At 44.3% G+C, this 72,089-nt stretch overlaps 1 protein-coding gene across 2 annotated transcripts; it reads left to right on the forward strand.

Annotated features, from left to right (window-relative positions):
- The first annotated feature begins 16,040 nt into the window (after positions 1–16,040).
- LOC141051364 (killer cell lectin-like receptor subfamily B member 1C) lies at positions 16,041–55,558 on the forward strand. Of its 2 annotated transcripts, none has more exons than XM_073548307.1 (6): positions 16,041–16,116; positions 17,516–17,599; positions 33,020–33,157; positions 34,062–34,219; positions 37,883–37,992; positions 55,160–55,558. In XM_073548307.1, exons 1-6 carry the CDS (start codon positions 16,092–16,094, stop codon positions 55,269–55,271), a joined length of 627 nt encoding a protein of 208 aa, XP_073404408.1. In that variant the 5' UTR covers positions 16,041–16,091; the 3' UTR covers positions 55,272–55,558. The 2 variants fall into 2 exon arrangements, with proteins under 2 accessions (XP_073404408.1, XP_073404407.1); XM_073548306.1 differs by having other exon boundaries at positions 55,157–55,557.
- The last annotated feature ends 16,531 nt before the right edge of the window (positions 55,559–72,089 follow it).

Below are 72,089 nucleotides of genomic sequence, written 5' to 3' on the forward strand. Positions count from 1 at the left end.
CCTGGGGATCGCCACGCAGCAAAGAGATGACAATTTTGACCTGCTGCGCGGAGCTCCCTGACGAGTTAGGCTTCAAGGCAAAAAATAATTTACAATTATTTTTGAAATTCAAAAATTTAGACCGATCCCCAAAAAATACATCAGGTGTAGGAATCTTTGGTTCAGCAGCATGTGAATGAGCAAGGTAGGAGGAAATTCCCCGCACTTCCACAGCGAGCTGCTCCACACGATCAGACAATTGCTTTATCTCCATTGAGAGAAAAAAAAAAAAATTCCCCCTACGGCCTCAGAGATATAGAGGAAAAAATATACACACTTTTTTTTTTTTTTTACAATTCTTTCCTGCTATTGAGTACCCTAGGATCTGCGGTATGGCGGGTGATTCTGTTATGAAAGAGTCACCATAGGAGGCAGACACAAAAATAGAAGCTACGTCCAGAAAACCAGAGAAGTTGGCAACTATCAGATTGCAGACCCCAGAACCTATCAACACAACTAGCAGTAGCCGTGGGGGGTTCCTACGGTGCCCTAGACCCCTCGATCACAGCCGGAGAGCTAAATAGCCTAAAGACAGAAAAGGAAATCTAAACTGCCCCAGAGCAGACCCCAAACTAAAAGGCAGCCCCCAACATATAATGACGGTGAAGCAAGATGAAAAAACACTCACACAGATAGAAAGATAGGCTGAGCAAACGATGGGGCCCAAGCTAACTAAACAGGACAGGAAAGGAAGGTTGCTGTCTGCAATCTGCCAAAACCCTATCAAAGACATAAGCCAACAGGCTGATATGGAAAAAGACCCTGAAGCCGCTAGGCTTCAAAAAACTATATCAGCACTCAGGTATTTTCTGAAGACAGAGCTAAAGGAATTCAGCTCACCCCAGCAGGGAATGGCAGAAATCCAGAAAAACAAAGCAAAACAAAGTCAAAGCACAAATGCAAGAAGCAGAGCAGAAAACTTAGCTTTAGAAGAGCAGGAATTCAGACTGGTCTCCAAGAATCCCTCAGAGAAATCACCCGCAGGGCAGAAGGGCGTCGGCGGCCTTATATCCAGTCAGTAACTCCACTCAGCCAGTCATCATCATTAGGCTCAGGTGCTTGATAATCAGGCTCACTACCTTTCTTTACCAGAAGAGGGAGTTCATCGGGCCTCAGTGGTGAAGGGGAAAATGAACTCACAACAGAGGTCCCTTCCAAGTCTTCGATTCTATGATTCTATGATTCAATGCAGGATGTAGCAGAGCTGTGCACCAGGCGCAGGAGAAAGATGACAGACACAGTCGTGCAGTTCCTTTACCTGTACTTGGTAAGTGCCGTCCAGGACCCAGAGTACAGATGGAGAAGGAGTTGGTCAGCCTGGAAGCAAAGTACGAATTCTCTCTCTGCAGATAGGTAGTGTAGCCTCTGTTCTAGCGCTTATCTGATGTACTCGCAGTACTGAGTTCACTGAAGTTCCCCCTGTTGACTCTCTTTTGGAACTTTCTCGTATGGCAGGCAGCCGTAGCCTTTTCCTTCTGGCTCACACACGTCACTGCTGGGGCCTCCGAGCCTTAGTTGAGAACAGAGCATTTACAGCTGCTACTTCCTCTGGTTTCTGCTGCAGGACCGTCAGTGTCTCTACAAACTCGGAGACCGGAATCCAGACCATGCGATCCAGCTAGATGTGAGCCTTAACTCTGCTCATCCTCCAGCTAACCTTCTCACGTCCACACACTTCCCCTTCCCTTCACAGACTGCCCTAACTTCCCTCCTCCCGACCACAGAGAGCAGCTCCTCAGCAGTCAGGTTCAGAGCTCTCCCTGCTGGCCTGGAGTGGGAACTGTGTTGTCTGCTGGTTTAACTGCTAAAGAGATCCTTCATTGCTTCCAAGCATGACATCACACTCCCTAGGAGGATGGTAATGCCACTGTGGCGACCGTACTCCTGGGGGCGCCACAAGTGCACTGATGCCCAGCCACTGCTAGATGATTCTGCTTGTACATTGACCCAGACCACTACATTCCCCTCACACTCTACTCAGCCAGAATCTGACCCTGATGAAACTCAGGTTCCCCTTCCCGCATACTATACCACCTTACATGGTGACAAAGAGGAAGGTGCAGATGAAAGTGCAGGTTCCTTGAGCAGGTGGGGGGGCATACTCATGGGCGACGGCACTGACACAGGGCCCCTCATAGCACACAAAAGTGTCACTGCCAGTGGGAGGGCCCACCGCTGGTGGGGGGGAGGGCCCACCCGCCTTCAGACACACCGCCGTACTATGAGGGGCCCTGTGCCAGGGCCGTCGCCATCAAGTGGGCCCCCCCTGCTTGCTCAGGATCACAGCACTTGCAATGTTGAAATACTTACCTCTCCCTGCTCCACCGCCGTGACGTCTTCCGCGTTTCCCGACAGTGACATTCTGGTCAGAGAGCGCGATGACATCACGTCTGTACGCCCTCTGCCTAAACAGTCCAAGTGCAGAGAGATGGAAGATGGGGGATTCACTAGCGAGGAGACATATTTAATTGTTTTAAAGGTTGGGAGCAATTTTTGGGGAGCACTATACTCTGGAGAAAGATATATGGGGCCCACCATACACTGGAGCATTCCAAAGGTGGACATAAGACACTGGAGCAGCATTTACAGATCCCATTATACACTGGAGCATTAGAAATGGGGCCCATTATATGTGGAGCATTATTTGGGCCCATAAGACAGTGGCGCTTCACCCATGGGGACCAACATATACTGTAGCATTATGTGTAGCTCATCATATACTGTATCGAACATTATATGGGACCAATGATTCTGTATGGAGAAATATATGGGCCTCATTACTCTGTATGGCACACTATGCGGTGGCCATAATACTGTATGGAGTAATATACTGTCCGTTTCTGGAGCTATTTGAGAATTTAAAATGGATATCAGTCAAGTGATATAAGAAGTGAAGTATTTTTCATTGTACTATACCGCTATTTCTCTGCCGTATCAGAGGATCATGAATTGTGGCATGTGTTAAAGGAGCCCAATGACACTCTTTGGCCCTGGGCCCACGAAAATCTGGAGCCAGCCCTACCCCCCCCACAACTTTAGCCAAATAACCCCCAGTTTTCAATGCCTAACTATTATTATAACGTAAATTAAGGTTGACAAGCTTAAGTAATAAGAATTGATGCTTTTGGCATTAAAATGGGCACTGTAGGTGTGTTTCCTGTCCTCCTCTCACTGCCGACTTTTCTTCCCCATTGACTTGCATTGGGTTTCGTGTTTCAGTCGGCCTTCGACTTTTCACGATAATCGGCGGATTGCGTTCGACCCGACTTTTGCGAAAGTCGGGTTTCATGAAACCCGACTCGACCCGAAAAAAGGCAAAGTCGCTCATCTCTAGTGCAGGGCAAGCGAGGGCTAAGGTATCCTGCTCGGTGACAGGTTGAAAGAACTTTTATAGGGACACTAGTAAGAGCAGGACACATCCTCAGGAAAGTGCAGGAGGTGTCCATTTCCCCATTGTAATTCTTTCTCCGGTGTTCCCTTGTTTGTTTGCTGTTTTGTGACCGACCAATCATTGGGTCGTGTCGCACTGGTCAGTCACTCCTTGATAGTGACTTGCTTTGAGTCACAGAGGCACTGTGAGGAACAGAATTAGCCTTTCATTTAAAAGAATAATCTCTCTAAATTCAGGATAAACCTTCACTTTGAGTGGTACATCTCAATTGCTAGACAAGCCTCACCCGAATGAGCCAATTAATGAGGCTCAGCGGAGAGTAGCTTTCCCAGGGACAGTGTGCTGTATTAACACCATGTGCCCTCCCACAGATGGAGTAGTCAGACTGATACTGTTCTGGTGGACAACTGTGAAAACATCCGAGTTTCATTCAACTAAAAAAATGAAGATAAACATGCTCAGCATGTTTAATAACTCTGAAGCCCAATAATGACGTTCTGTGCAGCCCTGAGATGTGGCTAACTTTAGCCTAGAGGTCCAAGCCCCAACTTCCGTACCTGAAGCCAAACTTAAGCACATGAAGCCCTAGGTTCAGACGGGGTCTTGCAAAGTAGATGCTCTTTATTTTTCAGTTTTGCGCTAATTTTCTTAAGTTTTTTCTAGATAACAAGAAAAGAACAAGGGGGAGCCCATAAAGAAGGTGAACTTTCACAAAGATTACCCACCATCTGCTGTTACATAAGGGAATCAGATTCTGAGGCTTGATCAGGTCACAGGCTGTTCCTTTCTGGAATCTCTGGACCTCTGGCTGATTTTACTGGGGTGTCTGAGGCTTACAGAGGGAATTGACCCTTGGGGCCCACCCTACAGCTATATGCAAATATTTGTAAGCCCTTTTTGCCATTATAGTGGAGCATCGACTGTAAAACACAGGTGGCTCCTGCACATATACTGTGCACTCACCATAACTGGGATGTACAATTATGGTAGTTTGCATTAAAGGGGTTATTTGGTTAAAGAAGATATAATAATACCACATACAAGTGAGAAATACCGCCACACTATGGTTAGACTACATATTCCACCACAAAGTGACTAAATAATACCATACATAGGACAAATACTGCCACACTGTGACCAGACCACACATTACCATCACATAGTGACCAAATAATACCACATACAGGGTCAAATACCACCACACCGTGACCAGTCCACATGTTACCACCACATAGTGACCGAATAATACTAAATACAAGGGAGAAATACCACCACACCATGACCATACCACATATTACCTCTGCATAGTGACGAATACTACAATACTGATCATGAATAAAAGCCACAATACTAACATCACTGTTATTAACACCAGTGACATTATACACAGAAGTGTATAGTGTACAGCATAGTGCCAGTATACAGGTAATATAGGGATCACCAATGACATTAAACATAGGAGCCCTGTATATAGCGTCAGTGTACAGGTAATACAGGGATCACCAGTGACAGTATACACAGTAGCTCTGTATATAGCATATTGGTAATACAGTGGTCCCCAGTATCAATTTACACAGGAGCTCTGTATATGGTATATATTGTACAGGGAATGCAGTGATCAACAGTGACATTATACACAGGAGCTCTGTATATAGTGTATAGCGTGCGTGCACTGGTAACACATTGAATTACTAATGATGTCTCTAGGTGAAGTTCTTCATTTTCACTTTACTTTTTCATCTGGCGCAGACCACTATGACTGTTAAAGATTTTTTAAGAAAAAGGAATTAATAAAGATGGATTTACTATTAAGTGGCATATTCCCGTTTGTTTAGGTTGTATTTTGTTCTTGTAAGCCTGTAATATTGACTTGTAAGTTGACAATTTGTTGTAACATATTGTGTTGTTATCCTGGATAACTAGAGACACAGGATAATTGAACAATGATGTTTGCCGATATGTTGATTACACATTGTTCAGGCTAGCTAGTTTGTTGACATGCAAAACAAAGGAGGAAAAACTATGAAAATAGATTACATAATCAAACAATGCGAGTTGATCTCATCATCATTCTTTCCCTTTACCTGTGAATGCTGGCTTGAAGGACAGATGTTAACTATAAAAAGGTTATATGACCCTGTAACATCAGACAGATGTACACATCCAGATATACAGACAGCCAAGAGATTCAAAGATCAAAAGAACCGGAGACTCTTTACAAGACAGCATTAAAGACAGAGAAGAGAAGTAAAAAATTGGGAATATATTTAAATGAGAATTCGCCGAGGCGAGGAGAAGAAGCACAAAAAATAGTGGAGATGTCAGAATTTGTAGCACTTGTAGGTTTATAGGAGTCAATTACCACCAAGGGGTTCTATAGTTGGAAGGTATTGTTTGTCTATTCATCCCTATATTCTGCAAAACTACCTGGCTGTGGGGGTTGGCACCCTACATGCAGCTAAAATGGCGCCACCACTCCTTGGCGGCTGTCCATTCTATCCCTTATTCAATGTAGTTTTGCAGCAAAACATAAAGTGATTAGTGCCAACTATTATAGATTTTATTTGTCACACAAAAAATAGAATAGAGGAAAATACCATTTATGTACTAAAATTATAATATAGTGGGTACGGAAAGTATTTAGACCCTTTTAAATTTTTCACTCTTTGTTTCATTGCAGCCATTTGGTAAATTCAAAAAAGTTTATTTTTTTTCTCATTATGTACACTCTGCTGTTGTGAGTTCATTTTCCCCTTCACCATTGAGGTCTGATGAACTCCCTCTTCTGGTGAAGGAAGGTAGTGAGGCTGATTGCAAAGCACCTGAGCAGAATGATGATGACTGGGTGACTGGGATTGCTGACTGGATATAAGGCAGCCGACGCCCTTCTGCCTTGCGGGTGATTACTCTGAGGGATTCTTGGAGACCAGTCTGATTCCTGCTCCTCAAAAGCTAAGTTTTCTGCTCTACTTTTTGCATTTGTGTTTTGGTTTTGTTTTGCCTTGTTTTTCTGGATTTCTGCCTTTCCCTGCTGGGTGTGCTAAATTCCTTTTTGCTCTGTCTTCAGATAATACCTGAGTACTGATATAGTCTTTTTGAAGCCTAGCGTCTTCAGGACTTTTTTCCCTATCAGTCTGTTGGCTCTTGTTTTTGAGAGGGTTTTGGCGGATTGCAGACAGCATCTTTTCTATTCTGTCCTATTTAGTTAGCTTGGGCCCCATCATTTGCTCAGCCTATCTTTCTATCTGTGTGAGTGTTTTTTCATCTTGCTTTCCCGTCATTATATGTTGGGGGCTGCCTGTTGCTTTGGGGTCTGCTCTGGGGCAGTGTGGATTTCCCTTTCTGTCTTTAGGCTATGTAGTTCTCCGGCTGTGATCGAGGGGTCTAGGGCATCGTAGGAACCCCCCCACGGCTACTACTAGTTGTTGTTGTTAGGTTCAGGGGTCTGCAATCCGATAGCTGCCAACTTCTCTGGTTTTCTGGACTTAGCTAGTATTTCTGTTTTTGCCTCCTACGGTGACTCATTCATAACACTCTGCACTCCATCTAGACTGAAAAAAAACAAAAATGTAGACATTTTTGCAAATTTATTACAAAAGAAAAACTGAAATATCACAAGGTCATAAGTATTCAGACACTTTTCTCAGTATTGAGTAGAATCACCCTTTTGAGCTAGTACAGCCATGAGTCTTCTTGGGAATGATACAGCATGTTTTTCACACCTGGAATTGGGGATCCTCTGCCATTCTTCCTTGCAGATCCTCTCCAGTTCCATCAGGTTGGATAGTGAATGTTGGTGGACAGCCATTTTCAGGTCTCTCCAGAGATGCTCAATTGGGTTTAGGTCAGAGGCCAGGGCTCTAGCGTGGCCAGTCAAGAATAGTCGCAGAGTTGTTCTGAAGCCACTCCTTTGTTATATTAGCTGTGTGCTTAGAAAATACAGCACCTAGTGGAATACAGATCCACCATTTCTCATGACACAAAATGGCAAATCAGCAAAGAGAAAATAATTAAAACATAACTTTTAATATTGTATAAAAGCTACCAAACGATAAAGTGCAATTAAAAAACACTAAATCAGTTGCCATAGACTATACAGTGGAGTGTCTGTTTATATTTCCACACCAGATCACCCAAGGTACATACATGTGGCTAATTCCATGTCCAAAAGTGAAAAAACCTGGACAGACTGATATAAATAGATAACAGACAATGTGAATAACAACCACAGTCTTATCATGAATGGTTACTTAACCAGAGGCGTATATGGCCCCTATCATACTTAGCTTAAACAGAAAAATGACCCATTCATGTCTAAAGAGGAGACATCAAAAACCAAACCAGTAGTCCATAAATATACTTAATAAAGGAAAGATCTCACCCATATGTCTGGAAGATGCCAATAATCAGATGTCCATCAGAGTCGAGACAGGTCAGGAAGCAAGGAATTACCCTAATCAAACCCTGTAGGGGCTGGCAGACCTGACACCCATGACTCCCGCCCTAACAAGGGCAGTCCACATCTGACCCTCACAAAAATAGCCCTGCAATGTCCCTATGCATCCCGACGCATTTCGTCATTTACTGACTCTTCAGGGGATCTAACTGCAAGTACTGGATGCAACACATAGTAACCAGGCTCCCTCCTAAGTGACAATGGAGTGATTTAGTGTTTTTTAATTGCACTTTATCGTTTGGTAGCTTTTATACAATATTAAAAGTTATGTTTTAATTATTTTCTCTTTGCTGATTTGCCTAGCTGTGTGCTTAGCATCATTGTCTTGTTGAAAGGTGAATCTTTGGCCAAGTCTGAGGTCCAAAGCACTCTGGAAGAGGTTTTCATCCAGGATATCTCTGTACTTGGCCGTATTCATGTTTCCTTCAATTGCAACCAGTCGTCCTGTCCCTGCAGCTGAAAATCACCCCCATAGCATAATACTGCTACCACCATGTTTCACTGTTGGGATTTTATTGGGCACGTGATGAGCAGTGCCTAGTTTTCTCCATACATACCGCTTAGAATTATCACCAAAAAGTTCTATCTTCGTTTCATCAGACCAGAGAATCTTATTTATCATGGTCTGAGAGTCCTTCATGTGTTTTTTAGCAAACTCTATGCAGGCTTTCATATGTCTGGCACTGAGGAGAGGCTTCCGTTAGGCCACTCTGCTATAAAGGCCTGACTAGTGGCGGGCTGCAATGATAGATGACTTTGTGGAACTTTCTCCCATCTCCCTACTGCATCTGTGGAGCTCAGCCACAGTCATCTTGGGGTTCTTCTTTACCTCTCTTACCAAGGCTCTTCTCCCACGATTGCTTAGTTTGGCTGGACAACCAGGTCTAGGAAGACTTCTGGTGATCCCAAACTTCTTCCATTTAAGGATTATGGAGGCCACTGTGCTCTTAGGAACCTTGAGTACTGAAGAAATTATTTTGTAAACTTGGCCAGATGTGTGCCTTGCCACAATTCTGTCTCTGAGCTCCTAGGCCAGATCATTTGACCTCATGATTCTCATTTGGTCTGACATGCATTGTGAGCTAGGAGGTCTTATATAGACAGGTGTGTGCCTTTTCAAATCAAGTCCTATCAGTTTAATTAAACACAGCTGGACTCTAATGAAGGAGTAGAACCATCTCAAGGAGGATCACAAGTAAATGGACAGCATGTGACTTAAATATGTGTGTCAGAGCAAAGGGTCTGAATACTTATGACCAAGTGATATTTCGGTTTTTCTTCTTTAATAAATTTGGAAAAATTTCTACATTTCTGTTTTTTTTTCAGTCAAGATGGAGTGCAGTGTACATTAGAGAAAAGAATGAACTTTTTTTAATTTACCAAATGGCTGCAATGAAGCAAAGAGTGAAAAATTTACAGGAGTCTGAATAATTTTCGTTCCCACTGTATGTTGAGTTTGGCAATAGATGAGTCAGATAACAACATAAAGATATTATGGTAAATTGCTTAGTGCCTTATTAACTTCAAAGGACGTAGCCAATGTGTTATTCAGTCACCTACACAACATATTGATAAACTGGTTCAGAGAGGGTTTATCATAATTATTCTAGCCTTGGTAGGCCAACTGTGACATCATCATATTAGTGAGTAAAGTCTTGCACTCTGATATAGATTTTATATGCAGTCTATGACTATATGTTCTTATTTTAATCAGACAATGACCTGTGAAAGTGCTATGTGCCTTTTTGAATTACATAAAAGGTGCATAGCTTGTCACCCACAAGATTAATTGATAGCATAAATCAAATAAAAAACTCAGTACATTCAGCAGAGTCAAAGAAATATGTTATGGTATATTCACATTAGAGAGGCAGTGTGCCTTTACACTATTTGACTCAATGCGTTTCCCCTCCTATAGTGGTTCACCAGGAGTGAGTGTAGACAATGAAGACTTATCTGGCAGAGGATATTGAGATGACTGGCATAGGGTCCATATGATGCTTGACCTCCAAGTTCAGTCCCCTCTGGTAATGTGCCTCAGCCAAGACATCATGACTCCATCCTGAGGAACACAGATTTTACATTTTATAGGATGCCAGCTTAGGGGACCGCGGCCCCACCTGAAAGAACACAGATCTTCTCTATTGACATTGCTGAACCAAGGATATGTTTGGGGTAGTCAGGATTTGGAGCCACTGGTCACCTGAACCCCATGGATACTGACTGTACCCCCTAGGTCCCTTGGCCCTGGATGTGCCCCCCTAGGTTCCTTGGCCCTGGATATCCCTCTAGGTCCCTTGGCCTGGCCCCAGCATGAAGAACGCACATTCAGTTTAAACCAATGGGCCCCCATTATGTCCTGCTCGGAGGCCCACCAAGGCCCCGGGGACCACTGGAGAATTCTCTGGTATCCCGGTAGGCCAGTCAAGCCCTGAATGCTGTTGAGAACCAGGTCACAAATGCTCTTACCGCAGTCCGCTCTAATTTTCAAATAAGGTGCCTGTATAGTCTTCTCCCTTACTCCACCGGAACCCCTCGGAAGCAAAGGTATCACTTCTGGTCCACTTCACTTGACATGCTCATCATTAGGGAGCACCATCTCGTGGCATGCCATCCTCGTGCGCAGATCCGAGTTGGCGGGGCGGGTGGAGATCAGGGCCAAATCCTTCGCTGCCCGTTCCACTTCACTTGCTGTGGTCATCAGCAACAGGTGCGTACCAAAGCAGGTGTGGTGGCCGAGAGATCATGCTGAAACCTCTCTCGCTCACCCTTGCCTACTGCACTAGTTTTCCAACCCTGTGGTAGCGCCTCACCGGTGCCACTAGAAGGTATGCTGCTCTTCCAGCCACCAGGACAGGCCTGAGACCATCTTTCATTCGCACCTTTCTTCTTGAGGTCTCCAGAACAGGAAACCGAACTAATGAGGGGGAAAGGTGCCACCCTATTATTTCAGTAGGTTTCCTGTCCTGAATGGGCAAATTCTCAGGTGGTGCTGTCATGGGTGAAGGATTTTAAATGTAGAATTATTTTTATTAGCTCTGGACACTCTTTTTGACCATACTCAGTTCCTCTTAATTACCACAGGTTATCTGAGCAGATAAGATAAAAAGTCCTTTACTTTTAGTTATTAATCTTTGTAAAAGAAGTAGAGAAATGAAATAGGTGGAAAGGAAATGGAGAAAAAGTTTGTTTACAAGGGACTATCAAAGAAGGTAGAAAAGTACCCACTCACATTAGATTACAGTAAGCTGATATCGGAAATGTTTACTCATGGGATAGAGGGAAAGTCATGACTCAAACTTGAATGCAAGCATGCAAACTTTTTGCTTATGCAGGAGGTAAGTTGCTGTCGGAGGTGTCTGGAGTTTGCTTTTCCCCCCCTCTTTCCATTGAAAATACATGAACGCTCACTGAGCTGAGATGGGAAAAATAACTGCAGACTTAAATGTGAGTGTATGGCTGACAGCTATCTAATATGCAGGGCTTTTTATGTAAAAAAATATTTGCGCATTTCTGATTAATTTCTCGTTATTCAGTACTGTAGTCTGTTCGCTAATTTCAATAAAAAACTGTAATTCAGATTGTAAAAGAAAAATAAAAAATGACCAATACTGTATAAACTTTTTTTTTACTTGCAAAATATGGTTTTCGTATTCCTTAACCGATTTATCTAGGCTGTATTCTATAAGAAACGCCAAATTTCAACCAAATTTTCACTGCAGCTTTGTGGCTCGTGGTGTCTTTATGATCAAATATTTTCTTTCGCAGAGATGTTAGCTGCTGTTGCCGACTTTCGTCGAAGAATGTTATGTTACAGTTGGCCCAAGCCTTTGAAATTTTCATCCCAATGTTTGACTCCACACCCAGATATCCAACTTTCTTGCACGACGAACAACTGAGCTTCTGTTAACAAACGTACAGCCAATTGTACTTACTGCAGTAATTATTCTTCTGGTCTAGAGTCCAGCATGTTGGCCAGTCGGAAGCCTTTGAATCACCAGACAACAGCAGCTTTACGTCATCAGGATCATTAACACTAGCTGATGCAGGTTCGATAGTTGAAGAACCGGTGGCCACGTTCTGCTCTATCATCTGATTTGTTTCTGTCCATGTCTGTTCGGGGTCTTTTGCGTGTCAGAGCCGCACCGCCCGAGAAATAGTGAGTTATTTTATCCATCCAAGACAAGTTTCACGAAACAAAACTCAATGAACTCGTACAAAACTTCATAAAACACTAATATAAACGACGATTTAAACGAATCAAACCAAAACAGATCAGCCCCCCATCAGTGGTATACAGCCCCCCATCACAGGTTACAGCACCCCCATGCTGCCGCACACCTTAAAACAATGAACCATTCATTCTTACCCTCCACCACCGCTGCCAGTCCCTGATTCTTCCTGCTTTCGCCGGTGTCATGTGACAGGCGCAGCAGCGATTACGTCATTGCTGCTGCGCCGGTCATAGGCGGGTACAAGCAGGAAGAAGCAGGGACTGGAGGATGGCAGCGGTGACAGAGCAACGGAGGGTAAGAGTGAATGCTTTATTATTTTAAGGTGTGCGGCAGCACCTTCAGATTTTCCGGTACACTGTACCATTGTGTACTGGCACAAAAAAAGCACTGCTAATATGTATGGGCATCTATAGAAAGTAGAAGTGGAGAAGTTTGTGAAGTGGAAAGGTTAGTATGCCAATCTCTACTTTCCTGGGATGTCCCGAATCAGCTCTATTAATTCATTGGTCTCCATCTGGATAATTCCCAGGCAGAATTATAATCCTTCAATTCTGTTAGGAAAGGGCTCAATGGGTTTATGTTTTGTAGAATCATATTTATCTTCCAAAGCTTTGTTACTCTTTTAGGATGACATGGTATAGTTCTTTAGTTGGTGTAAACTTCTTCTTAGATGAAGACTCAACTAACTTAAATGCATCAATAACATTGTAGTGTAATTACAAAAAATGCTAGATCACTGCACAAACCAAACACTAACTTCAAATTTAAAAAGAATGTAACCCTTTAGAAACTTTTCAATAATTTTTTGAAAGGGACGCACTTTGCAAATAGGAAATTATACATATATATTATTTTATGATCTTTTTGGGTCTGAACAATTTGTACATGTGCACACTTGGATTTTTATAGGCAGGCAGAGTCCACTTCAGGAAATGCTGTCAATTGTCTTTTTTTTACTGAAGCTTGTTTTTCAGCATTTATTTGGTCCTTTCCTGAGCATTTTACTGACTGCCAGCTTTTTTTCCTGCGTCTTTTAGTGTCTTTTTATTTTTTAATTCCATCCAATAATGAGAAAAACAGGTTTTTTTTAAGTAAAAATGCTGGTAAAACTCTGAAAAAGATGCCTGGGCGTCTTCTGAGGTTTCCATTTGACTTCTGTTATAAAGTATAAAGCATCTATAGAGCAGAAAAAGCTGAAGGTCAGCTCTCTTCTTTTAACCACTTTGTATTTTTGAAAACCTGAAGCGGCTTAACGCCTTCACCACCTTGGTTTTTTCCATTTTTGAGTTTCCTTTTTTTGCTCCCCTTATCCCGAGAACCATAACTTTTTTATTCATCTGTCGATATGGCCATATGAGGGCTTGTTTTTTACGGGACGAGTTGTACTTTTGAAAGACACTATTGGTCTTGCTATATAATGTACTGGAAAACGAGAAAAAAATTCAAAGTGCAGTGAAAAAGGAAAAAAAAGTGCAATTCCATAATTTTATTTTTTGTTCACTAAATGCTAAAACTGACCTGCCACTATGATCCTCCAGGTCATTACCAGTTCGCAGATAACAAACATGTTTAGATTCTTTTTTATTTAAATGGTAAAAAACCCCCAAAGTTTCTAAAAAAAAATAAAAAAAATAAAAAGTAGTCATTTACCGAGACCAGAAGCATCTTCATTTTTCGTGAAGTGGGGCTGGGTGAGGCTTTATTTTTAGCATGCTAACTAGATTTTTTTATTGATACCAATTTGGGTCTAGATACGATCTTTTGATCACCTGTTATTGCATTTTAATGCAATGTTGTAGCGATTTTTTTTTAACTTTGCACTTGCATCAATAGCTTCTATAGGAGACTAGAAGCAGTGATCATCTGATTGCTTGTGCCACACAGAGTAGGGCTTCAGCAGAAATGCTCACTTGCTATGAGCGCTGACCACTGGGCAGCACTCATATCGATATGGCAATGACAATCACAGGGGTCTCCTGTAGACCTTGGGTTGTCGCGCCAAACCATTGGCGACCCATGGTCACGTGACACAGGCGCCGATGGGTGGGATTAAAGGCATGTTAGATGCCCATGTCAGAGATTGACACACAGTGGCATTTAACATGTTAACAGCAGCAGTTAGATCGCAAGTCTACCCGTGGCTGTTAGGGACACATGTCAGCTAATGAAATTGTCATGATCCCAGTGCAGGTTTTGACCTGCATGTCAGGGGTTAATGTCTTGAGCTCAGTGCAGGCTTTGACCTGCACACCTGGGGTTAATTATTGTGGCCTTTCTTTGGTTCAGGCAGAGCTTTTTATAGCCCTGAGAAACTCCAATCCCTGTCAGTTATACGTTTGCCTTTGGCCGAGTGTTGTGAACCCTGTGTGCCTGTTCATTGTCTTATAGCTTGCTTATATGGTTCTGATCCGGTTCTGTCCCCCGGTGTGAGTTTGCCTGTTGATTCTGTACTGTATATCTGCTTCTCTGGTTTCTGACTTCTTGGCTACGTCTTGACTATCCGTTCTGTCTTGCCCTTTGGTAATTGTCGTGCTATCTCATGCTTTGACCCTGGCCTGATCTGATTTATGTCCCTGTCTATGCCAATTAGCAACTTTGTTCCGTAGTTACCAATCTAGGAGTTTTCCTGCAGCTCCTAGCTCTCTGGAGTTTAGGCCACGCCCCCAGCAGTCACGTGCTTCAGGTCTTGTGGGTCTGAAGCACGCATCTTCTCTGCTGCTGCCCGCTCCACAGGTATCTCTGAGCACAGTTTGTCTTACTCAGGACACGCGCACTGGCTCAGTGAGCAAGTGCAGTGCGGTGTTCCTGACAGAAATCAGCTAACATATGCCAGAAAAGTTGCAGACTCGTCACTGGAGCACACAGCAAACAAGGGGAGGCAACCTTAGACATATCTATACATCTAGGGTTGTAAAAGGTTTAAAGACACTCAAAAGGCTGAGCATATGAACAGCAAGTCATGCATATTTAATATTTTAAGCATTTTCTGAGTGCTTTTTCAAGAAGGTTTTGCAACAGACCCACTCCAAGTCTTCCCGAAACAGTTGTCTTGTAAACATACCCTACATTTCCACTGATCCTGAGAACAATAGTAATGTCACAATGACCCGCTGATCCTGGGAATGATGGCGATATAGCACTAGTTTATCGCTGTGTCCCCTTCAGGTGGCTGAGTACAGGAAAAAACAGAAGGGAATCCAGTGCAAAGTCCTCAAAGTTCTATCTTATGATTTATGTGGGACCCATTATAAAGTAATGGCATAGCCTGACAAAATGTTGGATTCCAATATTGTTTTTTCTTATGGTTAATGGCTTATGTCTGAACTCCATGCAGGACGGGGTTCTGGGGTTAGCGACAATGGGGCATTTGACTATAAAGATGTAGATGGATTCACCATGCACTTTGTTGTGTCTCATTTTGGTGGTATACTCCTTTTAGAGGTGGGCAGCAAGACGTAGTAAACTATGTCTTGATGCCAGCCTCAACTATGTGTATATGCCCGAAAATGATGCACAACAGAGCACACTGTGACTCTATCTGCATCATTATAGCCAATGGCCCTGTCGGTGCATACTCCAGAATCCTGTTTTCATATGACTGGAGCCACTGACCATAGAAGAAAACTCTATGTGAACCCAACCTATCACTATAGGTTGGGAAAATTCATTAAATCCCCTGAAGTAAACATAATTGGACATCATGGGTAAATCAAGCTCTAAGATGGCTTAAAGAATTTACACAAGGTATGGATGGGGTTGCAATAACCATAGTAGGTTTTTATAATTAATAACGACACATATTTGTAACATTTTCAGAGATATATGCTTTGTATGGTTTTGAGTTGCATGATTTCATTTGTCACTTATATCCCCACGCACTGACCTAACCAGACATCCTGTGTGACATACAAACAGACTACAAAGATTGAGTCTTACACCCAACAACTGTAGTCATAGAAATTCTGGCAGAATGAGAAGACTTAAGAAACCAAAAGGTAAAAGTAACTAGAAATATGAAACTAATGACAGCCTTATTTTGTTTCTAGAGTAGTTCCATGCAAATATGTAATGTTTTATGCTTACTTTTAACTTTTAGACTTTTTTAATGATTTTATCCATATACTATGTATGCAGTGTCCTTGGCATATTGTTGTAATGCACTTAATGTATCCAGACTGTAATGACCTGTATAAATTCACTTGCCCTGATGATTATACTGTGGATTTCTAATAGAATCACTAGCATATAGAAAGTTTACAGTTGTGCTTAGTTCAGCAGATACATTTTGCTGTTTTTTTTTCAAATTGAGTAAATTTGAAAATGAAACAATCCCCTATGCACAAGTTAAATAATAAAAGAATTTCAGTTTGTTACCACAAAGTCTATCTGGAGACTCATAACGCATGGGCAACAATTCTCAGAAAAATTGTGCTGCCAAAATTATTTGTATAACTTGCTGGTAACATAATAATTTAGAGTTGCAAATTGGCTTTAAAAATTCAGGTATGTCAAGTAATTCGCAAGTTCCACATAATTTACACTATGGAGGCAAAATCTTGTGTAATTTGAGATTTGGAGCCATAAATCCAGCACACTTGGTTATTTGCAAAAGGAGCAAATAAAAATGAAAACAAAATTAAGACTTTGGAGTGGCTTAGTCCAAGTCCTGACGTTAATCTGATTGAGATGCTGTAACATGACCTTAAAAGGCATTTCATGCTCGGAAACCCTACAATTTGGCTGAATTACAACAATTCTGCAAAGATAACTGGACCAAAATTGCTCCAGAGCGTTGTAAAAGATTCATTCCCAGTTATCGCAGACACTTGATTGCAGTTGTTTCTGCTAAGGGTGGCCCAACCAGTTATTTGTTGTGCGGGACAATCACTTTTTCAAACAGGGCCCTGTAGGTTTGGATTTCTTTTTCCCTTAATAATAAAGACCTTCATTTAAATGCTGCATTTTGTGATTACTTCTGTTATCTTTGCCTAATATTTATTTATTTATTCTGCGATAAGCTACAAATTATACCTTGCAATGTATGTTTTCTCCACATATAGTTATTTTGGAAAGTGCTGTCAAGTAAAATTTTCATTACAGTAGGACCTTTGCAACTCTTATTTTCAATACCCAAATGTATGGTAAATGACACCCTTATGGCATACATTTATCCATATATGACAGAGGACCCCCCTCCCCCGCATATACAATATATTGTGAATTTAAGTGGTGGGAGTGTGCTCCCTTCGGTTGCTCTACTAGATGGACAATTATGATGTATGTGCCTAATAAAATAAGAAACTCTGATCTGATTAGAACTGTATCTCAATTGCACCTATTCTGTTTATTTCTCGTTTAACTCTCAACTTTTTGTTTTACTGTATGTACATATAGCTCCAGCACAATACCTCTCTGTGGTTTTGGTGATTGCGGTGGTTGCTCTTAAAGTGGTGGAAATATCTGCATTAGTATTCATAGGTAATGTAACTCATTTATTTTTTTTACAAATAAAAGATCTTAATATACAAACATGATTAGCATTTGACTATCCTACCTTGGACTCAATGGCACGAAGGAATAGTTCTGAGGGCCGTCCTCTAACTATGCAGGACCTTTACGTAAGCCCTGATTTCCAACACCATAACGAACTGCACAAAACCTAACCAATCCGCATCTCATTTTCACCGCTAAACTAAAGACTCACACAACTGTGTGACACCGATGTAATTGGCCACATCAGCCTCATTTACTGAATGACATTAACAAGCAATTCAAAAAGCAAATGCAACTAGTGACTTTAATACCACTAAATAACAAATCAATGCAGCAAAAGTGTTTGAAGATTGTTCCCTTTACGCCACGTGCACACGTTGAGTATTTGAGTTTTTTACCTCAGTATTTGTAAGCCAAAACCAGGAGTGGGTAAAAAATACAGTGGTGACATGTTTCAATTATACTTTTCCTCTAACTGTCCCACTCCTGGTTTTGACTTACAAATAGTGAGGTGAAAAACTCACCAAATACTCAACATGTTCATGTAGTTTTAACATCACGGTCACCTTTGACCCTCAACCGCACTATGCCAATTTGAGTACTATGCCAAATTAGCTTAATTTGAGCACTATGCCAATTTGAATGCTGCACGTGTACTGACCCAATTAATTTCTTTCACTTAACAATTCACACTTCGGGCTACTTGTTGGAATATGTTTGGTGCAACAACTCCATTTCTGTTAATAATTGTTCAGTTGCTAGATTTTTATGCTGTTTATAAAGTTAAAAAAAAAACTCCCAGAGGCTCACACAGGGAGAGCATGTGACGGTATTTCCTATTTTTCCTGTGTCTGTGTATGAGAGAAGCAGCCTGCTGCAGATGCTGCACGGAGAGAGACACACAAATGATTTATTCCTGATCTATTAAGCATATTGTTCAAGAATAAAGAAGCTCTGTTGTCACATGCTTGGAGAGCATCCTGAATAATCCGCTGCCAACACTACTCCATATCAAGGTGTTGCTTTTCTTTGAACTGTACCCCTATGCAAAGAACCCGTTTCTGTCACCAAGCGGACACGTGACACCTCATATGGGAGTGTCCTACACAATCTCATTACTTTTTAAAAACCCTCCATTGAAAACCAAGATCCAACTGTGGATGTTAAAGGCTGAACTATTATACTTCCATTGTTTGCTGCAAAGGGAGCAACTTAAGTAATAAATTTTATGTGCGCTTTATTTATCTTTCAACTGAACACATATTCCTCCAAGTAAAGCGAGTCACAATATCCAAACTAACCAATAATTAATGGAGGAATCACGTCATGAGCCCGAAGCAATTGCACTTAATTCTAACACCTGAATCATTATCTCCCACATGCAGTTCCAGATTGTCTAGCCCAGGGGTCCCCAACCTGTAGTTTTAGAGCCAGATGTGACTCATGGACCCGTGATGTGTGGCTTGCGGATGTCTGCCAGCTTGGTGCATTAGCACCAAGTGGAGCAAACATCTGTTAAGAATAAATATATAGATGGTGACTTTTGTGTGTAGCCCTGCACAGAAGAGGAGATCTGATTGGTGGTAAGATAGGAAACCCTGAAGCTTGGCATACTGCCTTGGTGGGATTTCAATGGAAAAGCTTTGGCTGTCATTTTATCGGTAATAGGGGACTCCGAGTGTCACTACTGAGAGTGGTGCAGGAGCTTTACGTGGCTCACGACCTTGTTTCAGAGCTGAATGTGGCTTGCAACCCTCTTTCATAGCTGAATGCAGCTCTCAAGGTCTAGCCTATCCTATGAGATGTGAAAATGGAACTTGGGCAAAACCATGTATTCCCCAAATTCTTATTGAGCACACTGTCACATCTTCCTTGAGAAAGCCTAACTGACAACTTTTCGGCCTAACATTTGCCTGTAAGGCATTACAACAAGCATATGAATTCCTCAATAATCATATTAAAACAGGGATACCTGCAACTACACAAGCAAAGAGCAACAAAATAGCTGTTACTAAAAAAGGCTTACAGCATGTTTGACCTGACGTAAGGACAGTATCTATTAGATTGCCTCTTGCCAATCTTGCCACATCTGCTCCCAGTCTGTAATGACCGGAGGTTTGAATAATATCCAGTGGGTCACAAACCGAGACTGAGGCAGAAATGCCAAAATAGTCTTCACTCAAACAGCAGATAAAGTAGAACTTAGTATATGGAAGAAATATACTACTTCTTCCATACAATGTCGGTTTGCCCTCACCAACACTCTATCTCCCGGAGAATACAGCTCTGTTTGCACGGGACGCGTGTCCCTATGGGCCACCTGCCAAAGGCGATCACCCACCACCTGGTGCACCACTCTCAAACACCGCGGGTGTTCTCGTATCTATTCGGATGCACTCCGAGGGGGATTGGAGGAGGGATCCAGCATGTTCAAATCCTCAATGTCCCGGCCGGGTCTCCCAAACATCAACATGTGTGGTGTATCGCCAGTAGTGCTGTGTACTCTATTATTGTAGGCTCACATCAATTCAGGGAGATACTCAGGCCAGCATGCCTGCTGTTGACCCTCTAATGTCCTCAACATTTGCAACAGTGTCTGATTAAAATGCTCACATGCCCCGATACCCTGGGGTTGATAAGGCGTTGTTCTCGACTGTTAAATACTATACAACTGGTGCAGCTCCCTCATCATCGTCCCCTGGAAGCATGCCCTTGATCCGAGTGTATTCTCTGCGGACACTCGAACACTTGGAAGAAATGTCGACACACGGCCTCAGCCGCCGACTTTGCCATTTGGTCTCTTGTCCGCACAGCTACAGCATACTTGGTAAAGTGATCTGTCATTACCAGGCAATAGGACTACCCCGACATAGAGTACCCTATCAAAACGTTGTCAATCATAAGTAGCTCTAGCGGAGCAGAAGTCTTAATAGACTGCGTGGGAGCCCGCTGCTTAGGGCTTTTGCTGAGCCCACAGACCCGACACTGCCGACACACATCTGCCACCATCCCTCCCAACTCAGGGCAATAGAGGACTTGCTGCAACCACTGAAGTGTCTTTTCACTTCTAAAGTGAGTCCCCTTCTCGTGCGCCTCACGAGCAACCACCAGACCCATCCACACAGGGATTATCAGTTGGTACCGGAGCTGCAGCTCAAATGGTAGGTACACCTTACGATACAAAAGGCCCCATTCCACACACAACTTGTCCCATTGTCGCAGTAGTTTCATTGATTCGGTGGACAGTTGAGCCTTGTGCTCTACACTGGGCCAGACCTCGTTTTGTACCCAATGGCGCACAAGTGCAATGTTTGGGCACTTATCCTGGACCATTGTCCAATCTGAGGGCATTTTACCCAGGACACAGGGCATCCCGGTGCCACCCCACTTGAGGGTTCCACACTTCAGAAGATAGGTATCTTCCCCAAGGCTGGAGTTTCAGTGTCCTCAAGTTGGTCATCAACATCTTCCCCCAAGGACCCCAGGGGTACCCTTGACAATGCATCTGCATTTCCGTTTTTTTCGGCCAGAGCAGAATTTAATGCGATAATTGAACTTGGCAAGGCGGGCGACCCACCACTGCTCCAACTCTCCCAGTTTTGCATTCTCTAAGTGAGCCAGCGGGTTATCTGTCATGACTAGCACCTCAACTCCTGTTAGATACTCGGCAAAGTGTTCTGTCATTGCCCACACCAGAGCCAGCAATTCCAGCCGGAATGAGCTGTAGTTAGCCGGATTTCCCTCGGAGTCTCTTAAATACCTGCTGCCATAGGCAATCACTCACTCTCGGCCATCCAGCACCTGTGCTAGTACCGCCCCCAATCCATGAAGACTTCCATCTGTGTATTACAGAAACGAGGTGTCAAACTGGGCATACGCCAACAACCGGGCACTCGTTAGGCCGGTTTTCACTTCATCAAATGCCTTTTCCTGCTGGGGCCCCCATTGAATGGGAGGGTTTCGAGGACCCAGCGTTGTCCCTCTTAAAAGTTCATTTAGGGGACCCACCACTTGTGAGAATTTAGACACAAACTACCAATAGTATCCTGCTAAGCCCAGGAATGCCCGCATTTCTCGCAGGTTGCAAGGAGACGGCCACTCTTGTACCGCCTTAACCTTACTGGCCACAGGTAGCCAGGGCTGCCACTAGGAATTTCGGGGCCCCATACTGGTAAAATTTTCAGGGCCCCCTTGAGACCCTGCCCAGGCTCCACCCAAGCCCCGCTTACACCCCTCGAACTGTCCAAAGTCCGTCCGCTCTCTCTTGGAAAAACTCCACTTCTCATCAATCACACATTAACAGTTCCCATCACCAGATCACACATATAGCCGGCAGCTTTTGATTTGGCCAAAAGATTTTTTAAGCGGCCACCATAACACGGTAGACTCTTTTGGCCGTGCCCTAATCTACTGTAACCTATTAAATATTTGTTAAAATATGTGATACAATTTAGGTATATTTCTATTTTTCAATTTTTAAAATGACCAATAGTATCACATACAAGGAACAAATACTGCTACACCATGTTCAGACCACATATTGCCATCACATACTGACCTATAATACCACATACAAGGAACAAATACCACCACACCATGACCAGACTACATATTACCACCACAGTGACGGAATAATATCACATACAAGGAACAAATACCGCAACACCATGTCCTGACCACATATTACCACCACAGTGACCAAATAATATCACATACAAGGAACAAATACCGCTACACCATGTCCATACCACATATTACCATCACATACTGACCTTTAATACCACATACAAGGAACAAATACCGCCACACCATGACCAGACTACATATTACCACCACAGTGACAGAATAATATCACATACAAGGAACAAATACCGCAACACCATGACCAGACCACATATGACCACCACATGGTGACTGAATACTACAATACTGATCAGTAATAAAAATACGATACTATCACCATAAGTGCCATTATACACAGGAGATCTGTACTTAGTATGCAGTATCTGTGTACAGGTAATACAGTGATCAATGACATTATACACAGGGCCTCTATACAGTGTATAGTGTCAGTGTATAGGTAACACACTAACTCACCAGTGACGTCTCTAGGTGAAGTCCTTCATCTTTGTTTTTCACCTTTCATCCAGCACAGATCGTCATCACTTCTTCCAGCCAGGGCTAGTCTCTGCAGGAAATAACACAGTTATCTAGAGCTCTGCTTGCAGAACACATTACTTACTTTTGCCAACTTCTACATTACATCACATGAAGAAAAAAAGGCGACATAGAGTCGCTCTACAGTCACAGGACCGCCCCCCCATTTAAAACAGTATACTCAAAAAAAAAAATAAATACATCACTGCAGTAATAATGTCCCTTAATTAGACCCTATGGTAATAATATCCCCCATCCTAGCCCCCGTGTGTCTCATTCCTGGCTTCAGACATACGTTCTCCCATCCCACCCTCATGAGTATCCATTCTGCCACATATGATCTCCCCATCCTGCCCCATCTGTCTCCATCGTATCCATCCTGCCCCATGATCCTGTGCGATCTGTCTCCAATCATGCCCCCAGTGTCTCCAGTCATGCCCACATGTCTTTGATCCTGCCCCCTGTGTCTCCAATCATGCCCCGTATCTCCATTCTGCCCCATGTCTCCAATCATGCCCCGTATCTCATTCAGCCCCTTCCGACAGTGACGACCGGCTTCCCTCCAGCTGGACACTGTTCACTGACCCCTCGGGCACCAGGGCAGACTCTTCCTCCCTTTCCACTGCGGCTCGATAAATCAGCCAGAAAGATAATTCCAGTGCAGTCCGGGTCATCTCCATCAGTTTGTCTCGGAGAAGTCTATTGGCTAACCCGGTGATGAATTGATCCCGGAGCAAGCGGTCTACCTCTTGGAATGCCCCCATGGCCCCTGGGTCTAGTCACTGCACCTCATTCATTGTCTCTTGTAAGATATTAGAGTACTGCATCAGACTCACATTCCCTTTGGGGGGATTAAAGAATAGAGACCGAAGCTGGGTCACACGAGCTCTGCCTCCCAAATTCCCCTCTAACAGTTCCAAAATCTTCTCTAACATATCCCTCTCTGATTCTGGGTGCACCATCACCATACGCCTAGTATCACCCTCTAGTGCATTTAATGACATCTCGACGCATAATGGGGCCAGATTACACATACGCAGAATACTCCAGACCCTCTCGGCCCAATCCTGCAATGCCATGTTGCGCCCATCATATTTCGGCATGTGCTGAAGTAAAGCTCCTGGAGGCACATACCCTCCCGAAGATGCCACAGCTGCCAGGGGACCCTCAACCACCGAGGGGGATGCTAGTGCAGCGGGGTCATTTCTTTCCTCACCTCCATCCATGACAAACACTGGAGCCTGCCGACTAAGCTAAAACTGTAATGACCGGAGGTCCAAATAAGATCCAGTGGGTGACAAACTGACACTGAGGCAGAAATCCCAAAAGAGTCTTTACTCAAACAGCAGATAAAGTAGAACTTAGTATATGGAAGAAACAGATTGTATACCTTTATCCAGTACACTCACTCAGCCGGAGCTGAAATCACTATGCCAATCCAAGGTTCCCTGAAGAGTGTATTACACAGGGATTTGAAATAAATTTACCTATCAGAAAGGTCAATTCAGGTACTAAGAGAACAGGTGTAAATCAAATGTAGTGATATCAAGGGACCCCCTGGAATGGCACACTGAGTATAACCTATACAAACCTACAATAACAATAAATATAATACAAGGTCCTTAAGCGCTTCAGCTAGGGATACCCAGGTATCTATGACTATGGTACCTTTAACCTGAGGTGAGTCTCCTCTTAGGCATATAGATTGCATAGGCTGCAGCCAGTCCCAAATCTTCGGCGTCAATGAGTTGCAGCAACACAAGGTTCCTCGTCTTGTCGGCCGGTGCTGAGCCCAAACGCCGGGGACTTATAGTTCTGTAGCCTCAAGATGCCGTCTTTCCTCCTGAAGTCCTCACGAATGCTCCTAGAAGCAATATGTCTGTTTCTGTATAAAATGTCTTTCCAATATTGCTTCTCAGCTCATCACAACAGGGACTCCACAGAGCTCCACAGTCACACAACTCTCAGGAATGCTCAGTCTTTGTTCCACAGCAATGTCTCAGGCTCCCAAGATGAAGGGTTGCAGTACACAGTCTCTTACAGCGTGCAATCTCTTTGCTTCTCACAAGCTGCTCCACACACACAGTGTCTCTCAGGGCAGTCTCTCTTCTCTTCTGGAAGCTTCCCTTACAGCTGTAGACAGCCGACACTGGGTCCCACCCCCCAGCACACACAGACTCCCAGGCACTCGCAGCACCTGATCTTAGCTGCAGCAGGCAAACACCACAGGGTCCTAGTGCTTTTCTGGTGTAGTCACAGTTCACTCTCTTACAAGTCTCCAATTGGGAACCTCATAGGATGCTTCAGAAATGCTGGCATCGCAGCTGCCTTCCTTCTCCAGTAAAGCCCTGAAATTATTCAGCAAGGCCTCTTTGACTGGAAAAACTCCTCCAATGCTGCTTCACAGAGTGATTCTCTCCCTTGCACCCACCACCTTTTAAAGCTTGACCATCTATCTCCTGCAGTAAGGTGCAAGACCCCACCCCATCAGCTATTTCTCACCACTTGTCGACATCCCTTTCTCTCTTCATGCCATTCCCTGTCTTCAATGTCAAAATATACTAAGGCCTGGGATTTTTCTTCATCTATCTAAATCCATCTGTAATAGCATCCTGCCAATTGATGTGGCCCTCTCCTAAGCCACTGATGGCCCTTGTTTTGGCTCGTACTATCCTTTTATCATATTAAAAATGTTTGGATGGGGTATGGACCAAGGCTGATACTTAATCCATTTATGTCAGTCTGCGAAATTAAAGCAGCAGAGGTAACATATAGAAGCTGAGAATCCCCAGCATTTTAATTTTGTGAGTGTATGACAGTTTGCGACATTTTTGGTGCTGTCTGAGCGACATTCCTGAACATATCCGCCACTGTCCTTCTGGGCAGCTAGTGACTGGACATCGGGTAGGTAGAGTAGGCACCTGTCTAGGTCGCTACCTCCTACCTACCTGAGTGTAGCGCACTTTGAAAAAAAAATGCTGAATGTCTGTGCTCGACATCTTTCTATGGGAGCAGACATTTAACACAGTGACGGCTAGGGTGCGGGCACATATGGAGGAAGTGTCAGTCACTGACACCACTCACCTCTCTCAGTCCTGCACTTTGGCCATCGCTCCCTCCACTAAATTGCATTCGCGTCTGTCAAAGGCGAATGGAATTGCTATGTCCGCCACCAAGGACAGGAGAAGAGGAGCTATCAGCTGCCCTGCTCTGCTGGAATCTCCAGCAACAGACTGCACCTTTTTGAAGAATGCACAAGCAGGGGACGTTGGATGGCATGGTGCAGTGATGACATCGGACCATCCAGTGCCCACTGCTGCACTTCACAGAAGAGGAGAGGATGGATGGGAGCCGGGATTATGTAAGCATGAGCTTTTTCTTTAATTCTTATAGAGGGGCTGTGCAGATGGGGGATAAAATAAGGACAGGGTCTGTACTGATGAAGGGAATCAAATAAATGGAAGGGCTGCGTTAGTGGGGGGGATAAAATGAGGGGCTGTGCAGATCGGGGAATTAAAATGAGGAGAGGGGCTGTGCTGATGGGAGGGAATAAAATTAAGAGAGGGGCTGTGCTGATGGGGATAAAATGAAGCGAGGGGCTGTGCTGATGGGGTAATGAAATAAGGTGAGTGGCTGTGCTGATGGGGGATAACATGTGTTGCAGGGCTGTGCTGATGGGGGGGATAAAATGTTTTTGCTGTGCAGATGGGGGAATAAACTGGTGGGCTGTGCAGAAGGCAGGAGAAACTGAGGGTCTGTGCAGATGGGGGAAAATAAACTGCTGGGTTGTGCAGATGGGGAATAAGCTGAGTGGCTGGGCAGAGGGGGAGATAAAATGAGGGGCTTCGCTCATGGGGGAATGAACTGATGGACTGTGCAGATGGGGGAGTAAACTGAGAGCCTGTGCAGATGGGAGAATAAGCTTAAGGTATGGGTAGAGGGGGGATAAATTGAGGGTCTGTGCAGATGCAGGTGAATAAAATGAGGGGCTGTGCAGATGGGGAATAAGATAAGGGGCTGTACAGATGTGGTGAACAAGCTGACAAGTTGTGCAGATGGGGAAATAAACTGATGGGCTGTGCAGATGGGGAGATAAAATGGGAGCGTTGCAGATAGCGAGAATAAACTGATGGTCTGTGCAGAGGGGGATAAAATGAGGGTCTCTACAGATAGGGGAATAAACTGAGATGTGCAGATTCGGGAATAAACTGATGGGCTATGCAGAGGGGGACAAAACTGGAGAAATAAACAGGGGCTGTGCAGATGGGATAATAAACTGAGGGGCACGTGCAGAGAGGGGGAACAAAATAAGAGGCTGTGTAAGGGGTCATAAAATGAGAGGCTGTGTAGGAGGGCATGAAATGAGAGGCTTTGCAGGGTGTCCATGAAAAGAGTGGCTGTGTAGGAGCCATAATATGAAGGAATGTACGTTAGCGCCATAAAATTAGGGGCTGTGAAGGGAGTACAGCAAAGTGGATAAGGAGCATGACCATATGTGGTGACCAAACTGCATATGGGGCTGTGGAGGTCATTATACAGGGCGCTGTGGTAACCTACTGGATAGTGGGCTGTGGTGAATATCATACTGTTTGGGGCAGAGGCGTAGCTAGGGGTTTGGTTCAGGGGGGGTGAAACTTCTGAGTGGGCCCCTAACCAGGTAACCTTGATTACAACTCAGTAACACACCCTAATAGTGGAGGAGTACCTCAGCAGTTGACCGCAATATTACTGAAAATAATCTCTATATAAAGACCAATATTGATATTACACCATATGGTCAGTGGTAGATATCAGTCCTACAGAACATATAAGAGATCACAGCACAGTTAAAGATAGTGTTTTACCGCCGACGTTCTTTCTGATGGAATCGCTCACTTTTCATGTCTTTTCCATCTGGCCCAGACCGACAATGACAATTCTCCAGCCTGGACTTGGCTACAGAGAATACAGGAAAGACACGTTTCACTTCTCATATTCCAGCCCCATCACCATCTATCCCCAACCTGCACAAATCCCTCATCCTACTGATACCCCAATGCTGAGCCGCTGCTGCCGTATGTGTCCCTATTACTGCACCTGATACCCCAATGCTGAGTTGCTGCTGCCGTATTTGTCCCTATTACTGCACCTGCTGGGTGGTTCTCTGTGCCCTTTAAATTCTAAAGCAACCCTCTACAATATAGTGCTGCTGGGTGCGAGTGCCCTAGAAAATAGTGCCCACATTTTGCCCCCTAGAAAGTAATAAGGCCCTGTGTGTGCCCCTTTGACAGTCACAGTTACCCGAGTTCCCCTATAACAATAAGTGCCCACTTTACATTTAATAATGTCCAGAGTCCCACCCATTTAGCACTGCTGCTCACACTGACTGGTACTGAGGGCAAAGTGGCTGGTAGTGAGGAAAAGAAAGAAAGAACAGAGAGAGAGAAAAAAGAAAACAGAGAGAAAGAAAGGAGAGCGAGAGAAAGAAAGAGGGGATAGAAACAAACAAACAAAGATGGGAAAGAAAGAGAGAACAGAGAAAGAGAAAGAAAGGGGAAAAAGGAACAGAGAGAGAAAGAAAGAGAACAGAGAGAGAAAATAAGAGGGGACAGAAAAAAGAACAGAGAGAGAGACAAAATGAAAGAGGGGAAAGAAAGAACAGAGAAAGAAAGAAAGAAAGAAAGAGGGGGAAGAAAGAAAGAAACAGAGAGAAAGAAAGAACAGAAAGAAAGAGAGGACAGAAAAAAAGAACAGAGAGAGGAAAAAAAGAAAGAGGGGAAAGAAAGAAAAAGGGGAAAGAAAGAACATAGTGAGAGAAAAAAAAGAACAGAGAGAGAGAGAAAGAAAGGGAAAGAACGAACAGAGAGAGACAGAACGGGGAAAGAAAGAGAACAGAGTGAAAGAAATAGAGAGAAAAAGGAAGATTCTATAAAGATACTATAGCAGTTCGGCTCCCATTGTAATGCTCACCTGAGCCTGCCGATGCAGGACATATCATGATCCGCTCACATGGCCGGCATCCCCGATACCAAGGCGATCCCGCTGTCCACGCTGTCAGAGGAGGACACAGTGATGGATCTGAAGCATTCCCTGAAGTTCCTCCATGGTTCCGTCACAATCTCCTCCCGAAATTACCTCATTTCCGGTCAGCTTCTAGCACGTCACTTCTGGTGGAACGTCACGTGCGAATTTTAAAGTACTCCTCAGGGCTCTGCCATGTACTCCTGTGTCTACGGGAAAAGTAACCTCCCAGCCAGGGCAGTGGGGCAGACTCAAAATCAGGACTGTCTTGCTGGATCCGGGACAGTTGGGATGTATGAATGCTCCCCACCATGCACCTTGTACATGAATGGCTTCACACACCTCAAACACACACTGTTCCGCTTTGTATGCCTCATACACACACATGGCTCCACTCCGTAAACCTCGTACACATGCGGCACTGCTCTGTACGCCTTGTACACAAGCGGCCACGCTCTGTACACATGCCGCTGCACTCCGTACACCCCCGGCTCTGTTCCCCTCCGTACACACATGGCTCAGCTCCGTACACTTCGTACACACAGGGCTCGGTTTCGTACACCCCGCACACATGCGCCTCCACTCCGTACAAACCATACACACATGGCTCAGCTCCATACTCTCCGTACACACGCGGCTCCGCTCCATACACACGGCTCTGCTCCATACGCACGCGGCTCCACTCCATACACCCCGTACACACGGCTCTGCTCAGCTCCGTAAATACACGGCTCAGCTCCGTACACTTTGTACACACAGTGCTCCGTTCCGTACACCTTGTACACACATTGCTCTGCTCCATACACCTCGTACACACATGGTTCAGTTCCATACACCTCGTACACACGCAGCTCCACTCCGTACACATCTCTGCTCCGTACACACACATCTCTGCTCTGTACACCTCATACACACACAGCTCCGCTCTGTACACCTCGTACACACATGGCTTTGCTCCGTACACATCATACACACGCGGCTCCGCTGCGTACACCTCATACACACGCGGCTCCGCTCCGTACACATCTCCGCTCCATACACTTCGTACACACACGGCTCCACTCTGTACACCTCGTACACATGCAGCTTTGCTCTGTACACCTCGTACACACGCGGCTCCGCTCTGTACACCTTGTACACACGTGGCTCTGCTCCGTACACATCTCCGCTCCATACACACACACGGCTCTGCACACATCTCCGCTATGTACACCTCACACACACGGCTCCACTCCGTACACCCCATACACACACAGCTCCACTCCGTACACATCTCCACTCTGTACACCTCGTACACACACAGCTCCTCTCCGTACAACCCATAAACACACGCGGCTCCGCTCCGCACACCTCGTACACACGCGGCTCCACTCCGTACCCCTCGTACACACACAGCTCTGCTCCATACACCTCATACACACACAGCTCTGCTACAGCCACACTGTAAACCCCTCCTGATCCCACACATAAACTTCCCTCATCCAGCACAATCACAACCAGCACAACAGAGTCCTGCAGACACGGAGGTCCCTGATCATGTGACCCCTGACTCATCCCCTCCTGTGACCTCATGACAGGTCCTGTGCCACAGAGAAGAGAACAGCCTAGCGACCTCACTGCAGTCTGTGAGGAGCTGTGGTGGCCGAGTCTCTGCGTGTGGGCGAGGATGGGGTCGGTGCACGGGGGGTATGGTGGCTTATCTCCCTGCAGTGCGGGAATGTAAAATCCCATGCGGGACAGCGGGTGAGGGGGTCCAAACAGTAGCGTAGCTCCGGGTGGGCCCCTTCAGAGCACGGGGCCCGGGGCCACTGCCCCCTGTGCCCCCCCGGCAGCTACCCTACTGGTTTGGGGTGCTGTTTGTGGGCCATAATACTGTATGAAGTGTTGTGAGGTTCATGATAGTATACATGGAAGCTGTTTTAGGACATCATACTATTTATAGGAGATTTGGTGGACGTCAAACTATATATGGGGAACTGTGGTGATGACCATACTATACAGTATATTGGGGTGTTGTTATGGTTATCAAACCTTGTGGGCGGCTTTGGTGACCATCATACTGTGCAGGGGGACAGTGTGATAAGTGGTTACATTTTGGAAAGGACAGATATTTTTATGCAGAGGGCATTTTAATAACACTCTTATTTTTAAGGGCACTGTGTTGGGATGTGCTGCAAAAGATCGGACAAGAGGGAGGTCTGCAGACAAAAGCTGTGGATGTAAAAAATCATCTTGGCATCTGGACAAGATGGAGATGAAAAGAGAGAGAAGACTGTAATGTCACTGTGACAACCGAACTCGGGGGTGTCACATATAATACAGATGCTCACAGTTTGCTGTTGTGGTTGGCAGCACATATTTTGGAAGTAGCATTACAATAACACAGCATGCTTCAACAGGGACCTCTTTATCCAATCAGCTTCTTCCTCAGCTCACTCTCTTGTAGTACTCATGCCCCCATCTGGAAGGTCCAGTATCTACAGGCTCCTATGCCTATCCTACATACAGCCTCTGTCCCTTCATGCTCCTGTGCTGTCTCAGGGTCCCCACTTACCCACGGTTATACCGACAGACCATCGTAAGTCATTACTTAAAAAGCTGAGCTCCCCAGTCTTTTGCTTTTTTCCTCTACTCTGGGCTGAATCTTTGATTTTTAGATCTAGGAACCACAAGAACAAAAATAAACATTTTAGAATGGGGCTTGGAGAGAAAGGAAAACACTACCTGGCAGCGGTTTTGTGAAAAGAAGGGTGTCATGGCGGAAACAGTATTTGTCAGAAGATACAAATACCATCGCTCTGTGAAATGGTTAGGTGGCAGTGGAACAGAAACCCACAAAAAGAACGAAATGCATTGATGTTGCTTGTCAGGGGCTCTATAGGGGATGGTTAGAAATAATGCAACATTGCAGTGTTGTAGGAGTAGAAAGAACACAAAATGTCCATAATATACCATCAGGATGCAATGTGTGATTCTGCTATATTTTACTTTCCAATATTCAGGTCACTTTCTTCTCAAGTTTTTATGGTTATTGACACTGGGTAGTGGTAACTGTTTACCTGTCAATAGAGTTGAGAAAATTTTGTTCGGATTTGTTTCCAAATACGATCGGCAGCAAATATTGTTTTTGCAATATTCGTCGACCACAGCCGAACGTCATTACTATAGAGTCAATGGGAGTACATATTACCGAATATGTTTGGAACCGATCATCAAAAATACATTCGGCACGAATAGGGAGCCAATATGGGGTGAATATGGCAAATTCAGATTCGGCGACCAAATCCGAACAAATTCGCTCAAATCTACCTGTCTATTTAGTCATTCACAATCATCATGGATGTATAGCAGTCCAATGATAATCATAAAACCATGCAATCTGGTTGATGGCCTCAGACAGCAGAGGATATCCTTGAATAATGACTTAGGCCTGTTTCACACATCCATTTGTGTCCATCAGTCAAAATCCGCCGTTTTGCAAAAAAAACGCATCCGCCATTTTTCTTGGCGGATACGTTTTTTTTCCCATTGAGTTGCATTACCGGCGGATCTTGACAGATGGCCATGCACTGGATCCGTTTTTTTCATGCCCGAACGGACCATGCAACGTTTCGGGCTGCAGGATCCGCATTTCTCACTGCGCATGCCTGAAAGACTTCGCTCAGCCGCAAATTTAACCCTAAACTCTGTTCTGGCGGCTGAAAAATCTCTCTCTCTCTCGCAGCGGTTCCTTTAAAATAACGGCCCGGTGCCAAACGTTGTGGTCAGTACAGGAACAGATCCGTTATCCGCCATTTTAGAGGATTTTGACTCTGACCAAAAAAACTGATGTGTGAAACAGGCCTTAGATGCTGTGATTGATTTTGACCATGGTTTCTAAAGTGTTAAAATTCAGTTAAAGGAACAAGGTCTGATCTATGCAGTTATAGACAGGTGCCAGCAGTATAACACTACCAACATCTGCCATGCATGGAGCCCCTTTTCCACATACATCACATGTCGAGAAGGAGTTAAATATATTTCTATGTGATATTTCTGTAGCTCTACTTTTAAAAAACATAACTATGTTGCTATCATAATGTCCATAGAAATTAATCAGCACAGAATTTTGAGATCTACTAAAAGAATTGAAAGTGTGCAAGGGCGAACATTCCCTTTGTGGATTGTAAAGTGCAGTATTCCCATGCATTTATGTCTTCAAATACACAACTTTCTCACATGCTTCAATCTATTTTTTTTTAATCATAGTAAAAAAAAATCCATGTAACATCACTAGTGAGAACGCTGTTCAAAACTTCCAGAATGAAGACAAAAAATTGCATTTAAATATCCCACAAAAATACCTAGATGCATATAATGCAATCAAGGACCTATGTGCTGCAACAGGTAAGGGATATTCTTTGGAACTGGAATATATATGCAATATACAGTATTTTACATTATGTTAACTTGGAAATCCAATGCAAACTATGGACAGCAGGTTATAGTGCAAGATGTGCTGATTAGATTGATGCACAGGTTAGGAGTCAGTGTAACTTGTATTTTATTCATTGAAGTTATTGCTCATTGTGGGCTTAGGAGTCCAGCGGGTGGTTGCATTCAGTGACTTACAGCTTTCTCTGTATCAATAGACATTATGAGTTGATGATCGCTGTTAGTCATCACTAGAGATGAGCAAAAGTTTCAATATTCGGTTCGGATTACAATCGCCGTATTTGCAATATTTTCTGAACATAGACGAGCGCCGTTGGAGTCAATAGGAGTAGAGATAAGCAAATATGTTCGGAAACGATCATCAAACATAAATTCGGCACCAATATGGTACAAATATGGCACATTCAGATTCGGTGATTGTTTTCCGAATATATTCACTCATCTCTAGTCCTCACCCACCTGATTGCTGAAATACTCTGAATATTTTTTGAGCTCCCATAGAAATTACTTTTGAGAACTGCTCATTTGTGGGCACCCTCCATTCCTCACATGAATTGATAGGGCCTCATTATTAGGGTATATGTGGGACCATTTTGTCGATGTGCCATAAATGTCCTAGAGGGGACAACCACTACAATTGCAATTCATAGGCCCTGTGCAATATTATAGATCCTAAATACTGTAGGTCACTTATACAAATCCATCACTTTTCTTCTTATATTTACTTATGTGGAATACAGCATGTCTATTTTTTGGTCTTTTGTTAGCAATTTATTGTATGTAAATTAGTTTATTGCTTTCTAATATATAGAGTCACATACAGATGGATGGTACGTCATGGTTTTGTTTCTCTCAGTCACAGGCACAGTATGTGAGTTTTGTCCATTAAATTGGGATGCGTTCAATGGCAACTGTTACTTCTTTTCTGAAGATAGAAATAACTGGTCTATGGGCAATAGTGACTGTCAGCGGAGGAATGCAGAGCTGATTTCCATTAAGGATGTGAAAGAAAAGGTCTGGTATATTAAATATATAACGTTTAAATTGTGCTAATATAGTGAACTGTCTAAATCAATGTCTAAATCTGGTCCTACCTATGAGATTGCTGTGAACTGTGTGATTATGCTTATTTTAGAGAGCAAACATGTCACCAGATTCCACCATGGGCAGCATGAATCAGAGCATTGTTGCACGATTGCATATAAGTATTGTATATTTTTATCTGCAACGCTTCAGTGTTTCAGGGAAAATGTACTTTAAAGATCCAGGTGGAGACTATAGCTGGAGACCAGACTAGTTTGGCTCTGCCCCTGGCCAGTTTGTCCCAGGACTGCTCCAGGTGATTGACAGGTCTCTCTCAACCACAAAGAGACATCTGTTAATTATCTCTAACAGCGCTCGGCAAAGCCAATCGGAGGCATAGCAGGACTGGTCTGGTCTCCAGCTATGGTCTCCACCTGGATCTTTAAAGTATACTTTCTCAAAAATGTCGAAGCAATCGTGCAGGCAGGCTCTGATTCAGGTCAGAGGAAATATAAGAAGCTGTTGCTAGACATCTCTGGTGATGATTAATCTTCCTTGGAATCAAGGATCTTGCACAATGAAGTTCAAAAAACCTGATTGATATTCCACGTGATGACATCTGCCATCATAAGAAATCCATACAAATATAAGCATAGGCTGATTTTCAATTCATGTGTACGGACAGCATAAATTAATATACTTTTAGAGCGTGAAACTAAATTAGGAAATATAGGAAGAGTATACAGACTACATGCAGATGGCACCACAGAGATAAAAGACGCTATTGCTGAAAACAGAGTTAATTATTGTCCTATGATTAGAGTGTCTCTCAGTGAACGTATCTTTCTCTAAACTCAAAAGCAACCAGTTTATAGACACAATAGATACTAAACTAAACTAAAACTAAACACTCATTAGGTGAACGGCTTACACTCCCAAAATCTCTATATACATTTCATTGGTTGGTTAAAGTGGTCATCCCATCTTTAACCCCTTCACAACATGCGCCATACATGTACAGCACATGTAAACAGCTGACATGTGCCTGGAACAGCCGTGGGTGGAATCGCGATCCACCCGTGGCTATTAACCCATTAAATGACGCTGTTAAACTCTGACAGCGGCATTTAACGTGGGCTTCCAGTCATCGAGCCGGAAATCCGCCTATCGGTGACCCTGTCACGTGATCACGGGTCATCAGTGGGTTGGCACGACAACCAGAGGTCTCCTACAGACCTCTATGGTTGTCAATGCCGGCTTGATATGGGTGCCACCTGCATTATGAATACCTAATCAGAGTATCACATACCCCAACCCTGCCTTAGGACACAAGTATAGCACAAAACTGAAAATAAATATTAAGAAACAGCCACAAGACGGATTTCATCAACCAAGGTATCATTTTATTCAGTATAACGGCACCGACCTGACACTGTGTGTAGGTTACTATGCACAATAGTGCTGACAGGTTCCCTTTAAAAATGTTAAAAAAAAAAAAAATAAATAAAAGTTCAAATCACCCCCCTTTTGCTCCATTCAAAATAAAACAATAAAAAACCCTCAAACATACACATATTTGTTATCATCATGTTCAGAATCGCCTGATCTATCAATATAAAAAAGAATTAACCTAAATGGCGTAACGAGAAAAAAGTGAAACCGCCAGAATTACTTTTTTTTGGTCACCGCAACATTGAATTATAATGCAATAACGAGTGATCAAAAGATCATATCTGCACCAAAATGGCATCAATAAAAATGTTAGCCTGGCGTGCAAAAAATAAGCCCTCACACAACCCGAGATCATGAAAAATAGAGACGCTACGGGTCTCGGAAAATGATGCAATTTGTTTTTTATTGTTTTTTTTTAAACAAACTTTAGATTTTTTTTCAGCACTTAAATAAAAAAGAACCTAGACATGTTTGGTGTCCATGAACTCGTAATGACCTGGAGAATCATAATGGCAGGTCAGTTTTAGTATTTGGTGAACATGGTAAAAAAATCCAAAAAATCGTCGTTGAATTACACTTTTTTTTTTGCAATTTCACCGCACTTGGAATTTTTTTCCCGTTTTTGAGTACACGATATGGTAAAACCAATGGTATCATTCAAAAGTGCAACTTGTCCAGCAAAAAACAAGCCCTAACGTGGCCATATTGATGGAAAAATAAAAAAGCTATGACTCTGGGAAGAAGGGGATTCTTTTGGATAAGCAATCAATATTAGATAGGTTGGGTTTTGATTATTGGCACCCCAAATCATTTGCTTGAAGAGGCTACAGGCTGGTTGGTGCTCGTCACTTTGGACCTTATGTTTTATAGTGTCTGTTCAAGATATTTCAGTGTCGCTCTATTTGCTTTAAAAGGCTTTTTTTTCAGGATAAACTTTAAATTCAGCAAAGGCCTGTATATTATTAAAATAAAATACACAGCTCCAGTGTCTTCTCTTCTGCCAATGCTATGGTCTTTGTTTACTAGCTGCATTGGTCACAACTACAGAGCACAAAACCGCTTCAGTCATTCATTGAATTTGTAATATCTGCAAGAGTGATGTAGATGATCAAAGGGGGAGCTCAGACATGGACTCCCACTGATCTAATGTTGTTTTAAGGATTACTTTTTTAAGGCTTGATAGATCCTTCAAGTGCGCATGTGTTCCGTATTTGGACAGATTAGTAAGCTTCTTTTAAATACTACTGGTGGCAGCTTACTTCCTATTGGAACATAACGATTGGGTGTAGAGATGAGCGGACCAGACATAATTTGAATTTGCGTGTTCGTGTGGATTTTCCTGAAAATTGAATTTGCAGAGAGGTTGATCTCCGCGAATTTAATGTCCTTTATTATGGTCTGGTGTCTTTCTAGACCCCAGAGCATAATAAATGTAAGATTTAAATCACAAAAAATCTTATGCTCATCTTACCGCTTACCTCTCTGGTTCCTCCGCTCATCCTCTTCATCTGTTCGGTCCTCGTTGCATCTTCTTATCACTGCTGCAAGTGCTGGGGATTTCAGGGACTTCAGGTCTCGTGGCAGCAATCAGAATATAAAGTGAGGACCGAACAGATGACGGTGAAATGAGGAGAGGCTGGAGAGTTGAGCAGTAAGATGAATATAAGTATTTTTTTATGTTTTAATACTTTGATGGCTTTCTATGATTCAGCAAAATACCATTCCGCCATTTTACGGAATTAATGTGAAAGCAAATTACAAAAAAATCTGCATTTTTACAAATGGAGATTTTTGTAAAATTGGAGTTGAATTAAATCCCAATGGAAAATATTCCATTTTTTCTAATTGAATGTGTTGTAATCCATCTGCCCAAATTCCTTACTCCCTTGAGAGTCAAGAGATCCAATATAGATTAAAGGGTTACCCACTGCTGCTGAAATCAGTGGGTCAAATTGCCTTTTATGTGATATGTATGGCTAGCTTAAAGAGACAGACCATGGTAACATACATGAACACTATACATCAGACATAATAGAGGGCATTCACTGTTTATACCCTTTAATATACAGTATTCTAAATCCACAAACCCTCCCTCGGGCATTGAGACTGGATATGTTTGCATGGACTCAAAGTTTACAGTACATAAACAGTAAAGAATAATTATTAGCATAAAACTTCTATTTTGCTGATTTGATTTCTCAGGATTTCATTTTAAAACATGTTGCTGTGAAAAATGGACATTTCTGGATTGGACTTACCAAGAGTGGTTCAAATTGGTTTTGGAAGACAGGTGAAAAGTTTCAAGAAAACATGTAAGCTGATTTTATATAACTTTGCATGTTCAGGGCTGTTCATGATACAATATCAGTGTGATGGTCAACGTGTGTCGGGATACACCGCCTCCAGCAGGGCGAATTTCTATGGCACACGTGACCCTGGATACACTGCCTCCAGCAGGGCAAATTTAAATAATATAACGTGCAGCGGGATACACCGCCTCCAGCAGGCGAATTTCAGTATTACATGTACAGTATAACTGGATACACCGCCTCCAGCAGGGCGAATTTAATTAATAAAGGGAAACACCAGGGAAACTGATACAATGGAGGGCCCTGCGATAGGGAACGGGGACGTGGAGACCTTCTGCACTCCCCTGAGTCAGTGTCTCTACACTCCTAACGATCCCTAGGCCGGTTCCGCACCAGGTGCTGATCAGGAACCTAAAAACCCTAGCTCGCCCTGCACCTAGCCCTTTCTAGTGAAATAGACGGTGCAGAAACTAATCCCACCACTGCACTGAAACACACAAAAGGAAAGTTACAAAACAGGGGTAACACCACTTAGCTTTGCTCTCTTGTTCCCAGCGACAGAGTCCACCACTAGAATTCAGCTTCCACCTGAAGCTACTATACCAGAGCTCTGCCTGAGCTGCAAGGAACTCCTCTCAGTAGTTCCTTCCTTCACCAGTCTTGGTTGGAAATGAACAATATCACCAACCGTGATTGCATCCACCTGAAACTCTTTTATAGGTAAGAGCCAGCAATCACACCTGCTTCATAATCACGTACACTAAACTAAAGTAACCAGAGTGCAATGACCCTAACGGCCACCGGGGGCAGAACTAGAACTGAAACCACCACAGTGCAATGACCCTAATGGCCACCGGGGGCAAAACTATCTTTAAGCACACAGCTTAAGGAAAAAAAAAGGTTACTAGTGCAAAATCTGTCATAATCCTGGATCATGACAACCAGTGTGTTTGGCTGACTATAGTCTTAAAGTATGTGTTTGGGGATCTTATTGCTATTGTTGATATTGAAAATACTGGAACCCAAGATGGAAAATGATCAGAATGATAGATAGAGAATAGTAACGTACAAAATTCAGAAAAACTATTAAATAGTGCACAACCTATTCCTAAATTTTATTGCTATACTTTGCTTAATAATGTTGGCGCATGGTGCTAAACATCATGTCATAAATTGACTTACAATATAGCATTATAGTGCCATATAGTGCTGATATAATATTGCATGGAAAATACTGATGAAATACTGAAAGTGTGAATGTGGCCTAGTACAGAGACTGCTCACACATTAGATATTCACCCAACTAGTTGTCATGTTAGAATGAGAGGGAAAAATAAAAACTGTGCATATCACGTGTGTATGCAAACATGACTACAGAATTTATTTAACTCAAAATGGAAATGTACCTAGCAATAAGTACTGCCACATACTGTTATTACCACACCGCAGAAAGCCTCAACGGTTGGCACCCGTGTTTCCCCATTCCCAGAGATGCGCTGCGGTGGTACGCTGACCATATTGGAGGAATGGGAGTAATAGGGCTAAGCAACAGCACATGTGAAAAAGACTTGGGTATACTAATAGATTACAGACTGAATATGAGTCAACAGTGTGATGCAGCAGCAAAAAAGGCAAATGCAATTCTAGGAAGTATTAACAGAAGCATACAGTCTAGATCACGTGAAGTCATTATTGCCCTCTACTCCTCTTTGGTCAGACCTCCTCTGGAATACTGTGTCCAGTAGAGTTGAGCGACTTTTGGTTTTTTAGGGTCGAGTTTCGTTTCGTGAAACCCGACTTTTCCAAAAGTCGGGTCGAGCAAGATCGGCCGACTATAGGGAAAAGTCGGGGTCGTCCCGAAACACGAAACCCAATGTAAGTCAATGGGGAATAAAAGTCGGCAGTGAGAGGAGGACAGGAAACACACCTACAGTGCCCATTTGAATGCCAAAAGCATCAATTCTTCTTACTTAAGCTTGTCAACCTTAATTAACTTCATAATACAAGTTACGCACTGAAAAATGGGGGTTATTTGGCTAAAGTTGTGGGGGGGTAGGGCTGGCTCCAGGTTTTCATGTGCCCTGGGCGAAAGAGAGCCCCTTTAACACATACCACAACTCATCATGCTCCGATACGGCAGAGAAATAGCGGTATAGTACAATGAAAAATACTTCACTTTTTACATCTCATGACGAGGCCCATCTATTTCTCCATACAGAATCATTGGTCCCATATAATGTTTGAAACAGTATATGATGAGCTCCACATAATGCTACAGTATATGTCGGTCCCCATGGATGAAGCTCCACTGTCTTATGGGCCCAAATAATGCTCCAAACATAATGGGCCCCATTTCTAATGCTCTAGTGTATAATGGGCCCTGTAAATGCTGCTCCAGTGTCTAATGTCCAACTTTGGAATGTTCCAGTGTATGGTGGGCCCCATCTATCAATCTCCAGAGTATAGTGCTCCCCAAAAATTGCTGTCCCAACATTGAAAACAATGAAATAAGTCTCCTCGCTAGGGAATCCCTGTACTAGTCTGGACTCCTCGTCGTTCCCATCTTCCATCTCACTGCACAGTATTTCAACCTTGCAAGTGCTGTGATCCTGAGCAAGCAGGGGGGGCCCACTCGTTGGCGACGGCACTGGCACAGGGCCCCTGATAGTACGGTGGTGTGTCTGATGGCGGGTGGGCCGAACCTGCACTTTCATCTGCAGCTTCCTCTTTGTCACCGTGTAAGATGGAACTGTATATGGGAAGGGTAACCTGAGTTTCATCAGGGTCAGATTCAGGCCGTGTAGCGTGCGAGGGGAATGTAGTGGTCTGGGTCAATGTACCAGCAGATTCATCGAGCAGTGGCTGGGCATCAGTGCACTTGTGTCGCCCCCAGGAGTACGGTCGCCACAGTGGCATTACCTTCCTCCTAGGGAGTGTGATGTCATGCTTGGGAGCAACGAAGGATCTCTCTAGCAGGTTAACTGATTGGGCGGCGTTATTCCCACGAGTCATGACCCTCCAAACAGTTCATGAAGGCAAAGTGTTTGTTTTACGTGGGCAGTATGGTTGCAAAGCTGAACCTTAAAGGAATGTCCAGAAGGGCACCACCAGGAGTGGAGCCTACGGTTTAATTCGACTCCACCTGGGAAACCTCAAACATGCCAGCTACAGAAAAGATGCACACACTGCAAGCTTAATTCCGTTAATGAACGAGACTCCGTCATGCCCCGCGGTCCGAGTCCGGCTTACTAGAGGGACACGTGAGGCTCTGGCACATGAGATTGGCCAATAACTGGTGTGTCATGCCCTTACATGTCCGTGGCTGCATGTGCGCTACACTGAAAAGGCCAGCGTTTGTCGCTTACAGGTGCAGATAACCCGCTGAACAACGTTAGTAATGGGGATCTGTGGTTACAATTATTACCCGCGAACGATGATTTCCCAGTAAGTGCAGGTCAACCGCAGTTCCGGAATTAGGCCTAACCGTCATTCAGGAAAAAATGAAAAACTTACGTGTGCAAACCATAGGTGCTGTAGCTTGCTTAACAGCTCGCCAGCCATTCTCAGGCCCAGTATGGATTACACGTGTTTGCACAAAGGTGAGAAAGGGTACCGTATCCCCGGATAACATGTATGGATAGCATAGTGTACACATTCAAAATACATGTCTATACATCAGGAGGCAGGCTCAGACGGTGTTAGGCCCAGTATGGATTGCACGTGATTGCACAAAGGTGAGAAAGGGTACCGTATCCCCGGATAACATGTATGGATAGCATAGTGTACACATTCAAAATATATGTCTATACATCAGGATGCAGGCTCAGACGGTGTCAGGCACAGTATGGATTTGACGGCCCAGACTACTCAGCGGAGGAGCAGGGAGAGGTAAAGATTGCAAATGCTGGGGCCCTGCCCAAGCAAGGGGGGCCCACTCGTGGGCGTCGGTACTGGCACTGGGACCCTCATAGTACGGTGGTGTGTCTGATGGCGGGTGTGCACCACCACCGTCAGAGACACTTGATTGCACTATGAGGGACCCTGTGCCAGTGCCCGCGCCCAAGAGTCGGCCTACCCACCTGTCCAGGGCAACGGCACTCGCACGGTGTCGTGCGCTAGGTGGTGACCCCGGCCATGGGGGGGGGAGGCAGCACAGTCAGGGAGTTTTAGAAAGTGGCATATGTTGATGTTGGACATTCAGCTGATGCAAAAGGCGAAATAGGTCAAGTCCCAGGAAGAGGTGGACCAAAGCAAGCCATTTTTCTGTCACCCTATGTGTCATCAGGGGAATGTGGGACAAAATCCATGGAAACCCATGCATGGTTCATTTTAATGAAGGTTAGATCATCCACATTTTGGGTTGACAGACGGGTCCTTTTTTCTGTCAGGATTGATCCAGCTGCACTGAAGACTCTTTCCGATAGCACACTTGCAGCTGGGCAAGCGAGCTCCTGTAAGGCATATTGTGCCAATTCAGGCCAAGTGTCCAGTTTAGCGGCCCAATAGTCAAAGGGGAATGACCTGTGTGGGAGAACATCGATATGGGAGGAAAAGTAGTTTGTAACCATAGTTGACAACTGCTGTCTCCTGTCACTTTCCATCGATGCAGTATTACCAGTTGTGTGAGCGGTACTTGAAAAATCAGTCCACAACATTGTCATGAAACCCTTGTCTCCAACGCCACTTCTGCTGTGTGCACCACGAACACCTCTGCCAAGCTGCCCCCGGCCCGTACGGCTCGTGTGAGAACCATCACCGCTGCTGTGTGCTGGGAATGCCTCAAGCAACCGATTTACCAGAGTTGCTTGTTTATTAGCCAATATTAGGTCAAGGTTCTCCTGTGGCATGATGTTTTGTAATTTGCCTTTATAGTGTGGATCCAGGATGCTGGCCAACCAGTAGTCGTCATCGTTCATCATTTTGGCAATGCGGGGGTCCCTTTTTAGGATCTGCAAGGCATAATCTGAAATGTGGGCCAATGTTCCCGGTGTCAATGATGCACTGCGAGTGCTGGTTGGAGGAGCACTTTCTGGCAAATCCACATCCCTCCAGTCACGCACAAACCCTGTACCAGACCTTGCCACACCAACATTTTCACTTGCCCCACAGGATGCATCCTCCTCCCCTAAGTAATCATCCCCATCATCATCCTCCTCCTCCTCTTCTTCCTCCACCTCGTCCAGGAGAGGTCCCTGAGCAGACAATGGCTGAATGTCATCAAGGATTCCCTCCTCGTCAACATTGGCTGCAGACGCCTGCTCCTTAAGGTGCGTCAAAGTTTGCATGAGCAGACGCATAAGTGGGATGCTCATGCTTAGGATGGCGTCGTCTGCGCTTACCAGCCGTGTGCATTCCTCAAAACACTGAAGGACTTTACAGAGGTCTTTCAGCTTCGACCACTGCACACCTGTCAACTCCATGTCTGCTCTCAAAGTGCCTGGCCGTGTATCCTCCCACAAATGCATTATGTCCTGCCTCTGCTCGCACAGCCGCTCAACCATGTGCAGGGTGGAGTTCCACCTTGTTGCAATGTCGATAATGAGGCGGTGGTTGGGAAGGTGGAGCAATCGCTGCAGCTTCTGCATACGAATGGAGTGTACAGGCGACCGGCGGATGTCTTCGCACCTTCTGGAGCAGGGCTGTTAACTCCGGATAATTTTTGAGGAAGCACTGCACCACCAGGTTCAAGGTGTGAGCCAAGCAAGGTATGTGGCTGAGTTTTGAAAGGGCTATGGCTGCCACAAAATTACGGCCGTTATCACTAACTACCTTGCCTGCCTCAAGATGTACACTGCCCAGCCATGACTCAGTGTGTCGCTTCAAGTACTCGGCCAGCACCTCGGCGGTGTGTCTGTCGCCCAAACACATCATCTGCAACACAGCCTGCTGACGCTTTCCACTAGCTGCTCGATAGGGGGACACCTCGTGTGCAACAGTGGCAGCTGCAGATGGAGTGCTCGTACGTCTGCGCTCTGTGGACGAGCTTTCGCTTCTGGAGGAGGAGGAGGAGGAGGGTCGAACGCCTACAGCCAACTGTTTCCTATACCGTGGGCTAGGCAGCACTGTCCCACCACCGCTGTCCCCTGTGGACCCTGCATCCACCACATTAACCCAGTGCGCAGTGATGGACACGTAACGGCCCTGGCCATGCCGATTGGACCATGCATCAGTGGTGAGGTGCACCTTTCCACTCACTGACTGCTTGAGTGCATGGACAATGCGGTCTTTCACATGATGGTGGAGGGCTGGGATGGCTTTGCGAGAGAAGAAGTGGCGACTGGGTAGGTCATAGCGTGGTATTGCATAGGCCATGAGTTCGCGGAAAGCTGCGCTTTCCACCAACCGATAGGGCATCATCTCAAACGAGATTAGTTTGGCAATGTGGGCGTTCAAACCCAGTGTACGCGGATGAGAGACTGAGTACTTTCTTGACCTACTCATAGTGTCTGGGAGGGTGAGCTGGACTTGAGAGCTGCATATGGTGGAAGTAGCGGTGGACAGGGCGGACTGAGAGAGGGTTGATGACGTGATGGAGTTGGTGTTCTTTCTGATGGCCTAGATTCAGTATTTCGTTGATATAACAGTGGGATTCCCTGACTGCTGTGGCCTTGCAACGACACCTCAACATTTGCTGCTGTGCTGACCGGTGGGCTTACAGTGGGGGAAACAATGTAGCATTGCTGACTACCTTCTTTGTGATCAGTTGCTCATGTGGTACTTGAGGTTTGGTGTTGTGTCCACGCTTGCAAGTGCATGGTGGTTAAATGTCTAAGCATGCAACTGGTATTCAAATTTTTCAGATTTTTCCCTCAGCTAAAGGTCTTTGCGCACTTCTTACAGATAACCTTGGCCTGATCATGAGGATTTTGTTCAAAAAAGTGCCACACTGCACTCTTCCTACTTTGGCAGACATTTTGCGGCCTAGCACGCTGTGATATTTTGACCCTCTGGACAAGCTGTCCAGCAACTCTTTTGATTTTTGGAACCTGTCTTTGGAGTGCTCCGTGCCTGCCAGATAACAGCTGTTGCGATGTCGATGTCTGCTGTGGATGCTCCTCATCTGAGCTATTGGAAGCAGCACCCTCTTCCCCCAATGGATGCCAATCTGGGTCAACAACTGGGTCATCCATCACCTCCTCTTCAATGTCATGTGCACCTTCCTCTGTGTCACTGTGTATGGTGGTATAGTGTGCGGGAAGGGGCACCTGAGTCTCATCAGGGTCAGAATCTGGCTCTGTACACTGCGAGGACAATGTAGTGCTCTGAGTGAATGTACCAGCAGAATCATCTATCAGTGGCTGTGAATCAGTGCACTCCATGTCAGATTCATCTTGGCCTGGGTAATTCACCATTTCACTTGATAATCCAGGCATGGTATGTGAAAAACAGCTCCATGGAGTAATCAGTAGTATGGCCTGCGTCATCCTTCAATCTTGGTTGGGGTGAAGGACACAAGGAAAGGTGTGGTTCATGAACATGAGCCTCCAATGACGACTCAGTGCTTTTACTTTTTACAACTTCAGAAGAGGAGGCGATAGAGCTGGAGGCTGAGTCAGCAATGTAAGCCAAAACTTTTTCCTGCAGCTCTGGCTTTAAAAGCGGTTTGCCAACTCCTAGAAAAGTAAGCCTTCGAGGCCTTGTGGAGCCAGACGATGACGCAGGCTCAACACCTCCTGCATTCGGTCCTATTTTGCTTTTGCCACTACCATCAGATCCACCACCAACACCATCATTACCAGCTGCCAACCCCCGCCCAATTCCACGGCCTCTTCCACCAGCCTTCCTCATTTTTGGTAGAAATGTAGACAAAATCCAACAAACTATATAGTAATGTAAAACAAGGTACAAGGTGTCTATAGGACAGGGGAGATTTTGAGTTTCTGCACACACTTGTGGACACTGGACACTTATGGATTGTGTGAGGCCCACTGAATATCAGAGCGCTATGTCACAGGCTCGATGGCACAGGTGTGAAAAAAGTGACTAGAGGATAAGGGAGATTTTGAATTTCTGCACACACTTGTGGACACTGGACACTTATGGATTGTGTGAAGCCCACTGAATAGAGTTGAGCGATACCGTCCGATACTTCAAAGTATCGGATCGGAATGGATCGGCCGATCTTAAAAAAAAGTATCGGTATCGCCGATTCCGATACCGGAAGTCCCATTCAAGTCTATGGGACTTCCGGTATCGGAATAAGAAAAATCCTGTTTTTCCCTTGTACAGCCTCTCTGGGGTCTGTACGGGCCTTTCGGGGGGCTGTGCCGGCCTGCCAGGGGGTCTGTGCAGGCTCCGGTGGTCTGTGCCGGCCTGCCGGGGGGCTGTGCCGGCCTGCCAGGGGGGCTGTGTAGGCTCCGGTGGGCTGTGCCGGCCTGCCGGGGGGCTGTGCCGGCCTGCCGGGGGGCTGTGCAGGCTCCGGGGGGCTGTGCCGGCCTGCCGGGGGGCTGTGCAGGCTTCGGGGGTCTGTGCAGGCATCGTCCGATGGGACTACAAGTCCCATCGGGCGATGCCTGCTACCATGACAGTGATTGACACATTAGCCAATGATGGGACAGTAGTAGTCCCATCATCCGGCTAATGTGTTGAATGTAAAAAAAAAAAAAAAAAAAAATTACATGCTACATACATACAACATGCATACTACATACATGCTACATTCATACTACATACTACATACATGCTACATTCATACTACATATATACTACATGCAACATACATACTACATACATACTACATGCAACATACATACTACATATATACTACATGCATGCAACATGCATACTACATATATACTACATGCTACATACATACTACATATATGCTACATACATACTACATATATACTACATGCATGCTACATACATACTACATACATACTACATATATGCTACATACATACTACATGCTACATACATACTACATATATACTACATGCATGCTACATACATACTACATGCTACATACATACTACATATATACTACATACATACCACATACATACTACATACATACTACATACATACTACATGCTACATACATACTACATATATACTACATGCATGCTACATACATACTACATGCTACATACATACTACATATATACTACATGCATACTACATACATACTACATACATACTACATGCTACATACATACTACATATATACTACATGCATGCTACATACATACTACATGCTACATACATACTACATATATACTACATGCATGCTACATACATACTGCATGCTACATACATACTACATGCTACATACATACCACATATATACTACATACATACTACATACATACTACATGCATACTACATGCTACATACATACTACATATATACTACATGCATGCTACATACATACTACATGCTACATACATACTACATATGTACTACATGCATGCTACATACATACTGCATGCTACATGCATGCTACATACATACTACATACATACTACATGCTACATACATACCACATATATACTACATACATACTACATACAATACATTCATACAATACATACATAGACATACAGTACATATAACATAGAGTAACATACTTACCAATACTTGTCACATTGTTCCCCGAAGCCATTGTCTTTTACGGAATAAATATTAACATAACAAACCACAAAAATACTCACCCACGATCCGAAGCAGTCCACGAGTGTGTCCCACGACGATCTTGGGTAGAGAACTGCAGCATCAGCTGTTGCTGCCGTTCTCTACGGGCTGCAGGAATCCAATGACGGAAGGTAGGTATCCTTCCGCACTGTATTCCTCCGCCACTTAAAAAAAAAAAAGTCCTTAGTCTCACTTTATGCCATTGCTGCGTGGGAATTTCCCACACAGCAATGGCATAAAGTGAGACTAGGGACTTTTTTTTTTTTTAAGTGGCGGAGGAATACAGTGCGGAAGGATACCTACCTTCCGTCATTGGATTCCTGCAGCCCGTAGAGAACGGCAGCAACAGCTGATGCTGCAGTTCTCTACCCAAGATCGTCGTGGGACACACTCGTGGACTGCTTCGGATCGTGGGTGAGTATTTTTGTGGTTTGTTATGTTAATATTTATTCCGTAAAAGACAATGGCTTCGGGGAACAATGTGACAAGTATTGGTAAGTATGTTACTCTATGTTATATGTACTGTATGTCTATGTATGTATTGTATGAATGTATTGTATGTAGTATGTATGTAGTATATATGTGGTATGTATGTAGCATGTAGTATGTATGTAGTATGTATGTAGCATGCATGTAGCATGCAGTATGTATGTAGCATGCATGTAGTATATATGTAGTATGTATGTAGCATGTAGTATGTATGTAGCATGCATGTAGTATATATGTAGTATGTATGTAGCATGTAGTATGTATGTAGTATGTATGTAGTATATATGTAGTATGTATGTAGCATGTAGTATGTATGTAGCATGCATGTAGTATATATGTAGTATGTATGTAGCATGTAGTATGTATGTAGCATGCATGTAGTATGTATGTAGTATGTATGTAGTATATATGTAGTATGTATGTAGCATGCATGTAGTATGTATGTAGTATGTATGTAGCATGTAGTATGTATGTAGCATGCATGTAGTATATATGTAGTATGTATGTAGTATGTATGTAGTATGTATGTAGTATGTATGTAGCATGTAGTATGTATGTAGCATGCATGTAGTATGTATGTAGTATTTTTTTTTTTTTTTTAACATTTAACACATTAGCCGGATGATGGGACTACTACTGTCCCATCATTGGCTAATGTGTCAATCACTGTCATGGTAGCAGGCATCGCCAGATGGGACTTGTAGTCCCATCGGACGATGCTTGCACAGACCCCCGGACATCAGCACAGCCCCCCGGCAGGCCGGCACAGCCCCCCGGCAGGCCGGTACAGACCCCCACAGGGTGCACAGACCACCGTCAGGCCGGCACAGCCCCCCGGCAGGCCGGTACAGACCCCCACAGGGTGCACAGACCACCGGCAGGCCGGCACAGCCCCCCGGCAGGCCGGTACAGACCCCGGGCAGTCCACACAGCCCCCCGGCAGGCCGGCACAGCCCCCCGGCAGGCCGGCAGAGACCCCCGGAAGGCCCGAAATGACGGCGCATCATGATGCGCACACACCGCGCATCATGATGACGTCAGGCTGTCAATCAACTTTGAACTTCCGATTCCGATGCCGACTTCCGATATTGAAAAAATATCGGAAGTCGGTATCGGAATTCCGATACAGCAAGTATCGGCCGATACCCGATACTTGCGGTATCGGAATGCTCAACACTACCACTGAATATCACAGCGCTATGTCACAGGCAGAAATTGGCTAGTGTATCACAAACTACAAGGTGTATATAGAATTGGGCAGAATAGGAATCTCCCTAGAGTGTAGGTCTGTAAGAACGGAACAAGTCCTCCACTTATCCTTCCACAGTGACACACAGATAGCTTCACTGTGGCCGTGATAACAGCCGTTACACGGTACTGAGAGGAGCGTGCACGTACACGGCTGTCCGGTGTACGTAAAATTGTCAAGCTCCGTGTTTTTTAAGTATACGGACTGACACACGCTGTCTCTATATAGTTTTGAATGTGATCAAACAGCAAATATATTTAACTGTTTGAAAGCTAGACAAAACTAGAAGGTGCAGGTCTGTAAGAACGGAACATGTCCTCGACTTATTCTCACAGAGTGACACACAGATAGCTTCACTGTGGCCGTGATAACAGCCGTTACACGGTACTGAGAGGAGCGTGCACGTACACGGCTGTCCGGTGTACGTAAAATTGTCAAGCTCCGTGTTTTTTAAGTATACGGACTGACACACGCTGTCTCTCTATAGTTTTGAATGTGATCAAACAGCAAATATATTTAACTGTTTGAAAGCTAGACAAAACTAGAAGGTGCAGGTCTGTAAGAACGGAACATCTCCTCGACTTATTCTCACAGAGTGACACACAGATAGCTTCACTGTGGCTGTGATAACAGCCGTTACACGGTACTGTGTGAGGAGTGTGCACCGCTGTATGGTGTGAAAAAATGCACGCTCAGTACCTCAGCAGGACAAAAAAAAAAAAATTGGGATTGCTTTTAAAAAAGCAGTTTGCAGAGCAGTGGGTAAACAGCAATGCAGCCGTCAGGAAGCCTTAGAAGGCAGCCTAACAACCAACACCGCTGATCCACCAAAATATAGCCTCCCCTTGCACTGCACACACAGTGACTGGTGTGTTGTACAGGCAAAATCGCTAGCAGCAGAAGCAGTTTTTTTTTCTTCTTCCCTGCCTAACGCTCTCCCTACAGAATCAGCAGCAGCAACCTCTCCCTATGCTAAGATCGGCAGAAGTAAGATGGCGGTCGGCGTGAACACCCTTTTATACCCCCTGTGACGCCCACCAAAGCAAGCCAATCACTTGCATGCCCTTTTGAAAGATGGTGGTGACCCCTGCCTATGTCATCACGTTGCCCACAGTGTCCGTGGATCCTAATTGGCTGAAAAAGAGCACAAAACAAACTTTTGAAATGCGACTTTGGCGCGTAAGTCGCCGACCTCGTGACCGACCTCATCCTAGGGTCGGGTTTCGTTTCATGAAACCCGACTGCCAAAAGTCAGCGACTTTTGAAATTTTTCGACCCGTTTCGCTCAACTCTAGTGTCCAGTTTTGGGCACCACATTTTAAAAAAGACTTCAACAAACTGGAGCAAGTTCAGAAAAGAGCGACCAGAATGGTGACAAGTCTGCAAACCCTGTCTTATGAGGAAAGGTTGCAGGATTTGGGAATGTTTAGCTTGCAGAATGAGAAGACTGAGAGTAGACTTAATCGCTGTCTACAAATATCTCAAGGGCTGTCACATTGTAGAAGGATCATTTTTATTCTCATTTGCACAAGAAAAGACTAGAAGCAATGGGATGAAACTGAATGGGAGGAGACACAGATTAGATATTAGAAAAAACTTTTTGACAGTTAAAATGATGAACGAGTGGAACAGGCTGCCACGAGAGGTGGTGAGTTCTCCTTCAATAGAAGTCTTCAAACAGAGGTTGGACAGACATCTGTCTGGGATGATTTAGTGAATCCTGCTTTGAGCCGGGGGTTGGACCAGATGGCCTAGGAGGTCCCTTCCAACTCTACGATTCTATGATTCTATGTGAACTGGCCCTCCTACATATTCATCCTCCGACACAACGAGTGGTTGGGTATCAGTGCACTCAGTCTTTTCCATTTCTAGGGCAGGGCCAGGTCAATGGGCCATGGAACCCCCAGCTGACGGACTCAGCAAACAACAGAAGAGACTACCGCATGACTTGGGGCTATGGCTGCTTGAATGACTTACAAGGGGGTGGGATAGAAGAACGATGACTAAGATCCTAAGGTGCTAACTAAACACTCTCTGCAGGATACTGGGTGGAAGAAAATGTGAAGGAACTGGAGGCACTCTCAGCCATCCAGTCTAACACAGCCTCCACATGTTCTGGCCTCACCATTTGTTCTGTGGTACTAGAACCTACTTAATGACACTGAACATCTTAACAGAAGAATAGGATTTTTTGCCTCAGAATACAAGTTGTATATGCAATGCAGCAATAGGATTTTTTGCCACAAAAGAATTGGATTATATTGCACAGATCAATAGGATTTTTTTTGCCTTAGTGTACTGCACAGGGCGATTAATTGCAACAGAGAACAAGGTTTTTATGAAACACAGCAATAGGATTTTTAGCCTTAGAATACAAAAGTTATATGGCACATAGCAATAGGTTTTTTTGCCACAGAGAACAAGGCTTTTATACAACAAAGTAACAGGAATTTTTGCCAGTGAACAAGGTTTTTATGTAACACAGTAATAGAATTTTTTGCCAGAGAACAAGGTTTAAATGGCATATAGCAATAGGAGTTTTTGCATCAGAGTACAACATTTATATGGCACAGAGCAATAGGATTTTTTTTTGCAAAAGAACAACAGGCTGTTAGGGCTGTCTACACGACGCTGGTATGGCACATAGGAACAGGCTTTACGGCAGTCTACACAACACTGGTATGGCAAATAGGAACAGGCTTTTATGACAGTCTACACAACGCTGGTATGGCACATAGGAACAGGCTTTTATGACAGTCTACACAACGCTGGTATGGCATATAGAAACAGGCTTTTAGGGCAGTCTACATGACGCAGGTACGGCACACAGGAAAGGGCTTTTAGGGCAGTCTACACAAAGCTGGTATGGCACATGGGAACAGGCTTTTAGGGCAGTCTACACAACACTGGTATGGCACACAGGTACAGGCTGTTACAGAAGTCTACACAACGCAGGAACAGAACCCGCAACCCATAACCCGACCTTTATACAGGCAGGGTCACATGCTAAGCAGGCCAATTTCAGCCATGGCTGGCTCAGCAGCAGCCTTTCCACAAGCTTTATTTGGCTGGCGAATGCTAGGACTCTTGTACGAACCCCAAACTTTACAGAGTGGGTTCGCTCATCACTGATTGTGATGTTGCAACAGATTACCTGACAGAAACATAGTTGTGATGTCACCGTAGATTATTTTTCCCCATGGAAAAATATATATTTTCCTTTTTTCCCATTTTTATGTAGCATGTTATGTAACAGCAATTATTCACACAGCAATCATTCATTCATTGCACTTCCATGATATTAACAATAATTAGTTCAGATTTGAATCAGATAATATCATGAAATCTGTTTGTCTCATATACACTTCTCAACACCTGATTATTATTATTTATTTATATAGCACCATTAATTCCATGGTGCTGTACATGAGAAGGGGTTACATACAAAGTTATAGATATTGTTAACAGTAAACAAATTTACAATGACAGACTGGTGCAGAGGAGAGAGGACCCTGTCCTTGCGGACTTACATTCTACAGGATAGTGGGGAAGAGGCACTCTCCACCTGATGTGGAGAGTGCCTGCATGGGTTAATTTAACTCCGCTCATTCAGTCCAGCTTTCAACCCTTGGTTTAGGCTACAAAGTGAGCATAAATCACACCCCAACACATTCAGCACACCCCGATTACATAATGCTGCCACCACTCATCAAACACACGGAGTGATGAGTCCTCAAAATATGTTACTGTCACACAATCAAAAGGTCACACACTCTCTGGAGGGCTATTGTATTCTTTTAGAGCATACTCTTATTAAAGATTTTAAGCTTTAATATAATAATATACAGTGCTTACAATAAATATATATATATAAAAAGGTAAAAATAAAACGACACACAGATATGCAAAACAGTTATAAAATAAAAAGGGAGAATGTCATGCAGCAGCACTGCAGGTAAATGCAGAGTAATGTAAACTTAACTAGATGGCAGCAGAGTAGAGAGAGAGCTGAAATTCTGCTCAGAGCAGACCAGCAGAACTGCAGCGAGGCTACCACCAGGTGGCAGCAGATTAGTCAGTGGAGCGCCAAAAGGTCAGTATCAGTCGGTAGCAGAAGTACCAGAAGGAAGAGTCAGAATTAGGTCAGAGCCAAAGCAGTGTCGAGAACCGGGGATTCCAAACACACAGGGACACACAGAGTCAGGACAGGTAGGAAAGGAATACACAGACATGGGCAAAGTCAGTTAAATGCAGCAGGACAAATCAGGGTTTCACCAGAGCCAGCTACATGCATCGAAGGCAGGAAATATAACTGGCACTGCCTGCAGGATGCAGTGCAGAGAAATAGCAGACCCAACACAGGAACGAGGCAGAGAAAGTTAACCCCTGACATGATCAGACCGAGAAAGGAGAGACAAGACCCAAAACCTGGTCTGGATCATGACAGAGAAATAACTGAAATGCCTAAATGTTTCTGTCTACACTTATCGTCTGTTTTCCTGAGGGAAAAAGAAGTGAATCATGGAATACATCAGTGTTGTGAGCTCATCTGTTCATTCACCTTTTGTGTCCGAGGATCTCCCTCTTCTGGTGAAGGAAGGTAGTGAGGCTGATTTGGATGAAAGAAACCAAACACCTGATCAGGTGGATTGTTACTGAGTAACAGGAATTTCAGACTGGATATAAGGCAGCCGACGCCCTTCTGAGTGGCTGGTGATTTCTCTGCTGGATTCTTGGAGACCAGTCTGATTCCTGCTTCCCAAAGATAAATTTTTGCTCTGCTATTGAACTTATTAGTTTTGGTTTTGTTTACCTTGTTTTGGAGTTCAGCCATCCCCGGCTGGGGGTGTGCTAGATTCTTATTCCTTGATCAGTGTTCTCTTTTGCTCTGCTTTCAGAATATTCTGAGTGCTGATATAGGGTTTGAAGTCTAGTGACTTCAGGGTCCTTTTTGCTTATCAGTTGTGTTGGTAATATTTTTAGCAGGGTTTTCTCGGATTGCAGACAGCAGCTTCTCTGTCCTGTCCTTTTTAGTTAGCTTGGGCCCCATCGTTTGCTCATCCTATCTTTCTATCTGTGTTAGTGTTTTCATCTTGCTTCACCGTCATTATATGTTGGGGGCTGCCTATTGCTTTGGGGTCTGCTCTGGGGCAGTCAGTTTTTCCCTTTTCTCTCTTTAGGCTTATTTAGATCTCCGGCTGTGACGAGGTATCTAGGATCACCGTAGGAACACTCCACGGCTACTGCTAGTTGTGTGATAGGATTAGGGGTCTGCAATCCGCTAGTTTCCAATCTCTCTGATTTTCTGGGCTGAGCTTGCATTTTTGTTTTTTCCTCCTCGGTGACTCAATCATAACACATCAGCCTTGCAGTCTGCTCTCACTTTTGAACACCTTTTCTTTGTGTCACCCAACTTTTATAGCCCTGATCATAGGCTCATATTTCCTGAATTATCCTGGTTGGCTCATTCAAAAGTTGCTATTTGTGAATGGACAATCAGCCAAGCTGTAGCATTTCAAATATTCTGTCTTCCCCCTTCCTTCATCTCTATATGCATATAATAGGAAATATTCCTTCTAGTTACAACCATCTGCTAGCTCTGTGAAGCTGCCATGTTTTGACACCTCTAAATGCTCCCAGGAGATTCTTCTTAGTGGCTGATTTCCTGCTATAAGAGCAGGCAGATGTTGTGCCCTTTGTGTAAAAACAATATATGGATGTAGCCTTAACCATTTGTTCTACTGAAATTAGTCTACCTTACAATTATATATTTCACATTTCACATTGTTTTATCAGCAGGTCTGCTACGTCAGAGGAGCATCAGTGTGCTACCTACGGAAAGGACTTATCTGCAGAAAGTTGCTTCAACCCAAACAAATGGATATGTAAAAAAAACATGTCCCGGTTTTGAACACATTTTATAAGAAAATAAATAAATGTCAACTTTTATTTTAAGGGCTTATTCACACATTGGTTTTTTCATCAGTATTTCTTCAGTATTTGTATACCAAACTCGTGTCAAATCAATATTTCACGTAAAGTTTTTCTCTGTAAGGTTCACTCCTGGGTGGGTTTGTCATACAAACACTGCTGCAAAATACTGACCAAATACTGACACCTGAATAAGCCAATGCAGATGCAAAAATTGAATTTTATAGGTTACAAACATCAAAGAGAATGTAATGCTTTTTGTAACTAATTAAAAGTACTTAATGAATTACACGTTTGTTTATTACTTTTTGTATATTTGAGGGGCTGCCCTATTGCTATTGCAGCTATGTTGACAGTGCGCCATATGTACCAGGCTCAGTAAAAACTTAAGGAGTGATCTGATAAATATTTTCATGTTTGCCAGACCAAGATTAGGGTAAACAGGGGCTCACTGTATTTCAAGTGAGTCCCATTCACTACAACTGGACTCTGAACCCCTCAATTTATTATTTAGGTCCACTAATTATAATTATAATAGAGGTTATCTTTTTCTGCAAATATAGCCATAAGAGGGCTTTTTTTTTTGCGGGAGAAGTTGTAGTTTTAAATGACACCAACAAATAAATTCAAAGTGTGATGATTAGTGTTGAGCGATACCGTTCGATACCCAAAAATATCGTATCGGATGGTATCGCCCGATACGAAAAAAATATCGGGTATCGCCGATTCCGATACAGGAAGTGCCATTCAAGTCAATGGGACTTCCGGTATCGGAATTTAAAAAAGCCCTTTATTTCCTTGTTGGCTAATTCTACATAATTGAAAACAAATAAGAATCATGTAGAATGTATTGTGGGAGGTGGAGGAGACATTAAAGGCATAGTGGTTTATTCAAATCACATGGCATAGCATTAATTCCAATTTTTTTTTTCAAGACGTTCGGAGTTAAAAAGATATTGACTATGTTAACTTTTTTATATTTAGTCAGATATGTATGTTTCACAACTTTCATGCTCTTCACCTTCTTTTGTACTTCTCCCACACTTTCTCCTTCATGATCCGCAGCAGTAGCATTTTTTTCATCAACTTTTTCTTCACCTTATTCATCTTCTTCTTCTTCACCTTCTTCCCATTAATTTTTTTTTCCATTCTTCATATTCTTCTTATTCAGCTATTATTAATTTTCATATGCTATTTCTTCATCTTCTTCCTATTCTTCTTTTTCTTCATTTTCTTATGGTGACAGGCATTCCTGTAGTACTTATCTATAAAAGTTATAAGATTACACCTTACGTTTTGCCTGTCACAAAAGATTTACAACAGGATTTGTCCGCATTCAGTTTGGCCTGCAGCAGCAGGCACTTTCCAGGGGCACCACGAGGAGGAACGGACTCACCCCCATTTACTGCTTAGTCTTCTTCTGCTTATAATTTTGATTTCTTCTATGCTGATTTTTAGTCTTATGCTTAATGTTCTTCTGCTTTCTGTTCTTCTGCTTTTGCTTCTTCTGCTTCTTGTTCTTCTGTCTTTTGTTCTGTATCTTGGTGGTTGTCTTCATGTTCTTTGTCCTCTTGGTCATATTATTTAGGGTCATATTTCTGGTCTTCTTTGGTGTGGTCTTCAGGGTCGTCGTCATGGAGATCAATAAGGATTACCAAAGACAATTTCAAAAAGCTTGATCTTGGAAATGTAGCAGAAGGTACAAGAAGGTTGAGAAACTGGTGAGAACCAGCTGACAGTACTGGAACCTGTAGTGGCAGCAGAAGGAACAAGAGCCAATGGCACTCATAGAATCATAGAATTGTAGAGTTGGAAGGGACCTCCTGGGCCATCTGGTCCAACCCCCTGCTCAAAGCAGGATTCGCTAAATCATCCCAGTCAGATGTCTGTCCAGCCTCTGTTTGAAGACTTCCATTGAAGGAGAACTCACCACTTCTCGTGGCAGCCTGTTCCACTCATTGATCACTCTAACTGTCAAAAAGTTTTTTCTAATATCTAATCTGTGTCTCCTCCCATTCAGTTTCATCCCATTGCTTCTAGTCTTTCCTTGTGCAAATGAGAATAAAGTTGATCCTTCTACAATGTGACAGCCCTTTAGATATTTGTAGACAGCTATTAAGTCTCCTCTCAGTCTTCTCTTTTGCAAACTAAACATTCCCAAATCCTGCAACCTTTCCTCATAAGACAGGGTTTGCAGACCGGTCACCATTCTGGTCGCTCTTTTCTGAACTTGCTCCAGTTTGTTGATGTCTTTTTTAAAATGTGGTGCCCAAAACTGGACACAATATTCCAGATGAGGTCTGACCAAAGAGGAGTAGAGGGAAATAATGACTTCACGTGATCTAGACTGTATGCTTCTGTTAATACATCCTAGAATTGCATTTGCCTTTTTTGCTGCTGCATCACACTGTTGACTCATATTCAGTCTGTGATCTATTAGTATACCCAAGTCTTTTTCACATGTGCTGTCACTTAGCCCTATTCCTCCCATTCTATATATGCTTTTTTCATTTTTATTGCCCAGATGTAGTACTTTGCATTTCTCCCTGTTAAAAACCATTCTGTTAGTTGCTGCCCACTTCTCCAGTTTATTTAAATCTTTTTGAATCCTCTCTGTCTCTTCTCTAGTATTAGCTATCCCTCCTAGCTTTGTGTCATCAGCAAATTTAATCAGTTTACCCTCAATTCCTTCATCTAAATCGTTGATAAAGATGTTGAACAATACAGGGCCCAGGACAGAGCCCTGTGGTACCCCACTTGAGACATTCTTCCAACTGGATGTGCAGCCATTTACGACCACTCTTTGGGTCCGATCACTAAGCCAGTTATGAATCCACCTAACAGTTGCCTTGTCCATTCCATACTTAGTCATTTTTTCAATAAGGATTGTATGAGAGACTTTGTCAAATGCTTTGCTGAAGTCAAGATATACTATATCTACAGCATTTCCTTGATCCACCCAATCAGTGATACCGTCATAGAAGGAAATTAAGTTAGTCTGACATGACTTATTAGTTACAAACCCATGCTGACTCTGTTTAATCACTTTATTCTTATCCAGGTATTGACATACATGTTGTTTAATAATTTGTTCAAAGATCTTTCCTGGTATAGAAGTCAGACTCACCGGCCTATAGTTGCCTGGGTTCACCTTCTTCCCCTTTTTGAAGATAGGAACAACATTTGCTCTTCTCCAGTCTTCTGGCACTTCTCCTGTTCTCCAAGAATTTTCAAAGATTATGGAGAGGGGTTCAAAAATTTCTTCTGCTATCTCCTTCAGTACTCTGGGGTGTAATTCATCTGGACCTGGAGACTTGAATTCATTTAGGTTAGCTAAGTGTTTCCTCACTATCTTTCTGTTTATAGATATCCTGGATTCTTCTATTCCCTTAATAGGACAGTGAATAACAGTTGGTGTTACATTTCCTTTCTGAGAGAAAACAGATGCAAAATAGGAATTTAAAAGTTCAGCCTTCTCAACATCCTGTCTTACCATTTCATCATTTTCATCCTGTAAAAATCCTATAGCATCTTTGACTTTTCTTTTACTTTTGACATATCCCCAAAATCCTTTATTATTGCTTTTGACATCTCTTGCAAGCCTCAATTCATTGTCAGCTTTAGTAATCTGATTTGTGCCCTGCAGGTTCTGCAGACAGCATTATATTCTTCTTTAGATATGCCTCCCTCTTTCCATTTTATAAACATTTTTTTCTTCCTTTTTAGCATGTGCTTAAGTTCTGTGTTCACCCATCCTGGTTTCCTTAAATGCTTCCTATTTTTCCCTCTTTTCGGAATTGTTAACAACTGTGCTTTGAGAATTTCATTTTTCAAGATTTCCCATCCTTCCTGGACATTTTTGTCTTTAAGGATATCCAGCCATTGGATCCCTCCAATTATCTTTCTGAATCCCTTGAAATCTGCCTTTCTGAAATCTAACCTTGACGTCTGAGTCTTCACAGGTCTTCCTCCTCTAGTTATCCAAAATTCTAAAATAGCATGGTCGCTCCTTCCTAGGGTTCCAGCCACTTTTACCTCCTCAACCATTTCCTCCCTGTTTATAAGGATTAGATCCAAGGTAGCAGTTCACTACTGAGGAACAGCTGACGGTGCTGGACCCCGGTTACTATGCAGTTGGTACCTGTGCTAGAAACCACTACCAAGGACCAGCTGACGTTGCTGGACCTCGGATACCGAGATGGAGGCACCTAGGCCAAAGGCTCTGGCGAGAACCAGCAGACAGTGCTGGAACCAGGATGGGTAGCAGAAGGAACAAGAGCCAATGGCACTACCGAGGACCAACTGACGGTGCTGGACCACGGTTACTAAGCAGAAGGTACCTGTGCTAAAAAGCACTACCAAGGACCAGCTGACGGTGCTGGACCTCGGATACCGAGATGGAGGCACCTAGGCCAAAGGCTCTGGCGAGAACCAGCAGACAGTGCTGGAACCCGGATGGGTAGCAAAAGGAACAAGAGCCAATGGCACTACCGAGGACCAACTGACGGTGCTGGACCACGGTTACTAAGCAGAAGGTACCTGTGCTAAAAAGCACTACCAAGGACCAGCTGACGGTGCTGGACCCTGGATACTGAGATGGAGGCACCTAGGCCAAAGGCTCTGGCGAGAACCAGCTGACAGTGCTGGAACCCGGATGGGTAGCAGAAGGAGCAAGAGCCAATGGCACTATTGAGGACCAACTGACGGTGCTGGACCACGGTTACTAAGCAGAAGGTACCTGTGCTAAAAAGCACTACCAAGGACCAGCTGATGGTGCTGGACCTAGGATACCGAGATGGAGGCACCTAGGCCAAAGCCTCTGGCGAGAACCAGCTGACAGTGCTGGCACCCGGGTGGGTAGCAGAAGGTACCCATCCAAAGCAAAGTAGCCAGGACGCAAGCCGGCCGCAGTTACCGAAACCCACAGTCCTACAGGGGGTCCATGTCCCATTGGCACTACCGATCCAGCCTTCAGTGCCAGTTCCCGCAGCCCACATAGGAGTCACCCAAACTGCAGGCACCGTAGAGTCGGCTAACCCGGCCGCAAGACAACAGGTCAACGGATTGGTGGCATAGTGACCTTGACACTACCCGGAAACAGCTGGTGTGCTGGAACCAGGCTGGGTAACAGGGAGTACCCATGCTAAAGACACTGCCGAGAACCAGCTGACGGTGCTGGAACCCAGATGGGTAGCAAAAGCTACAAGAGGCAATGGCACTACCGAGGAACAGCTGACGTTGCTGGACCACAGTTACTAGGCAGGAGGTACCTGTGCTAGAAAGCACTACCAAGGACCAGCTGACGGTGCTGGACCTTCGGATACCGAGATGGAGGCACCTAGGCCAAAGGCTCTGGCGAGAACCAGCTGACAGTGCTGGCACCCGGGTGGGTAGCAGAAGGTACCCATCCAAAGCAAAGTAGCCAGGCCGCAAGCCGGCCGCAGTTACCGAAACCCACAGTCCTACAGGGGTCCATGTCCCATTGGCACTACGGATCCCGCCTTCAGTGCCAGTTCCCGCAGCCCACATAGGAGTCACCCAAACTGCAGTGTTATGAACGAGTCACCGTAGGAGGCAGACACAAAAATAGAAGCTACGTCCAGAAAACCGGAGAAGTTGGCAACTATCATATTGCAGACCCCTGAACCTATCAACACAACTAGCAATAGCCGTGGGGGGTACCTACGGTGCCCTAGACCCCTCGATCACAGCCGGAGAGCTAAATAACCTAAAGACAGAAAAGGAAATCTAAACTGCCCCAGAGCAGACCCCAAAGTAAAAGGCAGCCCCCAACATATAATGACGGTGAAGCAAGATGAAAAAACACTCACACAGATAGAAAGATAGGCTGAGCAAACAATGGGGCCCAGGCCAACTATACAGGACAGGAAAGGACGGTTGCTGTCTGCAATCTGCCAAAACCCTATCAAAGACATAAGCCAACAGGCTGATATGGAAAAAGGCCCTGAAGCAGCTAGGCTTCAAAAACTAAATTAGCACTCAGGTATTTTCTGAAGACAGAGCTAAAGGAATTCAGCTCACCCCAGCAGGGAATGGCAGAAATCCAGCAAAACAAAGTCAAAGCACAAATGCAAAAGGCAAAGCAGAAAACGTAGCTTTAGAAGAGCAGGAATTCAGACTGGTCTCCAAGGATCCCACAGAGAAATCACCCGCAGGGCAGAAGGGCGTCGACAGCCTAATATCCAGTCAGTAACTCCACTCAGCCAGTCATCATCATTAGGCTCAGATGCTTGATAATCAGGCTCACTACCTTTCTTTACCAGAAGAGGGAGTTCATCGGGCCTCAGTGGTGAAGGGGAAAATGAACTCACAACAGTACCTCCCCCTTGAGGTGGGGTCACCGAACCCTCAACCATGCCACCAGGGCGATCAGGGTGAGCCCGATGAAAGGCACGCTCCAATCTTTTGGCATGAATATCAGAGGCAGAGACCCAGGAATTATCCTCCTGACCATAACCCTTCCACTTAACCAAATACTGGAATCTCCGTCTAGCCAGATGGGAATCCTGTACTTTCTCTACCTCATATTCTATGTTACCTTCAACCAATACAGGGTCTGGAGGTGCCACTCCCGGAACAACAGGTTCAACAAACCTCTTCAACAAAGACTTATGGAACACATTATGGATTTTAAATGTGACAGGAAGAGCCAAACGAAAAGAGACCGGATTAATAATCTCCAAAATCTTGTAAGGTCCAATAAATCTAGGCTTAAACATAGGAGAAGCCACCTTCATAGCAATATTTTTTGATGATAACCACACCATATCACCAACCTTAAACTGGGGACCAATGGTCCTATGTCGGTTGGAAAACCGCTGGGCCTTTTCCTGGGAGAGAGATAACTTATCCACCACTTGGTCCCAGATCTGGTGCATTCTCTCCACCACAGTGTCAACACCTGGGCAGGCAGAGGGCTCCACCTGCCCTGAGGAAAATCGAGGATGAAACCCAAAGTTTAAAAAAAAAGGTGACATCAAAGTGGCAGAACTAGCTCTATTATTTAAAGCAAATTCGGCCAAGGGCAAAAATGAAACCCAATCATCCTGATCAGCGGAAATAAAACATCTCAAGTATGACTCCAAGGTCTGGTTTGTTCTCTCTGTCTGCCCATTGGTCTGAGGGTGAAAAGCAGAGGAGAAGGACAACTGAATTCCCAGCTTGGAACAGAAAGTTCTCCAAAATCTAGACACAAACTGAACTCCTCTGTCAGATACAATGTTCTCAGGAATCCCGTGCAAGCGAACCACCTGTTGCAAAAACAGGGGTACCAACTCAGAGGAAGACGGCAACTTAGGGAGCGGTACAAGATGAACCATCTTAGAGAACCTATCACAAATCACCCAAATAACAGTCATCCTTTGAGAGACAGGCATATCAGAGTTGAAATCCATTGAAATTTGTGTCCATGGCCTCTTGGGGACAGGCAAAGGCATCAACAACCCACTAGAGCGAGAACACGATTTAGACCGGGAGCAAGTCCCACATGACTGCACAAAATTCTTGACATCACGAGACAAGGAGGGCCACCAAAAAGACCGACTCACCAAATCTCTAGTACCAAAAATACCTGGATGACGAGCCAAAGCAGAGCAATGAACTTCAGACATCACTCTCTTTTTCCACTGGTCAGGAACATACAACTTTCCACTGGGACAACGCTCAGGTTTGTCCTCCTGGAACTCTTCCAGAGCACGTCTCAAATCAGGCGAGATGGCAGAAAGAACTACCCCTTCGCCTAAGATGGTAGCAGGTTTGGTCACCACAAGAGAATCCGCAAAGAAGCTCCTAGAGAGGGCGTCTGCCTTGACATTCTTAGTTCCAGGAAGAAAAGAAACCACAAAATCAAAACGTGTAAAAAACAAGGCCCACCTAGCTTGTCTAGGGTTCAAGCGCTTAGCCGACTCTAGGTAAATCAAATTCTTGTGGTCAGTGAGGACCACGACTTGATGCTTAGCTCCCTCCAACCAATGTCTCCACTCCTCAAATGCCCATTTCATGGCCAACAGTTCCCGATTCCCCACATCATAGTTACGTTCAGGTGGAGAGAACTTTCGGGAAAAGAAAGCACAGGGATTCATTTTAGATGTTACAGGATCCTTTTGGGACAAAACAGCTCCTGCACCAATCTCAGAAGCATCCACCTCTACCTGGAATGGAAGTGAGACATCAGGTTGCCGCAAAACCGGGGCGGAAGTGAATCTTCGCTTCAGCTCCTGAAAGGAAGAAACAGCCTCCGGAGACCAATTTAACACATCAGCACCCTTCTTAGTCAAATCAGTCAATGGCTTGGCAATACTAGAAAATTTTGCTATAAATTTCCAATAAAAATTAGCAAAACCCAAAAACTTCTGAAGGGCCTTCAAAGAAGTGGGCTGAACCCAATCGTAAATGGCCTGTACCTTGGCCGGGTCCATTTCAATAGTTGACGGAGACAAAATAAATCCCAAAAAAGAAATCCTCTGTACTCCCAAAAGGCATTTAGATCCTTTGACATACAGGGAATTCTCCCTCAAGATCCGGAACACAGTCCGAATATGTTCCACATGAGAATCCCAATCCTTGGAGAAGATCAAAATATCATCCAGATAGATAATCAAAAATTTATCCACAAAATCTCGGAAAATATCGTTCATGAAGTACTGGAAGACAGAAGGGGCATTAGTGAGCCCAAAAGGCATCACCAGGTACTCAAAATGTCCCTCCGGAGTATTAAACGCTGTCTTCCATTCATCCCCATGCTTAATGCGAATAAGATTATACGCCCCCTGAGGTCAAGCTTGGTAAACCAGCAAGCACCTTTAACTCTAGAGAATAGATCCGAAATCAGGGGTAACGGATACTGATATTTAACAGTAATTTTGTTGAGGGCACGATAATCAATACAAGGTCTTAATGATCCATCCTTTTTGGCTACAAAAAAAAACCCTGCACCTAAGGGTGACGAGGATGGTCTAATATGACCCTTCTCCAACGCCTCCTTAATATAGGATCGCATAGCCTCATGCTCGGGTACAGATAAATTGAAGAGCCGACCCTTGGGGAATTTACACCCCGGGCTCAGTTCAATTGCACAGTCATAACTCCTATGAGGAGGCAGAGACGCAGACTCACTCTCACTAAATACATCATAAAAGTCCGCCAAATAATCAGGAACATCATGCGACTGAGGAGAGGTGGAAAACACCGGAGCCTCACTAAAGGCACACCGACAACCCCAACTCACCACAGACACAGATTTCCAATCCAAAACTGGATTATGAATTTGCAACCAGGGAAACCCCAGAACAATGGTATCATGCAGATTATGCAACACCAAAAATCTGCAATTTTCTTGATGGTCTGGGGCGACCCGCATTACCACCTGGGTCCAAAACTGAGGTTTATTTTTTGCCAAAGGAGTAGCATCAATCCCCCTCAAAGGGATAGGCGTCTGCAGAGGTGTCATCGGAAATCCACAACGTTTAGCAAAATCCAAGTCCATTAGGCTTAGAGCTGCTCCCAAATACACAAAAGCCTTGGAGGAAAATGTGGACAGGGAGCATATCAGAGTAATAGCCAGAAGAAACTTAGATTGAACACCACCACCAGAAAACGTGTGTGCAAAGCGTTTCTCTCGTTTAGGACAGACAGAAATAATATGCGAGGCATCTCCACAGAAAAAACACAACTTATTACGCCTTCTGAACTCCTGACGCTGCTCTCTGGACAAAACTCTATCACATTGCATAGGTTCAGACATTTGTTCAACAAGTGGCAACACTTCTCGTGCAGTTTTGCGTTCACGCAAACGCCGATCAATCTGAATGGCTAATGACATAGAATCGTCAAGACCAGAGGGAACAGGAAATCCCACCATAGTATCTTTTACGGCTTCTGACAAACCCTTCCGAAAGAGAGCAGCCAGGGCATTATCATTCCAAGTAGTAAGTACCGCCCACTTTCGGAATTTTTGACAGTACGATTCTGCAGAATCTTGACCCTGGTTCAATGCCAGCAGGGTCTTTTCAGCCTGATCAATGGCATTAGGTTCGTCATACAACAACCCCAAGGCTTGAAAGAATGCATTCACATTAGTCAGAATAGGATCATCAGGTTTCAAAGAAAACGCCCAATCCTGGGGATCGCCACGCAGCAAAGATATGACAATTTTAACCTGCTGCGCGGAGCTCCCTGACGAGTTAGGGTTCAAAGCAAAAAATAATTTACAATTATTTTTGAAATTCAAAAATTTAGACCGATCCCCAAAAAATACATCAGGTGTGGGAATCTTTGGTTCAGCAGCATGTGAATGAGCAAGGTAGGCGGAAATTCCCCGCACTTCCGCAGCGAGCTGCTCCACGCGATCAGACAATTGCTTTATCTCAATTGAGAGAAAAAAAAAATTCCCCCTACGGCCTCAGAAATATAGAGGAAAATATATACACACTTTTTTTTTACAATTCTTTCCTGCTATTGAGTACCCTAGGATCTGCGGTATGGTGGGTGATTCTGTAATGAACGAGTCACCGTAGGAGGCAGACACAAAAATAGAAGCTACGTCCAGAAAACCGGAGAAGTTGGCAACTATCAGATTGCAGACCCCTGACCCTATCAACACAACTAGCAGTAGCCGTGGGGGGTACCTACGGTGCCCTAGACCCCTCGATCACAGCCGGAGAGCTAAATAACCTAAAGACAAAAAACGAAATCTAAACTGCCCCAGAGCAGACCCCAAAGTAAAAGGCAGCCCCCAACATATAATGACGGTGAAGCAAGATGAAAAAACACTCACACAGATAGAAAGATAGGCTGAGCAAACGATGGGGCCCAGGCTAACTATACAGGACAGGAAAGGACGGTTGCTGTCTGCAATCTGCCAAAACCCTATCAAAGACATAAGCCAACAGGCTGATATGGAAAAAGGCCCTGAAGCAGCTAGGCTTCAAAAACTAAATCAGCACTCAGGTATTTTCTGAAGACAGAGCTAAAGGAATTCAGCTCACCCCAGCAGGGAATGGCAGAAATCCAGCAAAACAAAGTCAAAGCACAAATGCAAAAGGCAAAGCAGAAAACTTAGCTTTAGAAGAGCAGGAATTCAGACTGGTCTCCAAAGATCCCACAGAGAAATCACCGGCAGGGCGGAAGGGCGTCGGCAGCCTTATATCCAGTCAGTAACTCCACTCAGCCAGTCATCATCATTAGGCTCAGATGCTTGATAATCAGGCTCACTACCTTTCTTTACCCGAAGAGGGAGTTCATCGGGCCTCAGTGGTGAAGGGGAAAATGAACTCACAACACTGCAGGCACCATAGAGTCGGCTAACACGGCCGCAAGACAACAGGACAACGGATTGGTGGCATAGTGACCTTGACTGTTGTGAGTTCATTTTCCCCTTCATCACTGAGGCCCGAGGAACTCCCTCTTCTAGTAAGGAGAGGTAGTGAGTCTGATTATCAGACACCTGAGATTAATGATGATGACTGGCTGAGTGGAGTCACAGACTGGATATAAGGCTGCATACGCCCATTCTCCCTGCGGGTGATTTCTCTGTGGTATCCTTGGAGTCCAGTCTGAATTCCTGCTCTGCTAAAGCTAAGTTTTCTCCTGGCTTTTTGCATTTGTGCCTTGCTTTGTTTTTTCTGGATTTCAGCCATTCCCTGCTGGGGTGAGCTGAACTCCTTAGCTCTGTCTCCTGAAAATACCAGAGTGCTGATTTAGTTTTGAAGCTTAGTTGCTTCAGGGTCTTTTTCCATTTCAGCTTGCTGGCCTATGTTTTTGATAGGGTTTTTTGCCGATTGCAGACAGCAGCTTTCCTTTCCTTTCCTGTTTAGATTAGATTGGGCCCCAACATTTGCTCAGCCTATCTTTCTATCTGTGTCAGTGTTTTTTCATCTTGCTTCACCGTCATTATATGTTGGGGGCTGCCTTTTACTTTGGGGTCTGCTCTGGGGCAGTTTAGATTTCCCTTTCTATCTTTAGGCTATATAGTCCTCCGGCTGTGTTCGAGGGGTCTAGGGCACCGTAGGTACCCCCCACGGCTACTGCTAGTTGTGTTGATAGGTTCACGGGTCTGCAATCGGATAGTTGCCAGCTCCTCTGGTTTTCTGGACGTAGCTTCTATTTTTGTGTCTGCCTCCTACGGTCACTCAATCATAACAGAATCACCCGCCTGACCGCAGATCCTAGGGTACTCAATAGCAGGAAAGAATTGCAAAAAAAAAAAAAAAAAAAAAAGTGTGTATATTTTTTCCTCTATATCTCTGAGGCCGTAGGGGGATTTTTTTTTTCTCTCAATGGAAATAAAGCAATTGTCTGATCGTGTGGAGCAGCTCGCTGCGGAAGTGCGGGGAATTTCCGCCTACCTTGCTCATTCACATGCTGCTGAACCAAAGATTCCTACACCTGATGTATTTTGTGGTGATCGGTCTAAATTTTTGAATTTCAAAAATAATTGTAAATTATTTTTTGCCTTGAAGCCTAACTCGTCAGGGAGCTCCACGCAGCAGGTTAAAATTGTCATCTCTTTGCTGCGTGGCGATCCCCAGGATTGGGCGTTTTCTTTGAAACCAGATGATCCTATTCTGACTAATGTGAACGCATTTTTTCAAGCCTTGAGCTTGTTGTATGACGAACCTAATGCCATTGATCAGGCTGAAAAGACCCTGCTGGCATTGAATCAGGGTCGAGATTCTGCAGAATTCTACTGTCAAAAATTACGAAAGTGGGCGGTACTTACTACTTGGAATGATAATGCCTTGGCTGCTCTCTTTCGGAAGGGTTTGTCAGAAGCCGTAAAAGATACTATGGTGGGATTTCCTGTTCCCTCTGGTCTTGACGATTCTATGTCATTAGCCATTCAGGTTGATCGGCGTTTGCGCGAACGCAAAACTGCACGAGAGGTGTTGCCACCTGTTGAACAAATGACTGAACCTATGCAATGTGATAGAGTTTTCTCCAGAGAGCAGCGTCAGGAGTTCAGAAGGCGTAATAAGTTGTGTTTTTTCTGTGGAGATGCCTCGCATATTATTTCTGTCTGTCCTAAACGAGAGAAACGCTTTGCACACACGTTTTCTGTTGGTGGTGTTCAACCTAAGTTTCTTCTGGCTATTACTCTGATCTGCTCCCTGTCCACATTTTCCGCCAAGGCATTTGTGGATTCGGGAGCAGCTCTAAACCTAATGGACTTGGATTTTGCTAAACGTTGTGGATTTATGACACCTCTGCGGACGCCTATCCCTTTGAGGGGGATTGATGCTACTCCTTTGGCTAAAGATAAACCTCAGTTTTGGACCCAGGTGATGATGCGGGTCGCCCCAGAACATCAAGAAAATTGCAGATTTTTGGTGTTACATAATCTGCATGATACCATTGTTCTGGGGTTTCCCTGGTTACAAATCCATAATCCAGTTCTGGATTGGAAATCTTTGTCTGTGGTGAGTTGGGGTTGTCGGTGTGCCCTTAGTGATGCTCCTGTTTTCTCCACCTCTCCCCAGTCACATGATGTTCCTGACTATTTGGCTGACTTTTATGATGTATTTAGTGAGAATGAGTCTGCGTCTTTGCCTCCTCATAGGAGTTATGACTGTGCTATTGAGCTGAACCCGGGGTGTAAATTCCCCAAGGGTCGGCTTTTCAACTTATCTGTACCCAAGCACGAGGCTATGCGATCCTATATTAAGGAGGCATTGGAGAAGGGTCATATTAGACCATCCTCTTCACCCTTAGGTGCTGTTTTTTTTTTTGTAGCCAAAAAGGATGGATCATTAAGACCTTGTATTGATTATCGTGCCCTTTCGGATCTATTCTCTAGAGTTAAAGGTGCTTGCTGGTTTACCAAGCTTGACCTCAGGGGGGCGTATAATCTTATTCGCATTAAGCATGGGGATGAATGGAAGACAGCGTTTAATACTCCGGAGGGACATTTTGAGTACCTGGTGATGCCATTTGGGCTCACTAATGCCCCTTCTGTCTTCCAGTGCTTCATGAACGATATTTTCCGAGATTTTGTGGATAAATTTTTGATTATCTATCTGGATGATATTTTGATCTTCTCCAAGGATTGGGATTCTCATGTGGAACATGTTCGGACTGTGTTCCGGATCTTGAGGGAGAATTCCCTGTATGTCAAGGGATCTAAATGCCTTTTTGGGGTACAGAGGATTTCATTTTTGGGATTTATTTTGTCTCCGTCAACTATTGAAATGGATCCAGTCAAGGTACAGGCCATTTATGATTGGGTTCAGCCCACTTCTTTGAAGGCCCTCCAGAAGTTTTTGGGTTTTGCTAATTTTTATCGGAAATTTATAGCAAAATTTTCTAGTATTGCCAAGCCATTGACTGATTTGACTAAGAAGGGTGCTGATGTGTTAAATTGGTCTCCGGAGGCTGTTTCTTCCTTTCAGGAGTTGAAGCGAAGATTCACTTCCGCCCCGGTTTTGCGGCAACCTGATGTCTCACTTCCATTCCAGGTAGAGGTGGATGCTTCTGAGATTGGTGCAGGAGCTGGTTTGTCCCAAAAGGATCCTGTAACATCTAAAATGAATCCCTGAGCTTTCTTTTCCCGAAAGTTCTCTCCATCTGAACGTAACTACGACGTGGGGAATCGGGAACTGTTGGCCATGAAATGGGCATTTGAGGAGTGGAGACATTGGTTGGAGGGAGCTAAGCATCAAGTCGTGGTCCTCACCGACCATAAGAATTTGATTTATCTAGAGTCGGCTAAGCGCTTGAGCCCTAGACAGGCTAGGTGGGCCTTGTTTTTTACACGTTTTGATTTTGTGGTTTCTTTTCTTCCTGGAACAAAGAATGTCAAGGCAGACGCACTCTCTAGGAGTTTCTTTGCTGATTCTCCTGTGGTGACCAAACCTGCTACCATCTTAGGCGAAGGGGTAGTTCTTTCTGCCATCTCGCCCGATTTGAGACGTGCTCTGGAAGAATTCCAGAGAGACAAGCCTGAGCGTTGTCCCAGTGGAAAGTTGTATGTTCCTGACCAGTGGAAGAAGAGAGTGATGTCTGAAGTTCATTGCTCTGCTTTGGCTGGTCATCCAGGTATTTTTGGTATTAGAGATCTTGTGAGTCGGTCTTTTTGGTGGCCCTCCTTGTCTCGTGATGTCAGGAATTTTGTGCAGTCCTGTGGGACGTGCTCCCGGTCTTAATCATGCTCCCGCTCTAGTGGGTTGTTGATGCCTTTGCCTGTCCCCAAGAGGCCATGGACCCATATTTCAATGGATTTCATCTCTGATATGCCTGTCTCTCAAAGGATGACTGTTATTTGGGTGATTTGTGATAGGTTCTCTAAGATGGTTCATCTTGTACCACTCCCTAAGTTGCCGTCTTCCTCTGAGTTGGTGCCCCTGTTTTTGCAACAGGTGGTTCGCTTGCACGGGATTCCTGAGAACATTGTGTCTGACAGAGGAGTTCAGTTTGTGTCTAGATTTTGGAGAACTTTCTGTTCCAAGCTGGGAAGTCAGTTGTCCTTCTCCTCTGCCTTTCACCCTCAGACCAATGGGCAGACAGAGAGAACAAACCAGACCTTGGAGTCATATTTGAGATGTTTTATTTCCGCTGATCAGGATGATTGGGTTTCATTTTTACCCTTGGCCGAATTTGCTTTAAATAACAGAGCTAGTTCTGCCACTTTGATGTCACCTTTTTTTTGTAACTTTGGGTTTCATCCTCGATTTTCTTCAGGGCAGGTGGAGCCGTCTGCCTGCCCGGGGGTTGACACTGTGGTGGAGAGAATGCACCAGATCTGGGACCAAGTGGTGGATAAGTTATCTCTCTCCCAGGAAAAGGCCCAGCGGTTTTCCAACCGACATAGGACCATTGGTCCCCAGTTTAAGGTTGGTGATTTGGTGTGGTTATCATCAAAAAATATTGCTATGAAGGTGGCTTCTCCTAAGTTTAAGCCTAGATTTATTGGACCTTACAAGATTTTGGAGATTATTAATCCGGTCTCTTTTCGTTTGGCTCTTCCTGTCACATTTAAAATCCATAATGTGTTTCATAAGACCTTGTTGAAGAGATTTGTTGAACCTGTTGTTCCGGGAGTGGCACCTCCAGACCCTGTATTGGTTGAAGGTAATATTGAATATGAGGTAGAGAAAGTACTGGATTCTCGTCTGGCTAGACGGAGACTCCAGTATTTGGTTAAGTGGAAGGGTTATGGTCAGGAGGATAATTCCTGGGTCTCTGCCTCTGATGTTCATGCTAAAAGACTGGTGCGTGCCTTTCATCAGGCACACCCTGATCGCCCTGGTGGCGTGGTTGAGGGTTCGGTGACCCCTCCTCAATGGGGAGGTACTGTTGTGAGTTCATTTTCCCCTTTACCACTGAGGCTCGAGGAACTCCCTCTTCTAGTAAGGAAAAGTAGTGAGTCTGATTATCAGACACCTGAGATTAATGATGATGACTGGCTGAGTGGAGTCACAGACTGGATATAAGGCTGCATACGCCCATTCTCCCTGCGGGTGATTTCTCTGTGGTATCCTTGGAGTCCAGTCTGAATTCCTGTACTGCTAAAGCTAAGTTTTCTCCTGGCTTTTTGCATTTGTGCCTTGCTTTGTTTTTTCTAGATTTCAGCCATTCCCTGCTGGGGTGAGCTGAACTCCTTAGCTCTGTCTCCTGAAAATACCAGAGTGCTGATTTAGTTTTGAAGCTTAGTTGCTTCAGGGTCTTTTTCCATTTCAGCTTGCTGGCCTATGTTTTTGATAGGGTTTTTTGCTGATTGCAGACAGCAGCTTTCCTTTCCTTTCCTGTTTAGATTAGATTGGGCCCCAACGTTTGCTCAGCCTAT

This window comes from Dendrobates tinctorius, unplaced genomic scaffold (assembly GCF_039654945.1).
Source record: "Dendrobates tinctorius isolate UK_male_01 unplaced genomic scaffold, ASM3965494v1 ptg000156l, whole genome shotgun sequence".
Taxonomy (NCBI): domain Eukaryota; kingdom Metazoa; phylum Chordata; class Amphibia; order Anura; family Dendrobatidae; genus Dendrobates; species Dendrobates tinctorius.

What these genes read in the sequence shown, in the direction of transcription:
- LOC141051364 (XM_073548306.1), top strand. Translation starts at nt 16,092, where the DNA reads ATGAGAAGACTTAAGAAACCAAAAG. An exon ending in TTAAGGATGTGAAAGAAAAG is followed by an intron (nt 34,220 to 37,882) that starts GTCTGGTATATT and finishes TTGATTTCTCAG; the next exon opens with GATTTCATTTTAAAACATGT. An exon ending in GAAAAGTTTCAAGAAAACAT is followed by an intron (nt 37,993 to 55,156) that starts GTAAGCTGATTT and finishes TTGTTTTATCAG; the next exon opens with CAGGTCTGCTACGTCAGAGG.